Source organism: Equus asinus, chromosome 10 (genome assembly GCF_041296235.1).
Source record: "Equus asinus isolate D_3611 breed Donkey chromosome 10, EquAss-T2T_v2, whole genome shotgun sequence".
NCBI lineage: Eukaryota > Metazoa > Chordata > Mammalia > Perissodactyla > Equidae > Equus > Equus asinus.
In genome coordinates, this window is record NC_091799.1 from 39,563,041 (window position 1) to 39,635,129 (window position 72,089).

At 37.0% G+C, this 72,089-nt stretch overlaps 1 long non-coding RNA gene across 1 annotated transcript; it reads left to right on the plus strand.

Moving 5' to 3' along the window:
• Positions 1-10,632: 10,632 nt before the first annotated feature.
• On the plus strand, positions 10,633-42,850 carry LOC139046469 (uncharacterized). The gene is made up of 4 exons (XR_011506571.1): positions 10,633-10,933; positions 33,245-33,432; positions 37,998-38,092; positions 38,429-42,850. It is a non-coding gene; the product is annotated as an uncharacterized lncRNA (long non-coding RNA).
• Positions 42,851-72,089: the final 29,239 nt, after the last annotated feature.

Sequence of the window (72,089 nt, forward strand, 5' to 3'; positions counted from 1 at the left end):
TCATTAATGTGTACTTTAATACTACTTATATACTTCTTATGAAAATATTGTCTATCGCATAATTCCAATGTTTTCTATATTTTCACATGTGAAATCTACCATCACATAAGACTCTCTTATAAAAGCAAAAAGAATGTTTTACCCTCTATGGCAATTGCAATTGTGTGGTTCCACACACCTTGACTGTCATAATGCTCAGAGTATGTTTGTTGTTATTGTCTTTGTTGTTGCTTGCCTTAGCAACTGCATTTAATCTTAGATACGTAATTGCTTTTCTCTTGTTTATTAAAAAATTGTCCTTCAAAATGAGATTTTGGAGCTGGCTTGGTAGCATAGTGGTTAAATTTGCATGCTCTGCTTGGCAGCCCGGGGTTCGCAAGTTTGGATCTTGGGCATGGACCTACATACCGCTCATCAAGACAAGCTCCGGCAGTGTCCCACATACAAAGTAGAGGATAATTGGCACAGATGTTAGCTCAGGGCCAATCTTCCTCACCAAAAAAAAGGGGGAGGGTTTCATTTTTATCTATCTGTTCACAGTAATCATTGAATATGGAAATGAATTTTTATAGACACATGAAATATTTTTTCATGTTTGCATGCTTTGCATTCTTTAGGACTTGTTATTGTTCTAGATAAGCTGGTAAGAACACAGATTCTGCAGCCAGCTGAAATGGTTTCATATCCTGACTGCAGTTAACTAGCTGTATGAACTTTTTCAATCTAGGGAGCCTCTCTGTGACTCAGTGTTCTCATCTTCACTGTGGCAATAAGAACAGTACCTCCCTTTTAGTGTTGTTTTCAGGATTCAACAGCATACATACACAAAGCAGGGAGAACAGGGACTCCCATAAACTGAAGCATTCCCTAGATGTCAGCTGTGATTGTTTTCTGCATATACTTTATAAGATTCTTCATTCATTCACTCAGAAGATATTACTGAGTTTTTACTATGTAACAAGCTTTACTCTAGGCACTAGACATAGGACATGAACAAAACAAAGTTTCTATCCTAGTGAAGTTTATTTATATTCTGGAGGTAAAAAGACCAATGAAAATATAAATAAAACAAATTTAGGATTGCTTCAAAGCCCCAAGTTTGATCACAAATAGAAGGGAAAAATCACTTATGTTTTGCAATTCCTAGAGAGAGCATCATTTTGAAGTGTAAGAGTTCAACCAATATCACCATTATCAGAGTAATTTGTGGTTTTATGCATAGCTGTGGAAAACCTAAATCCCCCAAGAGCTGGCCACTCTTTGCTATGCTATATTATACATGTTTTCTTTGGTGAGTTCAGAGGAGTGTGAGGTGATATCTGAGAACTATTCTAGAAATGTGCTTCAGAGAGACCCCTAGAAGACTCAGTCGGGCTTACTAACAACGGTGCAGTTGTCCAACAAAGAGGAGGATGCTGTTAGTCAGAGGCCTTAGGAGACTGTCAGGAAAAGACCACATGCCCAGGATTTAAGGGAATGTGCATGGAAGGGACAGCTCTCTGTGACCCACAAACTCAGGAGGTACCAACCCCATGTAGGTACTCAAAGAACAGTCAAAGGGCCCAGGGATATATGGCTGTAACACAAGTGTGCATTTCTCACCAGTGAGTGATTGTTGATGAATGGTTTTGACTGAAATGAATGTAATTGTTAGCAAGGCTACACATGATGTGGGAGATATCACTGGTAATCAATAAGGGAAATGGGTATATAATAATTACTGGGGGTCTGATTTTTCCCTCCTATATAATAATTATTTATCTTGCGAATAGTAATCAGAGGGCCTAAGATCTTGCCTCTCTGTCAAATTACTCAGACAATATTAACTGGATCATAAAGGAAACGAACTACTGATACTGGCTTCCTTTTCACCCTCCTCCATCAGCTGAATGGTAATCTTGACAGTCCCATCATTTTCAGAAACCATGGCAAGGCTCCTGATGAATCCCTTGTGCTTCAGAGACTAGCAAAAAGGAATTATGCCTACATTAACTAGTGTGTCTTATAATGGAGTAAACTCTAAGATGATTTCACAAGTGGTTTTATTTTGTGTTCTGTAAGACTGTAATTTTATGAGTTAGTAAAATCATTTCCAGAAAGTATGATCCATTCCATTCTACATTCTTGCTCAGAAAGACAATTGCCTTTAGAATCCTTATGCAATCCAGTAAAATATAGAAGAGTAAGGTATCAGAAGACTTTTAAAGAGAACATAAGTAGTCTCACATATTTATTCACTCTAAAACATTGACAGTGCTCAAAATCTCCAAAAAGTGACAAGCAGGCATAGAAATAATTGAAATTCATGTAATAATGCATTCAATAGTGATGGGTCTAGGGTAAAATAAGAGTTCAGAAGAGGAAGGAGTGAGGCAAATTTTCCTGGATGGGACAAGAAAAAGGACATCTCAGATAGAGAAATCATCATACGCAGATTATCAAAGGAAATTAATATTATTCTGAGTTTGGGTAACCGACCAGACTAGTGAGGCTGAATTATAGGGTTCATATAAAGAGAATGAGCAAGATGAAAAGTTTCAATTGGTGAGCTAATTAGTTGGAAAAGCTTTTGTCACAACCCCAACCACAGAAAGCTAAAATGAAGTAGCATAAGAACATTTTTCTTGGTGAAAAGGCCTATGGTCTCGCCTCTTTGTCCATTGCTCAATTTGCTCCTCATCTGAATGAAATATGTGGGCACATCAATCAGCATAAATTTAGGAATGTCACGACCAATTTTCTTTGAAACTTGAAAGAAGAAAATTTATCAATGGCTTCTTTTAGATTGTAAAATCCTGTGCCTTTTTGAGTTGTCATTAATATCAGAATAGGAAATGCTCTTACAATTTACTTTAGAGTTTACAATGTTCTTTTGCACAATTTAATTTGTTTCATCATCACTACAGCTATAATGGAAGAAATCTATACTGAGAAGCACTTACTATCCAGATGTAGTTTGGGGTTTATACACAAATATTGATAATGTTAAACGTTATTACATTATTTTTTGTTAGATTCATACTATATGTTTCACATACGCAGTCACAGATTGGTAAACAGCTCTCAAAAAGCCAAACAAAACAAACCTTGATTTGTAGCATTTGCTAATTTCCTTGGTCTATATACTCATACTATGGCTGATTTCAAGCTACCAACAGTTTAACAACTGGTTAGTAAAATTGCTGAATATTTAACAATTGGCTTTCCTAAGCTGATATTACACTGGCTCCAGCACACCTTTGTATATAGGCTCAGATTAGGGGCAGTATTATTCATAATAAATAATATTATTGGAGTATTTATTGTGTACTAGACACTGTGTTAAGGGCTTTCTAGACTTACCACAAAAATCCTATGAAGAAGGGATTATTTTTTCCCCATTTTCAGATGAGCACCTATGGTTTAAGAGTGATTAAGTAATTGACGTCAAGTTATCTGTCAAAGAGCAGAGTCAGGATTTGATCCCACTGTTAAAGAAATACTAACCAATCATTGTACACTTTTTCTGTATCAAAGGTCATACGCTGGATAGCAGTGCTAATGTCAAATTGTCTGTGTGTGGGGAATTTGTTCATAAGAAGGCCAAAAATGGAAAGAAAGAAACAAGAGAGAGAGAAAGAGAAAGAAACCCTCCCTCCCCTAAAAAGATGGAGTATTTTGCTGGCCTAACCGGGTGCATAAAGAGTTTACAGAAGTATATGTAGTCAGAGGATTTATAACTTATCCAGTAGTGAACCAATCCCCTCCCTGACAGAAAAAGTGAAACAACAAAGGCAATAACCCTTCATGGCATCGAAACTGCTGGGCCTAGCAAGTGGGTAAAGTTGTTTGGTTAGCAAAGATGTGCGGTTATGGGGGGGGGGGGTCTGTTTTAAGGCTCCTGGTTATCACAGTGATACTTACTGAGCTATTGAGCCCTGAGCTTGGTCTTTGTTTCCTACCCTGGATGAAGAGTTATAGACTCCCATGTAGAATAAAATAAACCTTTCCCCAGGCTATCTCATTCACCTGTTTCTGCATTAAAGAGCCTCTCAGGTCTGCAGAGCGTTGAATTCCCAGACCTAAGGCAGGGGATGATGTTAGCAATGGCATAAACTATAAGTCTTATTTTGATATTTGCATCCAATTCCCACTACACAATTTCTGCTATAAGAGCCTGAATGTCAAGCATGTTTAATGTGATCAGCTTATGCAGGTTGGGAAGGAAATTAGAGATCTTAGCAAGGGGCTGAGAGCTATAAGTCTTCATTAGTGACTCAGACCTACCCTGGGGTTACAACAATCTGTTATAGCCAGCTTTATCATCGTCTTCTTCTCTGAGGAGGCGACTGAGGCTCAGAAAAGTTAAATAAGTTTTACAAGGTCACATAGTAAGAAAATGTCAAAGTGGACAGAAATCTGTGGTCTCTAACTTCGAATCACATTCTTTATCTACAATAGTATTCTGGTCCATGGGAAACCATAAAAGGGTCCGTAGGATACTGTACTGCAAATTATTACATAATTTATCCTTGACGTATTTTTTATCCCATAAATATGGGGGCTGAAAGTGAAATAGTTTGAGATCAGCTCAAATTTGAGAGCTTTGACGTGAATTGATGACATTTTTGTTAGCTGATGTGCTTTTCTCCACCACATTATTTATTTATTTGTTTATTTATTTATTTATTCATTCATTCATTCAACAGACACGACTGTGTGATAGTGATGGATTGTGTCAGGAACCAATGCATCAAGAACAAGAAAAACTCAGCATTTTGGGTATAGAGACCCCCAACAAGCACAGTATAACATAGGCTGTAAAATAGATAAATTTACAAAATGAGCGCACTGAGGGAGTAAACTACCTTTGCCTTGAGGATTTGAAAAAGAGTTCATAGAAATGATGGCATTAGAGATGGAACTTGGAAGGTAAAGAGTATCCTTAGATAAGAAGAGATGGAATTCCAGGAATTATTTAAATAAGGCAGGAGTGGACTCATGGCTAGAGGAAAGAATTCCTCTGGGAACAAATGGGCTGAAGAGTTGATCTGGTTTTGAAGAAGCTTTTGTACCATATTAAGGAGGCTGACCTTCATTTGTAAGCAGTTAGACATTAGAGAAGAATGAAATCATCCTATTATTTTTTACATAGGCATTCTGATGTTTCCTTCATTGTACATGATATATTACTAAACCATATATCTTACATTTGGATACTCATATTTTGTGCTTTTCCCCAATGTCAAGTCGATAGGCATGGTGTCATTGTTTTAGAATACCCTTCCTCTACCTTTTTATTTCCATCTCATTTAATTTTGACTAAAATCAAATCAGGGACAGCACTGAAGGTGGGCTAGAATAGGAAATATTTGAAGCAGAGAATCTAATGCATTGCATGCTTCTGCAACTTTTCTGAGAGAAATTATGTGAGCTTAAATAGAGCACTAGTGGTGGGGATGGAATGGAGGGCAAGCATGAGCAAGACTCTTGCAGACTTGATAGGATTTATCGACCAAGTATATGTGGGCTTTGAGAATGTGGAGTGTTAAGAAGAGACAGAAACAGAGAATGGCTGCACCTTCTACAACTGGGAAACCAAAGTGCTAGGAATAAAAAAAATGGTAAAAATTAAAATGTATATTCCAGAACTGTCGATGAAAATAATCCATAACCAATCTATAAATGAAAATTTGGGAGAGTTTATTCTGAGCTGAAATCTGAGGACCATGGCCTGGGCCTTTCTTCCCAAAGGAAGAAAGGGCACCAAGGAAGTGAGGTATACAGAGTGGTTATATACCCCCATACAGGACGTTTCACATATGATTGAAATGTCCCTCCCACAATAGTCACAAGATTGCCCTGTCGGCACAGTGCTTGATGGACACAGCAGGTAGTGGGTCTGCTATCTCAGTCGGTGGGCGCAGCAGGTGGCAAGTCTATTGTCTTGAGCTGGGTGGTCACAGGTGAGCACTGCAATCAGTTTCTAGCCTAAGGAAAGATGCTTAATCCTTAAGGAAATGCCAATGTTGGGAGGGGGAGGGAAGTTGCACCTTTATCTCAAGGGCCTTTGCTCTTGCCATAGGGAATGTCTAAAGCAGATATACAATGCATGCTCAATGGCCTCAGTCAGGCCCTTTTGGAAAGACAAGCTCAGGTCTAATTAGGTTTACACCAAATGGCTTTCTCATATACTCCAATATATCCTATTACTTGCCATTTTTATTTGTCATGATCTTCAGATGTGAGGCAAAGACACAGTGTACAAAGATATCATTTTTATTGTTATTGTTTAACCTTTTATAAGTCACACATTTTCTTGCATGAATGTCTCCTTTCATAAGGTCTCCCTTTAAATTAATCTATTTGTATGGTAAGTTATGTATTTTACTTTATTAATATTATAATTTTGAGTTAAATTATCAAATTGCATGTTTATGTGCCCTCTAATTGAGCAGCAAGTAGATCCAATGTGTAATTAACTTAATGGATTTGGCTATTAACTGAACCCACCATTAGTTAAAGAACAAAGAAAAGATCAATTACTTAATACTGTGAGGCTTTTTACTATAATTATGTGAGACCAACTGAAATCTTACACTAGATTTTCTGTAAACAAATAATCAGAAAACTGGAAAAAGGGGCGGGCCCGGTGGTACAGTGGTTAAGTTCACACGTTCTGCTTCTTGGCGGCCTGGGGTTCGCTGGTAGGGATCCTGGGTGCGAACATGGCACTGCTTGGCACACCATGCTGTGGTAGGCGTCCCACATATAAAATATAGGAAGATGGGCATGGATGTTAGCTCAGGGCCAGTCTTGCTCAGCAAAAAGAGGCGGATTGGCAGTAGTTAGCTCAGGGCTAATCTTCCTCAAAATAAATAAATAAATAAATAAATAAATAAATAAAACTGGAAAAATAAATAACCATGCTATGTTAATTATCTATGGAAACAATTCAGGAGAAAAATAATTTTTTACCTCGTTTTTTGGATTCCGTTACCCAGAAAATGAAACACTTTTACTTTATTCTTGGGTCCATGTTGCATGCTTCAAAAGTTAACACTTTAAATACTTGATAATTTATATATCTAGAACAGATTGGTGAGGAAGACTGATGAAGATTGCGTAGGAACTTTGTTAATTAGCAACGCCTTTGGTTGGATTTTATTCCGTAATTAAGCCACATCCAGGATGTTCTGCATTTAATGGAAAGAACCCTGGTTTAAGAACCAGAACATCCAGGTTGTAATAATAGCTCCACTGCTAATTAGCCGAAGAACCTCGTCAAGGTGAAAGCTGTCTGAATCTTAATTACTTCATGTATAAATTACAAAGAATGATGCTTGCCTTCCCAACTAAATAGAGATTTTGCATGCCAAAGTCATCACATATGAAAGCATGTGGAATTCTAAAAGAATACGGTTATGAAGCTGTTACAGAGAGCTGAAAAGTGAACTAGAAGTTCAGGGTATGACCACTGTTGAGAGGAGTGATTGCAGCTGTGTTTGCATTTCTCCACCTTCCTTTTTTAAAAAAAATCTAGCCTGGCTTTTGTCATCAAGTCTGCATAGTTTCAAACTTAACTTCGGTTGGAAAAAACGTAGACTAACTGTCTGTCCTCATCTGATCCTTCAGACCAAAGATTCAATCTCTTAGATCCCTTGTACTTTCTGAGAAAAGTAACTCTTGGGGCTCAATTGTTTATGTTCTCAGTATAGCAACCGAGTTTAGCATGAAAAGAACATAATATAAATAATCAAAATAATAGTAATAATTAACTATTGAGTACATTCTCTGTGTCAAGTACAAAATGTTTTATTATATTAGCGAATTCATTTTTCTCTATAACCCAGGAGTTGTTGAAAATTATTTACTTTCCACACTTTGCCTCTATGGGTGGGGTTTATTTCTCTGTGTTTTGACTTGAGGTTTGGTCCTATGACTGGCTTTGACCAGTGAAATGTTAGCAGGTATAATGTGACCAAAGGCTTGAAAAGTTTTTGCCTGATTGAACTTGCTCTCTCGTGCTTCTGTTACACAGAAGCAATAAGACGTCTGCTGGTCCCAGGAGTAGGGTAATAATATCTATTATGGAGAACAGAAGCATCCCAAATGAGCTGCCACTGGCTGGCTCTCCTCTGATCACCCATTTTGCTAGCTCACCACAGAATATGACCTAAATAAATGTTTATTATATTGTACAACATTGAGTTTTTGTGGTCGGTACCCATCATTATTTTGTCAGTGTTGACTGATACAATAAGGTAGTATTATTATCCCCATTTAACAGTGGAGGAAATTGGGACACAGAGAGATTAAGTAATTTGCACATAATCACACTACTGAAAGGGAGCAGAGCTGGAATTTGAACCTATGTTGTTCAGCTCCAGTAAATTATAAATCATAAAGTCCAGGAAATTAGTGTATAACATTTGGATTCTTTTCCTCTTACTGGGTGTATACAGACTCAAAAACTACGCTGGATATGTTGATAGATTTTCTTATTTCTCTTTTTGAACTCTTGTGCCAATAAAAAATTCCAAAATAGATGTGAATAATAAAGGCTGTCATAGGATTAGCAGAAAGGCGACGATATGGACATGTTTTAACATTATTGGCATTTTTTTAAATGTTCTATATTTTTCCCTTTAATATTTTTTGCTCCTATTCTATTGAATCAGTGCCTTCTGTCATTCTGTTGAGACTGACAAGTTCCTGAAATCTTTTTCTGAATTCCTTAGTAAATGATTTCTTAGAGGTATTCGTTCTTTTGAGTCTTTGGGATGAACTTTCCTTTAATGACTCCTCTATTTTCTTTTCATAAACTCAATATTTCTTTTGTTGTACTTTTTAATCATCTTGAATAAGCAAGAAATATACAGATCCAGAGCCTGTAGATTGCCGTTGGACACCCTCCAATGTCTACTTGAGTGAAGATTGAGTCTATTTTCAGATTGAAGGCAGGAGAAACATTCATAATCCACAGTCCCCAGTCTAATTCCTATTTTCTACAAGCTATTTATTTCAAATGAATTTTTTTGTTCTGAGATGAAATTATCTTCTCAATTCATAGTCTTGTTCTCTCAATTTCTGATTTAATAGGAGCCAAATATATATATTTTCCTGCTCCTATAATTTCCATAATTTTCTGGAATTCTATCCTAAAGGAGATTCTAAATACTATTTCTGATTCTGTTCTGGAGCAGTGAGAATATTTTTTGTTTCTGAAAGTATTAGAAATGTGACCAGGAAAATTTTTGTCAGCTCTCCAAAATCATCACCTTTTTAGCAGAACCCTGGTTCTCCATATTTCTGATTAGAACATAGCTTCTGTAGCTGAATAAGAAGACAGAAAATGGGTGAGAAACAAAATGACCTCCAACTTTTATTTCTGGCAATTTCTGTTTTTAAGTGAAGTATGTGTTGCCGTGAGATAAAACCAGATGTGGTTTTTAACTGCACGGTTCCACCTGCCTCACGAATAGTGCTATTTCCTTCTAGATTCTGGAGTAGAATTTTCCCAAAGTTAAACTTTTATTTTTTCTAGGCAGCAAAACACATCAGTGGAAAGAGCAGTGACCACTTCAGGGATAAATGACAGACTGACATCCTGTCAAACTGGAGGTTTGAAGTTGTCTTTGATCTATGCTCTCTTTTTAGCATTCTACTAATCTTGTTTTCACTATGACTGCCTGTCTGTCTTCTAGGATTAATAAGTAACTATTTTAAATCTTAATTTAGAAATCCCATGATAGCGTTTGAAGAGCAAAAACACCATTGTGAACTTACCTCCTTTTAACTGCTGTGGGAGTTTCAGAGGTGAAGAACTTCAGGAATTAGTAGGTGACCTTCTTCACTTTATAGATGAGAAAGAGTTAATAGCTTGCCTTAAAGCAAGCTGCAAGCTAGTATTAAAGCAAGTATTTAAGTCTGGCCACTTGATCCCTCAATCCAACTTGCTTCTAATTTCACTAAGTGATTTTTGGTGGGCTGTGTAAATTATACTGGGAGCTAAATCTCTTCAGAGGCTTAAAGGTAATTGTGGAAAACACAAAGTTTGAAATACAGGGAGGAAACTCAAGAGATGAGCATATATCATGTCTCACATTGTGAGGGCACATTAAATATTATCTCATCTAGTACTGACAACCACCCTATAAAACATAATATTTTCCTAATTGAAAGGCAAGAAAGATAAGTGAGGCATTCAGTCACTTGTTCAAGGTCACACAACCAGTAAATTAAGAGGCTTAATTTTAATCCAAATTTGGAGGGTATGTTGAACCTCACTTCTCATTTTTAGACATTGTTTATTTGCTCAAATTACTTGCCATCCCTAAGCCTTAGTGTCTGCATTTGTTTAAAAGAAAAAAGGAAGAAAAAGATGATTACTCGTCTAGTAAAATTGTTGTGAGGGTGAAATTGGAGAATGAATGTGGAAGTGCTTTTACAATCATATTGTGCTATACAAATGTTAGATATTATTTATATCCTCTTAAGTAGTCATCCTCACCAGGTTTTACTGTCACATTTAGCACTTAAAGGCAGTCAAGCATTACTGAGTTCTGTTCTGACAAGGGAAAGATAACAGCAGGCTAGAATGAATGCTCCCTAATCCCTATCCACTCATCCTCAGTTGCTGTGAATTGATAATACTCTTCGAATTTTCCCCCGTAGTTTCCTAGCATCAAAAGTCTGATGAATGAGTGAAGCTGTTCAGCCTCAAGCAGTATTTATCTGCAGAGGTCCATATCTTTTAGCTTACAAACTTGTAAAAACAACCTGCCAAGATGAAAGACGTAAAATATTGTCTTACATTTATAGCAAGTTTTCCTATACTGCGGAAGTACCGACTTTGCCTGTCCACGCTGAGAGAAAACCTGGTGGCCACTGTTGAGTGTGAAAGTGGAGGTCTTGCCAAGTCAGGATGGACCCAAGGGAGAATGGTTTAAAAGTAAGGATGTTATTTTGGCTATTTGTTGACTTCATTTATAGTTTGCTATCTTAGTTTTAATGTATTTGCATATGCTATAAAATAATACTGTTACTTTTAAAGAATAGATAAAAGTTTATATTTTGCAGGTAAATTTCAATATATGATTGAGAAAATACTGGTGAGTAAGAGAGCTTTTCTGAGGATAAAGAAAGGTCTCATATTTTCAAATATGTTTAACATAAACAGGATAAAAATGATAAATGTTAAAATAATTTAGAAACATATTTCATATTGTGCAGCTTATTGAGAAATGCTGTGTAGAGGGAAGGACAAGCATACTCCTGATAAACAGATAAGAAAACTGAGGCTCAGAGAGATTTTGTATTTTCTCAACATCACACAGTTATAGATTATCAGAGTCAAGATTCAAATATATGTGTAGGAGGATGAGGGAGAAGTTTGCATTTATCATTCTTTATATAGTCAATCTTTGTTTAAATGAATTCTATGGGAAGTTAGGTATTTCATACAACTGAATTCCCAGGTAATAAGTTTTTATTCCTTTATATCCCCACCACCCAAATCTTTAATTTTAGCATTTAGAAGAAAGTATACTAGAGATGAATTTAATATTTACTCTATCTTTTCCTTGGTAGCTCAGTGTTATTATCATGAAGGTCAACAGGCGGCAATTCAAAAACACCTTTGGAACTACATGGGAAGTCCCTACAGTGAATTGTCCCTACAATGAATGGTCTGCTGTATCTTTGTATTGAGCAGAATATATATATTTTTCTGCTGCTAAGTTTTCCATTGCACACTTTCCCATCTGTCTATTTAGGACATAACATTTCTCCTTCCTTTCATCAACAAGCCCAGTCTTTCTACTTTGCTGTTTATTTCATTGTTTTCAAAGTCTGAAGATTTTCTGAAGGTTAAGATACACAAAACTTAATGCTAAAAATTTGCCAACTTTGTGATGTAGGGGAAGAAGACATTTCCTCTACCCTCTCTTGGTTTGTTTGGCCGGGGAACGAATTAAATTCAAATGAGACAAAATGGCAGGAGAAAATTAAACAAAGCTTTATAGCATGTATACATGGGAGAGTCTCAGGCAAGCTGAGTAACTTGCCAAAATGGCTGAAGCCCCGACCTTAAATATCATCCTCAGCTAACAACAAAGGAGGATGTTGGGGGTGGAGGGGGAGTCGATCTTGGGAGATTATCACACAAGTACAGTAAACAAATACAGATTTAAGTCCTTGCCTTTGGTATTGATTAAGAGTTTCTAGAGATAAAGTCATCCCCCTCTTCTTCCTGGTACAGAGAACGAGACACCTTTACAGATGGAGATTTCCTTTACAATGTGAATGTCTCCTAACAAAGGGCAAGCAAGTTCTACTTTTCAGTTGCTTTCCTGTCTGCAAAGTAACCAGCCCTAAATAATCATCATGCCAAAGAGACACGTCTTGGGGTGGCCAATGCCAGTTCCCCACAGTGACATTGTGGCTAGGAGTTTACTTGTTTAAGTTCTATGTTTTCAGTTACATTCTGAGGTGTTATAATATATGTAGATTTACTAAAACTTTTTAATAGTGATATGTTACTTGTTCTCAATTGAGAATTTATTTCATAATATTCATCACATGAATACTTTTTATTAGACTTTTGTTTACATTTTTCTGTATTTTGCTTTTTATTTTCTCCTGTACAAACCACTTTTCACTATTTTTGTGCAAAGCATGGGATTTCAATACAAAGATGTGCTAAATAGAAACATTGGAAAACTGGGGTTCAAAGGTGTCTCTTTGAACCATAAAAGAGAAATGATAAAGGGAAGGGAGGAGAAGCTATAGTGGCCACCAGCTCAGGGTTAATTATTCTTGCCCAAGGCAAAAGAGAAAAGATTTCCTGAGACTCTCTTCTTCTGCATTTTGTGCCTTTGATGTAAACAGACTTCACTGAAGTCTGGCCAGCACCATTCAGTCCAATAGAAAAGCCTTAGGGTCTGAGGAGAAAGGGGTGATAGCCTATCATCGGGCAAGGACTGAATTTCTGGCATCTTCTCTGATTTAACACTCTAAATTAGGTCTAGAAAACATTAGGAAAAAGGACATGGATGGGAGTGATGGCAAATTTTTTTCTTTTTCTTTTCTTTTCTTTTTCTTTTTTTTTTTTTTTTTGGTGAGGAAGAGTGGCCTTGACCTAAGATCTGTTGCCAATCCTCCTCTTTCTTTTTCTCCCCAAAGCCCCAGTAGTTAGTTGTATATCCTAGTTGTAAATCATTTTAGTTCCTCCATGTAGGATGCCTCCACAGCATGGCTTGATGGGAGATGTGTATATCTGCATCCAGGATCTGAACTGGTGAACCCCTGGATACTGCTGAAGCAGAGTTCAAGAACTTAACTACTCAGTCCCGGGGCCAGCCGCGGGGGAAAATTCTTGTGTCTGCCCAGGAAAAGTACTACATTTTCAAGGGTAGTGGGTGAAGATTTGGTTTTCAAATCATTTAAAATCACACAAAATGTTTTGTACATCTGTAACTCAGAGGGCAGTTGGAGGACTGCCTGCTTGCTCAGTCTTTCACTTTCCTACATAAACCTTGATCCGGAATTCAGCATCTTCACTGGTTTTCACAGGATAACCTGTCTCACCTAGAATTTAGTGACTCTTTTAAGTTTTGCTAAAAAACCAGGTGGATGCTCTGAAGGACTCCTTCCGGCAGTGTAACTACACGTGTGACACAGTTTTACACTCTTGCTCACTCCTCTTCTCACCATCTCCTTGTACATTTCCTCCTATAAGCTCTCAATTTTCATATTTTATAATGTAAAAGAACTTTCTCTTTGTTAAATATCTTGGCACTGGCTACTGTGTCTTTCTAAGGAAGTCTTTTAAGACATTTCCCATAAGATGAATTATTATGCTTGACAAATAGAAATGTCTAACAATAGGATATATTGGAGTATATGAGGAAGCCATTTGGTGTAAACCTAATTCAGCCTGACTGTTTTTTCCAAAAGGGCCTGACTGTGGCCATTGAGCACACATTGTATATCTGCTTTAAACATTTCCTATGGCAAGAACAAAAGGCCTTAAGGTAATGGTGCTACTTTCCCCCACATTGGCATTTCCTTAAGGATAAGCATCTTTCCTTAAGCTAGGAACTGATTGCTGTGCTCGCCTTTGATCAGCCAGCTCACCTGCGACCACCCAGCTCGAGACAACAGACCTGCCACCCTGCTGTGTTCACGAGACAGCAGACCTACCTGCTGTGTCCATCAATCGCTGTTCCAACAGAGCAGTCTCATGACTATTGTAAAAGGGACATTTCAATCATGTGAAACATCCTGTTTGGGGGTATATAACCTCTCTGTGCACCCTACTTCTTCGGTGACCTTTCTTCCTTTGGGAAGAAATGTCCTGGGCCATGGTCCTCACATTTTAGCTCAGAATAAACTCTCCCAAATTTTCATTTATAGATTGGCTGTGGATTATTTTCATTGACATGCTAGTTACTGAAATGATGCAAATTTCTATTTAAATTAAAAAAAAGTTTTTAACACACAAGAAAGCGCTTGATTGAGGAGAAATTCTCAGAAACATTGGAAGCAGGGACTCAGCCACCTAGAAATATTTCTTAAAAATAATTATTTTAGCAAAATCACGAACAGTTTAATAGACTGTGTTGCTACATATGCATGTGCAATTCCTTTAACATTTTCTTTTTGTTTTTTAATTATGAAAATTTCCAAGCATACCAAAGTAAATAGCATTATGACCATCATTCAGCTGTAAAAGCTATCAACATTTTTCTATATCCATTTTATCTACTCCTCCCACTTTTTTCTTTTGCCGAGCTATGTCAATGAGCTTCATCCCTAAATTCTTCAATCTGCATCTCAAAAAACCGATAGTTTGAAAATCATAATGCTTTATCACATCTAAATCATTAACAAAAATGTTTAATAAGGTTTAATTCCCAATACTTATTTTAAGTTCTCTGGTTGTTTAAAAATGTTTCCTTTTCATAAAATCAGCATCGACTCAAGGTCCATTACATCTTCTAATATGTTTCTGTTTTATAGACGAAAACTTTTAATTGTTTTATTCTAGTTTTATGTCCTTGCAGTTAATCTACTGAAGCAAATTCCAGCAGAGCAGAAGAGGAATGTTGTGGATCCCAGGGAAAGAGCCAGTCGTGAAAGGTGTGGGCAGGAAAGAGGAGGCATACCTCAGAAAGTACAGCAACAGCAAAATACAGTTTTTAAAGGATAGAACAGTGCCTTAGAACCTGTGCTAGGCTGTACTTCAAACTTCGACCTTATTCTGAAATTCTTTTAGTTCATTTTAACTTTTGGTTACTGTATTTGTCTTTTTTTATGACCAGAGTCTCCAGATGTCTGCTAATTATACCTTGGGATATCATTTATTTCAAGGCGAATTTTATTTTTTGAAAGTGCATGTCTGTGTGATAATTCCAGGATCTTGACAACTATGCTGCTTAGTAATGTTTGAATTTCCCACAATCTCCTTAGTGATTCACTTCTTTCTTTTTGGTTTACCCCACACTTGGAGTTTATAAACACTTTTTCCAAACGTTCCCAGTTCTCAGATTCTCACTCAATATATGATCTCCTTTTGGGGTGAGTCTTGGGAATTTTCCGGGACCCCTTCCCTTTTCCTGTTTTATTTCTATTAATACTACCCGGTTGTTCATAATACTTGGGGAGTGTTGGTCATGTTCATCCATATTTTGGGTTTGTGAAGATTACTTTGTCACCTAGTTCTGTTTAAGATGGCCATATATTTGCTTTGATTTTATTTCACTATTTCAGATTTTCTGTCTGTTTTTTAAGATGGGTTTTGAGGGAAATAGATGATAGATAAAAAGAGATTAATAGATGATGATGATGATAGATAGATAGATGATAGATAGATAGAGTTAGAGAGGAAAAGAATATTTCTCTACCTTTCTAAGTTCTTCTGGTCGATCTAATAATCAAATTGACATAAGACAGATTAATAAGAGAAAATCGAATTTAATTTCATATGTATAGGGGCTCCATAAGAATATAAGGCCCAAAGACAGTTAGGCAACTGAGGCTTACATGCCTGTCCTAAGCTAAGGAGAAGTGGGTAAGGGTCTGGGACGTCAAAGGGAGGGAAGACAATTCACAGAAAGATAAAAAGAGCAGATGTTTGGTAAACAAATGTTTGCTGAGCAAGGCAGAAGCAATGGGACACAGAGAGGAATTTTAACAAGAGATTTTGCTAGGTTTCTCCCTGTCTCATATTATACCGTAGTTACCTGTGGTGCTAGCTCTCTTCCCGGAACAAGTCCTTTATCTAAATTCTTTTAGACAGGGTCTGACCTGGTGGCACAGTGGTTAAGTGCACACGTTCTGCTTCGGTGGCCTGGGGTTCACTGGTTCGGATCCCAGGTGTGGACATAGCACCGCTTGGCACACCATGCTGTGGTAGGCGTCCCACATATAAAAAAATAGAGGAAGATGGGCATGGATGTTAGTTAGCTCAGGGCCAGTCTTCCTCAGCAAAAAGAGGAGGATTGGCAGCAGATATTAGCTCAGGGCTAATCTTCCTCGAAAAACATAAATAAGTAAATTCTTTTAGGCAGTTAATGGGGAGGTAAAAAGAAAAATTTTCCTAGTCTTTGTTTCTTAAAAATAATCAGCCTAACATAATCCTCATGCCAAAGAGACACATTTTGGGATGGCAATTTTGCTCCCCTACAATACAAAGAAACAGATAGATAGGTAGATAGAGTGATTGTCATGTTCTTGTCACCACAAGAAGTCTCTTTATACAACTGATAAAAATTACTCACATTTTGAGAACATTTAGTTATCATTTCTGATATTTTACTAGCGTGCCTTTAGAGAACTCAAGTTCTAGTGATAACACATGCCAGAACAGAAACCCCAGCGGTCCCCGTTCTGTGTGTTTGTGTGTGAGCATAGTCAAGAATCCCTGGAGGATACAATATCTACAAATACTTATGTTTGTTTTAAAGTTAGAGGTGTTCTAACAATGTTAATATCCCAATATAAATTCTAGATATAGGAACACTAAGTTTCAGGAATGTTACCTTTAGAAAGGAATGGCTAGATCACTTGGTTACATCCCTCCACATGAAGAAGAAGCAGGATCGAGGTTGGTGGCATCGCTTGCCTGTAGTCGCGGTGCTGGGTGGCAGTTTGATGTCAATATGGTCACTGTTGGTGCTCATGTGAGTCCAGTGGGGATATGATGAACAGTTTTCTATCATCGCAGAAATTAAAGGAGATAATGAGTTGACACGAATATGGGAGAACAATGGCAAGATTTAATCTAACAAATGCCCTTACTGAACTGCCTATGTGTTAGAGCCAGCTGTCAAGTACCCTCACCAATCTCTTTCCCCAGCTACTGAGAGAGCAGTACAGATATCCATGCTGATAGGATTGAAACAAGGGATTCACCACGTTTACACATTACTAAAGACAGTTTTTGGATGTTTTGTCTAAACATTAGTCTCAGTTTTCTGCTTAACCTAGTTTGCTTTTCTAACACACTGGAATCTTTTTAATTTTTGTTTACTCTACATCTAAGACTCTTAGGATAATGGTATAACAGACAGAATCCAGATGATAGGCTGGGCTGTACACCCCTGATTAGATGCACTGTTATCATGGGTTTTCTTAATTTAGGATGTACTCAGATGATGCTGAGTCAGCATAAAAGGGATGCTCAGCAGTTAGATTTTGCTCAGCTTTCCCATTCTTCAGTGGTACACAGAGTCATTGGCTGGTAGATCCAGGAGCTTGCAACACTGGGTCTCATCGTGTCTTAGAACCCTTAAAAATAACTCCTTCATCAACACTGAAGCCCTCACTCTGACTTATTTCCTTAAGGATCCTATTTGCTTTTTCCTTTTTCATAAGGAAAAGGTAGCATTTACTTTAAAAAATATTAAACATCTGTCAATTAATAGTTTATTCAATTTATGTGTATCTCTGGATTAGTTCTGTGAACAGTTTTAAATGTCTGAGCAATTGTTGGCATAAACACCCGCTACTACCCATGACCTGCTGATTCATTGGTTTTTGTTATTTAATCTTTGAAATATATAAATTGTTATGATCACCAAGGATTGCAATTGGTAACTGTGGATTTAAATCCTTCAAAATTTTTATTGAGAATAATGTGTCTAGAGTTTTAACACTTGCGCAATAGGCACTTTTATGTCACATACGCAAGAATTTAATCTTAAATTCTGAAATGCCAATCACATCATGACCATCGTAGTTACTACATATACATGGTCGTTTGCGAGGATGTTATTGGAGGAGAAGGGAGAGTGTGGAACTAGATGCTTTTGTAGGTAGATCACAAAGTAAAGGCAAATAAACACATAAGCAACACACAGGTTCTGTATAATGCACTTACTTGCCTGTCGTTGTATGAACCATATCCCATTTACCTACCTGTGTCTTTCACTAACCTTTTTATCTGGAGTCTCAGTGTCCATTCAATGGAATTCTACACATTGCACTGGGATGGAGATATTCTCTGATTTTTCAGCATTGGAAATTGCAGCAAGATGTTGTGTTCAGACTAAAAGTTGTATCAGAAAACAAGTGTGTTCCACAAACATCAGAAGGCAGGATCTAATAGGAATTCAAGTCAGACAAAGAAAAATGTCTCATTTGTCCAATGGACTGGGCTTCTCCCTAAGGCCATTACTGCACCCATACCAGGATGTGGCTTTAACCTGTGGCTTCATAATACCGCTACCAAACCCTTCATCTAGGGCCAGAGTAAACTAATTGAAGGCTCAAAAAGAGAAGAGAAACTGCCTCCCAGCCCAGACCCCATACACCATATGTAATAAATGCTGAGGTTCTCCAGCTATTGCTCTCTCTATGGTTATTAGAATAATGAAAGAGAGTTTATATAAAATGTATAGATATATTCCCAAGAGAAAAGGGTCAAGAAAGAAAAAGTAAGACCATTAAATCATTCCTAGGGTTGAGTAAGTAACATATAGTTCTATTTCAATAGGTTTTTATGTTAACAAAGAGAAAAGGAAGAGATTAAAATATTTCAGATGGAAATAATTTACGGGAAAGATTTACCTAGATGCATGGAAATTATTTGGCTGATAAACATAAAGACATGAGATGGTATTGAAGGTTAAATTACAAGACTATGGTGCCAAATAGTTGATAACTCCAACAAGAGTATCAAGTGATGGGTCCAAATGCCATTTCCTTCAGCTACTGATTGCTCTATTTTCTTTCTGAGAAGGAGGTCATGCTAAGAAAGAACTGTGAAAGTATAGTAGCTAATTGCATTTACTACCACTTAATTAAATGCTTAAAGTAAAATTTCAATCAGGTATGGAAACTGTAATTGCTAAATTTGATTTGGAATGCTATTGTTGATTGTGGGTATGGGGTCCTGATAATCTCGGCAACTACTGAGGGATAGTGGCATCTATGCAATGTTTGTTATCTTTCCATAAGTTCTGTCATTCAAGATGAGTTTCATCTGTACTTGCATTCATCAAATATTCCCTAAGTATCTTAAGTGCTAGGTACTCTGGTAGGCATTGGAGAACTCAGAGATAAGTACATATCTCACAATCTAGTGGGGGAGACTTTTTTTAATATTGAACTTATGTAAATAGCTTGTTGAGCTTACAAGCCAGTATCTGTACATATATCTCCCATTTAACTCTCATCTTGTTGATTTTGGCTCGACTTCCTCTCCTGTGAAGATAATTTGAAATCCTAATTTTGTCGTCGGCTATATTAACTGCTATCTCTCTTCTTTCCTTTGCTCTTATCAACTTATTGCCTCTATAAAACTGCTAGCTATTTCGTTTATACTATCATTGAAGTAAGGGATAAATAGTTGAGCAGCATAATTTTGTGATTTTGTAGTCAGGCAGAATTTCTTCTCAAATTATAATCAGTGGGATGTAGAGAAAATTTATCAAACCGCTTTTGTCTTCAATCTGATCATATGCAAAGTAGTAAAAATAATATAGGCCCCTCTGAGGGCCTATGTGACAATTAAATTGATATTCTATTATTGTATTCAAGGGCCCTGCCACATCATAGGAACTAACTAACTAACTAGTTAATTAACTAACCACCAAACTATGGCCTAAGGACGGAGTCATCCTTTCTAATTATTTTTGATCCAGTATTCAAATACCTATTGACAATCGACTCTATTCCAAGTATTTTACCAAAGCCTAGGGATCTCAAGAACATTAAGATGCATTTTCAAGTTTGCAATTAATTATGAGAGACAGATAAATAATCAAAAATCAAATTAAAGCAACTGTATCATTAAGCAAAATATAGTATCAATTAATTTCATCCATATTTGTCTACATCATTCAAAAATATGCTAGCAAATGCTTTGTTTCAAAAACTCCAAATCTATCTCCATCATCTGAAGGTGAAGTTCAAATTTCATATGATAAAGAGCTAGAACTTTTAAAGTCAAATTTAAATCTATCTTTCAAGACTTGTTTTAATTTATCCCCCTGTGCCTTCCATATTCTGTGTTCTCCAACCAAACCAACTGCTCACCATTTCACATTTATTTTATGCTCCCTCTTGCTGCCACAATTTTGCACATGCACATTTTTGTCTCCATGTCTGCAATTCTCTTGCTCCTCTTTTCTTTGCTGGCAAACTCGTATTTCAAGAATGAGTTTAAATATATCCACTTTTATGAAGCCCGTCTGATTTTCCTAGGCAGACAGAGTGCTTGCCCCTGCTAGGTTCCCAAAATATATCAAATATGCCTCTTCTATACTTAAGAAAAATATTAATCTTAAAACTAATCTTTTTTAATGACAAAAGAGTATTCCAACATGTGGGATGTTTAATTTACTTAATCATTTTTATATTATTGTGTAATTATGTTTTGCTTTTTAAAAATTTTTCTTTCCGACATATTTGTTCATGCAGTTTTAAGATAAGTGACAGAGGTTGAATTACTGGATCAACACAGCATTATGATTTGTATCTATTTTCTGTCATATTGTTAATTTGACTGATATTTAAATACGCTGAAATATTTCAAAGCTTAAAGAAGCTATTCACTTGTGAATCAAAGGGTATTAATGCAATACAAATAATCATCACATTTCTTTCTATCTTAGTCACAAGTTTGTTTTTTGATAGATAAATTATGTTTAATTTAAGAAGATAACCATCTGTGTATCTTCCCAGCAGCTGTTCTATCTTGATCATTTTGAGAGTTTGATTTCTCTAAACCAAGAAAGATTTTATGCAATTAATGATGCACAAATAATAGGCTTTTCCCTCTACAGCACATGCCTTGGAATTTACGTCTTTAGATGAAAGCACATGTCAAAATTTGTACCTTGAATAAATGGTTAGAGATCCAAAGATGTTTCCATTGTTCAAATAATTTGAAACTTCTTCTTTGGACCAGTCTTTGAAGATACACTAACAAAACTCGTTATTTTATCCCTAGTCTTCACTACTAAATAATTCATCACCTCACTGATAATTCGCTTTGTTGGCCAAGTTACATTATAATTGTCCAAAGGTTAAACATACCTTCAAATTGTGAATGCTAAAAAAACAAAGTCTGAATCTGAAGTATATCCAAAAGTGAATTTTTAATAATTTTTAAGCATCATTCAAACAAGTATCATCTTCCAGAAACACCATTTAAAAGATAACAGAACTATCCTTCTCATTTTTTGTGTATTTACCAAGAAAATCCACTTTATTGTGTTAGTGCTCTTTATTTGTATGGCATTTCACAATTTTTAAAGAACTTTCACATACAATGTGTTTCATTTGACCCTTTCATTAACATTGTAATATAGACAGAGAGTTATTAAACATCCTTATCTTACTAATGATCCCTACACCAAAAGAACAGAAGATGGTGAAACTGAAACAGTACTCAGATCTCTTGATTTCTAGTCTATTTTCACTCCTTAAATTGTCTCCAAGCTGGTAGGATTCCTTATCATCTGAAAATGCCTCCAGAACTGTGAATTAATTAACCTGACATAGTAGGAGACTTTGTAAATCTCTGTACTTTATAATAAGTGTTCTCATGCCTAGAGAGAAATATAATAGGTTCATTTTCTAGTACTTTTATATATTTTTCCACTAGGCAGTATATTATCTATGATAATGAACTCTCATGTTTTATTGCATGTACCAACAACTCAGGAAACATTGTACTCTGGGGTCTCAAGCACCTTGAATGGTCTTCCGACTAATTAATTATTGAGCTAAATGCTTGTAGTCCAAAAAAGACATAATATCGTTCCAAGTCTTCTAATAAATTTTTTACCTAAGGATAAATATAAAAGATTAAATGGCAACTCTCTTATTGTTTCATGATTCTTAAAGCACTTCAGCTACTCTGAAGATGTTATATCCACATAGCAAGTCAGGACAATTGATTTATTAAGTTCCCTTCCATTTTTATGTAAGTAACATACTGAATATCTTCAAATAAGATACTCCAGGGAAACTCCTAGTTAGGATGCTCAGGAAAGTTTGAAATCTCTAAAGCTGCTTTAGAAAGTTCCATGTTATGCCAGATGGTTTTCCTGAATTCTAAGATTATTATAACATTCCCAGGAGCCCATGAGGCAGATCGGAAGTCTAGAAGAATCTGGATCCCTTCTGCCACTCTGTGTGTATTTTTGACTTTCAGAAACTTGATTCATTTCAAGTGAGCAAACACTTCATATTTGTATACCAACACTTGGTAGGGCTGGCAACGTAAAGGTGAATAGCACAGGGCCCCACCTTTAAGTATCTTATTATCTAATAAGAGATATAGGCAGGTAAACAAAGAAACTAAGTCTGGTAAGTGCAAGATATGTGGGTGGCAAGAAGAGAATGGCAAAACTATGCAAGAAACAGCTTCCACACTGAGCCCTGTTTACCTCACTTCACTACCTGGAGCATTTTGGGGTGGGAAATCACATTTATTCCACAGAATGTTTCACTGAGTTACACAGCACCAAATATACATACCAGTATATGTAAGTGTATATATATACTGAGATTTCCTTGGGATATAACATATCCTGGTGTTTCAGATCCTGGAAATAATCACAGCACTCCATCTAAAAGATGCTGTTAAACCCTTGACCTTAGTATCGGACACCTAGACATGTTTTTCCTTTCGTTAACAAAATAATTTAAAGGCAAACCATTAGAGTTTATCTTTGTATGATTTTATGAAATATTTCCCTCAAATGACAGCATAAGGTATGAAAGAAAGTATAAGTCATTGATACAAAAACACATTAATCAGGGTTTAGTTAGGAGTACAGATGCCATACTAAGTATTTTGACTGGAGAGAGATTTAAAACAGGGAAGCGGAGGTTTGTGCAATATTTGAAAGGGCTGCAGAAGCAGAGGTCAGGAAAGCTACCACGGAGAATATCCGCTTCTTATAGCACAAAAGTGGAGGAGGATTCTCAGGGAAATCCCTGGAATCCTAGGGAAGCTGCCGTCACCTGGCAGGTGTCACCTGAGAATAATGATTTGTCCCTCCCCCTTTGTCTTTCCAAGTCTTCCTCAAATGCTGCTCATTGATAGAATCTCACTGGGAAGCAAATAGGAAACAGGATTTCAAGAGAATTAGATCAAGTTTTTTCCCTTGCCTTGTCATGGAAGTTACATGGGGTTTATGTTGACTTGACAACAGACCCTATCATGTGCCTGCTAAAATTACCCCAAATGTGTACCTACAAAGTGGATTGATAATTTGCTTTCTATTAAACTTATCATTGTTTACATATTTATATTGTAATTTCAGACAGAATATACATGGAAATATAAGCAAGAATCTGCCAGCCCAGGTGGTCTAGTGGTTAAGATTCATTGCTCTCACCGCTGCAGCTCAGCCTCATTTCCTGGTCAAGGAGCCACATCACCTGCCTGTTGGTTGTCATCCTGTGGTGGCTGCATGTTGCTCTGATGCTGAAAGCTGTGCCACTGGGATTTGAAATACCAGCAGAGTCCCCCATGGTAGACAAGTTTCAATGGAGCTTCCAGAACAGGAAGATGGACCTGGCCACCCACTTCTGAAAACATTGGCCATGAAAACTCTCTATAATCTTTTCCCCTTGAGCATGCATGGAGCATGTGAATAGGAGCAGAGCATTGTCTGATATAGGGGAAGGTGAGAGGATGGCGCAAAAAGATAGGCAGGTTCTTCTTTGCTGTATACAAGCTCGCTAGGAGCTGGAATCGACTCAGCACTAACAACAATAAAAGGCAAGAACTACCATATAAGTAATAAACCACTTAAGAGCTGCCACTTTAGTTTTGTGTGGGTAAGTGACAGTATATAAAATGGTTCAAAGCACAAACTAAGATGAGATTAGACCTAAGTTTCAGTTCCACCTTTACCATTTATTAGCTGCATAATTTCAAGCAAGATATTTAAACTTTTAAAATCTCAGTTTCCACATCCAAAAAATGGGGATAATATTCTTCAAATTGCTTAGGCAGATTAACATAAGTAATACATAAAGAGTACTTAGCAGACAAGCTTACATTAGGAAGCACTTAGTAAATGACAGAAGTTATTATTGTTGTTATTGGATGTTATCATTATCATCACCATTGTCATATGTGTTGAGTAAACCATAAATCATTTGATACTCAACCTGGTACTTCATCTGAAAATATGCTAAATTCAACATAAAGTGACAATTCTTAGAGGAGATTAATGAATAAGTCGAGGTTTTGTTTCAGGAAAGTGGGAGTCTGGGGGACGCTAAGTAGATTATCCTATTAAGGAGGGGTGTGCATGTGTGTGTGAATGTTTGAAAGGCTGTCATAAACATCAAGGAAAGCATATTCAAGCTCATAGATGTGTGAGAATGAGATATTTGGGGAAACTGGAAATAGTTCAGTTTAGCTGAAGTTTAAAGTTTGATAAAGGGAAGTGTATTCGTCAGGGTTCTCTGGAGAAATAGAACCAAAAAGAGATGCATATATATGCATGTGTGTGTATATATATATATATATATATACACACACATGCATATATATATGATTTATAATAAGGAATTGGCTCACACAATTATGAAGGCTGAGTAATCCCACAATCTGCCATCTGCAAGCTAGAGACTCAGGAGAGCTGGTGGTGTAAATTCTAGTCTGAGTGCAGAAGACCAGTGTCTCAGCTGGAAAACACTCAGACAGAGAGAGTGAATTCCCCCCCACCCTGCATTTTGTTCTCTTCAGGCCTTCATCGGATTGATGAGGCACAGCCTTCTTGGGGAAGGCATCCTGCTTTACTCAGCCCACTGATTCAAATGCTAATCGGATCCAAAAACACCCTCACAGACACACCCAGAATAATGTTTAACTAAACATGAAGCACCCTGTGACCCAGTCAAGTTGACACATAAAATTAGCCCTCACAGGAAGGGACTGAGGAGAGATGGGGATGAAACAATGCACACAATTTATCAACTGTGAATCAGGCTGAGGAGTTTGGATTTTATCTTAAAGGCAAACAGGAACCAATGAAGACTTTTTTGGCAGATTAATATCAGATGTGGTTTAAGAAAGATCAGTCTGTCTAGCGTGTGGAGAATGAGTTATAGAGGGGGAAACTTGAATTAGAGAAATAAGAATAGAGAAAATTATGATAATCTAGATAAGGAATGAAGAGGGCTTGAACTCAGGCAGTGGTGGTGGGAATGGAAAGGAGAGGAAGGTGCTTGGCCTCGTGTGTTCATGGGGTACAAAAGTGGACGTATCTTATAGATACACGGACACTGCAGCTCAGAAGACATATCTAGACTGGAGATTTAGAATCAGAAAACATCCAGTTATAGGATGGTCATGGGAGTGGATAAACACTTTCTGGAAAATATGTTGAATAAGAAAAGAAATGGTCCATGGATGGAACAGAAGGAAGAGGGTAATATACGGGGATGGGAGACGGTGAGTGGCAGAACGAGGCCCAGTTTTAAGAAATTACAGCTTAGGGCACAATTCCATAAGGGCTCACAGTTACCAGCCAGAAAGGAATAAAAACCAGAGTTCAGGGATTCTGAATGATTGGTCACATACAACTCTCAAAATTTTGTCGCTTCCTCATTTTTGAGTTTGATTTTCCCAGTCTACTTCATCACTGTGATCGTCAATAAAAGCTTAAAATGAACACACCTTTCTAGTTATTTTGACGACAGAAAGTAAGAAGATGTCAGGAGACAGCATTTCACCCTGCAGGCAGTTTTCGTGAGAACAGGAGTCTGGAGCACAAAGTAGGAAAGGGTAGCTAAAGTGAGGAAAGACAAGCATGCCGAGTTTGTGCTCTAAAGGAGGAACATTGACACTGGGAGGAGCACTTTCCTAAGGGGTTGGTTTTAAGTCTGTGAGAAAGAGTTAAGAAACCCTGTAGATTTCCTTTTAATGATTATGGTAAGAAGGGAGGCAGGTAAATGGAAAGAAGCTTTAGCTGTAGAAACAGAGCGGGCGTTTGGCAGGAACATCCCTGGTGTCACGGTTTTTAGAAACCTGATTGTAATGCAGTAGGTACAACAGGGACCCCTAACCACCCACTTTCTAATTTATTTATCCCTGGTGGAAGAACAGAGGCTTCTAGGAATTGAGTTGAAGCAGTAAAGACTCAGGTAACCCCTTGGCAGTTGGTTTCTGACATTTATTACTGAAACCATCTTTCTTCCTATTTTATGTTATCTCCTCATCAAACAGGAAATGATATCACTTCTGGTTGTGGAAACAAGCCTTCAGCTTAACTTGATAACCTTTGCCCAGAATCAACTTGCATTGACTTCAGTTTAGAGATTAGAGGCTGCTGCAATATCTACAATCTCCCTTCCAAATAGCATTAAAGTATTAGACTGGCATGTTTTCATGTGGTACCCCTGGTTCAGAATAAGCCTTTTTCACTCACAGAGCCCAACACATTTTACTGATATTCACATGACAGTTTTCTCTGTTCTTTGTGCTAACCTCACTGAAATTCTTGGCTAATTTGTGTAGAGAGTTATTTTTCACCAAGTGGATTCTTAGGATGAGTCAAATCTTGTGTTTTATCTCTGTTTGAATCTTTGATAAATGAAACATTCAGATTTGACAAACAAGCTACTCCTTCATTATTTTGGCTGGGAAATAAAACATCTGTGTCTTCTTGTGGGAAAGCAACCTCTTCCCAATGCTCCAGTTCTGTTTTATGATTTTTTTCCTACAGTGATATCCTCTCCTTTTAACTAAATGCATTTGGATAGAGCATTGGACTCTTTCTATCTTCTCCATTCTCTCAGGACTGGATTGCATCTCCATTCTCGAGCCTTGTAGAGAGCAATTTATTGGGAAGGATGTTGTCTTGACTTTCAAGGGTTCAGTAACAACCTGGATTCTGTTCTCCAATTCCAAAATTAGAGATGCCCCATCTCTGCACCACACTTGGACTTTCCTTGAACAGCTCTCTCTCGGGGTCCCACACTGACTATTCTTATTCTTTCTTGTCTTGATCACCGTCCCCCACCCTGCCAAGTTGATTTTATGCCAAAGTTCCATTATGACTCCTGTTCACCTAGGATCCTCTCAGTGCTTCCCAGAAGCATAACTGGGTAGAAGCAGGTTGATTTTCACGAGTCTGGATAAATGAGTTTAGCTGTGGAGCTTTCCACAAAATCAATATTTATCACTTACATTCATTGCAGTGCATACCAGAATGTGTAAATGTGTAGTATTTCCAGATAAGCGGAAGGATTAGAAGGCTTGCACTCATTCCAGCAGTAATAATAACTAATATCAAATATTGAGAACACGAGACAGTCTACTCTAGGTTGGGTGCTAATAAAATAAAGTGGAGAGAGGGATATGCTAGACACAGAGAAATATTATCCCTTTCTGCTGATTGAAGGCCCATGTAGAAGAGAGATCATACTTGTTCCGGGAGAAGACAGAGAACACAGTTACAACCTCTGGAGGGCGCTGTAGAAAGCACAGTTAGAATACATGGGTGGAAGTCAGTAAGAAGAGGAAAGATTATGAGCCCATACACATAAGAATTTCCTGATAATTTGGAAGGTATAAAAATTGAACATGGGAAATAATGGTCTTCTTCTTCACCCTTAGAAAGTTTAACTAGAGTCTACCAGTCAGGAATATTATAGATGGTAATTCTTTATTAGGTGAGTGGTTGGGTTGGATGAACTTAAAAACAACTTTTTGGTTTCCAATTTCTATGGTTTAAATAAAGTCACTGCAGCATAATGGAAAAGAGTATTAGAATTTGAGTCATGAAAGCTGTCATCAGTTCCTTGCTGTTATTAATTGTGACTTTGAACAAGTCGTATAAGCTTGCAGAGCCTCAAGTCTTTCATCTATAAAATGGTGACAGTAATATCAACCCACATGGGAGTAGGGGTACAATTAGAGAACATACGAAGGACCAGGAGGTAGTAGGTACCGAACAGATCTTCCTATTAACTCTACAGTGTCGATTCTGGGACACTTTTCACCCAAGCAGCAATCTAAACGAGGGGAAGAGACAGAGTGTGGGAAATGTGGGAAGCCACAGACTTCCAGGACAAAACTGGGAGTAATTGCTCTACACTTCCACGTGGGTTTTCTGTTTCTAATCCTACCTATGCCAGGATAAAATTGTCAAAATCATGACAAGCAGTTTCCTTGTATGTTTAGTTCAGATGTCAGTTGCTAAATTAACCAACAGACAATAGAAATGTATCAGACATACAGTTCACAGGGATTTGCTGAGTGCCTACCAGGAGACCAACACACTGTATCCCATTTCTAATAAATTTAGCACAAAATATCTATAGCCCAGAGATAGCATGCAGAATAATGAATTAAGATTTTAAAGTCTACCTCAAATTTAGGCTGCTTTTCTTTCAATTCAGAATTAATCTTATTCTTGCTTTCAACATCTTCCTGGTGAAGATCATTGCAGCAAGAGAGCATTGTGCCTAATTACTTGAAAATTGTCTTTTCGTAGAAAGTGCATTAATATGTATTAGACCACTGCTGTCCTTAAAGTGAAAATAAAAGTTTTACCTGATTTTCTTCTTTTTATCAGTCTGAATTTTTATAGAACTTTTTTTCCCTTAAATTTAGACAAATGCTTGAGGGAGAATTTTAGCACAACAAGTTCACAAGTCCTCAGCAAATTTGCTAGGAAATATTCTAAAAACATCTTTGAGATTTCTTTTAAACATGGGTAAGACACACCACAGAAAACTATTTTTACATCCTTTTAAATTGAAGGCTCTATTAGTTGGGGTCCAGTTAGGCAGAGGAAATCACAGATTAATTTGAACAGGAAATTTCATATAAAGAGTTATTAACCAATTAACAGGAGATTAATTACTAAGTGTTACAGATAATTTTAAAAAATATAAGAAAAGCAGATATAGGGAGTAGACAGTACGCTTCGGGCTGATGCAGAATACTCAAAGAAGGAACAAATTTAGAAGAGGCCACCCCCACACCCACGCAAGACTGAGATCCCTATCTCACCGGAGAAGGAGTGGTTGTGGCCTATCAGGTAGTTGAGAGGTGGGTGGCGGTGCCATAGGCTGAGGCTGGCAAGGAGGGGACCACCCACTGGAGTGCCAACACCACATTCCAGGAAGCTGCCTTCTGGGGTGCTGGTGAAACTTGCTGCCAAGATGCCTTAGTGGGCATCTTCAAGACTGGCTGGGAAGTCAGTTGTGGTGCTGGTGGAATTTACTGGGAACCCGACTCTGGTTAGCACTGAGCTTCCTGGGAAACTGGCTGTGGTGCTGCTGTTGTTTTCTGAGAAGATTGTCCCCTACGATTGTAATGAACTCCCTAGGAAGCCAGCCAGGGTGCAGACAGAACTCTGGGGTGTCAGAGAAACTCAATGGGAGGTAAACACAAGTGGGTGCCCTGCCTACTGACCAGAACTGGAGCAGCAAGAAAAGAGGAGCACACTGGGATCAGAAGAAGCCGCTTCTCAGTAGTGTCCCTCCAGCATCCTCTGCCGACAACGTTTAACACCATGCCAGCTAGCAGAAGAGAAATGTTCAGGGTCTGACTCTGGAATCACAAAGCAGGGCAATAAGGGGTGGATTTGTTGCTGAGACAAAACATTGGTGACTGGCACAAAGGCCATTAATAACTTTCATCTGTGGAAATCTGTGTTGCTTGCAATGAATTATGCAAATTAACAGAAGTCTGCAGGCTGAGAAGTAGAATAAACTTAGAGCTAAAATAAGAATACAGAGTAGAGTTAACTCTGCATGTACTAAAGGATTAATCTTGCCAAAAGAGAAGCTTGGCCTTTGCTCCTGGCTCCTGGGAGGTCACCTACAAGCTCTAGCAATGTCCTAGCTGACAAGTGTCCTTGTTTACCTGTGAGCCCTGGACCACACCAGAGAATCTATGCTAAGAAGGTGATTTATGTTGGAGGTCTCAGGTCAAGCAGTATCAGTTTGATCTCTGGAGAGGCTGGAGGCTAAGGCCGGCCAGGCAGGTAGGGAACCATGTCTATTGACTACCCTGCAGGAAAACTTCTAGACACCACAGATTGGGTGAGCTTCTGTGGTTTGACATACCCTGTGCTGTTGTCACACATCATTGATGGGGAAATAAGCTCTGTTCACACAACTCCACTGTGCGACAAGTGGGAGCTCTGCACTTGATCCTTCCTGGACCCTGTCCTATGTGCCTTTCCCATTGCCAATTTTAATCTGTATCCTTTTGTTATAATCAACTATAACCATGAGTATAACAGCTCAAATTCAGAGGGGTGGCTGACTTCCTAAACTCACATATTTGTTAGTTATCTGTTGCTACATAACAAGTCACCTCCAAATCTAGCAGTTTAAAACAACACACATTTATTACCTCCCAATTTCTACCGGTCAGGAATCTGGGCGTGGCTTAACCAAGTCCTCTCTTTCGGGGTCTCTCACAAGACTGCAAAAAAGTTATAAGTTGAGGCCATGGTCTCAACTGAAGACTTAAATGTTTCCAAGATCACTCATGTGATTCTTGACAGGATTAATTTTCTCAAGGGTTGTTGGACTGAGGGCCTTAGTTCCTTACTGGCTGTTGACTGGAGTTCACCCTTAGTTCCCTGCCGCAAGGCATCTCCTCGGGCAGCTCAAATATCTTGATTCGTCAGAGTAAGCAAATGAGAAGAGCCATAGAGACAGAGAGAGAGAGAGAGTACTAGCATGATGAAAGCCACAGTATTTTATAGTTTAATTTTGGAATTGATATTGCAGCCTTTTACCGTGTTCTATTTGTTAGAAGCAAGTCACCAGGTCTAGCTCACAGACAAGGGAGGGGATTACATAGGAGCATGAGGAGACAAGGATCATCGGGAGTCATTTCAAAAGCTGCATACCACAAACACCAAAACTATCTTGTGATGATGGAATAACATAATGGCTATGAAAACACTTAACAAAGAAGGTGCTTTCTGTAATGATTAGTGGTGTTAGTCCACAAAGTATAGTTTTTGCTCTGATCTCTCATTTGAATTCCTGTTCTAGTAAATTACCTGGTTCTCCCATATCGTTTTATAACTGGAAGTTGACTTGGCTCTGGCTAGTTTCTCTTTGGGGATTAGAGCCCTGCCAAATCCATGAAAACTAAGCACTAAAGTTGATGCAATTATTTATAGCATCAGGCATTGCAGATTCTGCCTGGCTGGACACAGAGTGTTGTTTAGCTTGATTCCCTATTACTATCTTATTTATTAGTTTTGTCACTGGCTTTGTCCTAGAGCCAACCATTTGCTGGGCTGCTGGGGACCACACCTTGCCTGTTAGGCCAAATTCCTGTGGTCAGCCTTCTGTGAAAGTACCATACTTGACAGAGGACTCACTCCTCCCTAATTAAAGTGTGTTTTCTGGGGCTTGGGGAGGCTTATGATTGGCCAGGGTTCTAGAATTAGACCATCATGACTTATGGAAAAGTGTGTGACCACAGCATTTTCAATGCTTCAGACAGAGAAGTATATAGGATGATTCAGTGAAATTATTGCGTGTATATAAATGTGTGTGTATAAATATAAATATACACACACACATACACACACACTGTGGAAACAAGAGTGAGCATGGGCATTTAAGAAAAAAAATTTCTGTCTTAAATGAGAGATAAGACCATGGAAACTAAGAATGCCTATGAAGTTGGAAAGATTATTTAGCAGAGGAAAATATTCATAATGATTAACAGTTTTTCTGTAAAGACTAAATTTAGCCTCGTGTGCAACTGGAACTTTGTCGTTCTTAAGGTCAGTCTCATTAACCTTGCTTTCTTTTGGCACGCTAGACAATTGTTCTCCACAGCGGGACAGGAATGTATAATGTGCAATAGTTTATGAGGAATCCGTTACATGATTAGACCTTTACCTGCGTGTGGAGGTCTCTGTTCCCACTAGTAGTTGTTAGAGCACAGCCCTCTACAGATGTAAGCTCTACACAAATTGCAGAGCTTCCATGGGTACAATGAACGATTGTAATAATTTTAATAATGCCCTCCAGCCTCAGCTCAAATTTTATACCATTGTTTTATATAAAATCAGCAAATTCCTGATTCTGCAAGTTATAAATGACAAGAGTTCAACCTTTGGCAAGTCTTTAAAAATGTTTACAAAGGAAATTTTCCGATTCTGCTACTCACAGCCTGGTTTTGCCTTTCTGGACTTACTATTACAAGGGTTATAGGAATGATGCTTCCAGCATTGAGGAGTACATATGACCAATTTAGTGAAAAACTAAGTCCTACTAGGACCCTTTCCACCTTTCAAGAATCCAGGTCAAATGACTCCAGTAGACAAGGCTATATTATCAAACAACCAAAAAACTAGGAAGAAATGATTTATTCCTTTCTTGAAAAAAGTATCATCCAACATTTCCTTCATATTCGTAATATTGCACCTCCAAAACTGTGGTAGGCAGACTCCTAAGATGCCCTTAAAATTCCTCCTCTCTCCTTCACCTCCACACCCTGCCCGCTCCAGTGTACGCACCCTCTATAATCTTTTCCCCTTGAGTGTGCACGGAGCGTGTGAATATGACTGATATTACTTCCATGATTAGGTTACATTTTATGGCAAGGGCAAAGGGATTTTACAGATGTGATTAAGGTCCCTAATCAGTTGACTTTAAACTAATCAAAAGGGAGATTATCATGAGTGGGGCTGGCAGGACAGGTGAGCCCTTTAAAAGAGAATCTGGAGATCAGAGACTTACAGACTCGAAATAAATTCTCTCTCTCTCTCTTGCTCTTTTGCTGGCTTTGAAGAAGCAAGAATTCTACAGCTGCAAGAAAATGAATTCTGCCAATGACCACATGAACTTGGAAGAGGACCTCAAGCCTCAAACCTCAGATGAGACCACAGCGCCAGCTGATTTGTTGACTTGAGGTTTGTGAGACATTGAGTAGAAGACCCAATGAAGCCATGCTCAGACTTGACCCGTAGGAACTGTGAGGTAATAAATGTATGTTGTTTTAAGTAAATGCCTGTTATTTATCACTAAGATTGTGGTAATTTGTTATGCAGCAATAGATAATTAACACAGATTTTGGTACCTGAAAGTGAGATGCCTAAAATGTGAGTATGGCTTTGGCACTAGGCAGTGGGTAAAGGCTGGAATAATTTTGAAGAGAATGATAGAAAATATATAAATGGACTTGAACAACTGTTAGTAGGCTTACGGACTATAGCAATGCTGCTGGTGAGGGTTTAGAGAAAAGTGAGGAGCATTTTATTGGCAACTGGAAGAAAGAGGATCTTTGTTAGGTAGTGGCAGAAAACTTAGCTAAATTTTCTCCTGTAGCTACATGAAAAACAGAACTTGTAAGCAATGAAATTGGTTATGCAGCTAAGAAAATTTCCAACCAGAGTGTTGAAGCTGCCCCCAGTTTTTTCGTGCTGCTTATGGTAAAATGTGAGAGGGAAGATAAACTGGGGGGACAACTGTTAAACCAGAGGAGTTATGACGAGATAATTTTGAAAATTCTCAGCCTCTCAGGATGGCAAAAGTCAGAAATGGCATCTGAAACTGCCGCATAGAGAAGAGGCTGTGGTGTGTCTGTACATCCTTTTGCTGAAACTTCTAAAAGATCAAAAAGTCAGCATATTCAGTCATACCCAGGGCCCTTTCTGTGCCTCACAGATCCCCTCCATCAAACCAGAGGCCTCTAGGAAGTTTACTGATTTTTAACCCTGAGCCATCTCAGCAGGAGGCAAAGACAGAGGAGGGATTAGCTCATAAAGATTCCTGTGGGTGGCTTTGTTTAATGGAGTGAAACCCAGTGACAATCCATGCAAGATTCTCAGAGTTTTTAAGAAAATTGCTTCAGCAGAAACACTGCCAGCTTGGACTAAAAGGGATGGAGAGTATAAAATAAAGAGAGACTGAGAATCCCAAGATTCTACTGGAAGAAAGAGGCTAATAAAACCACTCAGCTGAAAAGATCTTCTTTTGTAGAAAAGGAATGATGACTCCATGGGCAGAACCAAGATCTTGGAGAGTGAAACTGAAAGCCTTGGTGGATTATTCCCAGGCTTGAAACCTAATCAAGGAACTCTGGCTGGATTTCAGAACTGCCATGGAGCAGTAACTCCTTTCTACTTTCCATTTTTCCCCTTTGTGAACTGGAATGTTCACAGCTATCATTTTGTGCCTGTCTCACGATTGCATATTCACTCCTGGGGGTTGATGTCTTGTCTCTTTAGTTTCACAGGTGAGCAGGTGGAAGAGAATTGAGCCCCAGAAACTGTTACTTAGCAGATTACATGTGGGAGCCTCATGCTCACCTAGTTACGACTTAGATAATGAGATTTTGGACTCTGAGCAGATGCTAAAATGGGACAAGACACTTAAGAACCCTTGGAAGAGATGAATGTATTTTGCATTTGTGAAGAATGTAAATCATTGGGGGCTAGAGTTTGGACTGTTATAGGTAAAATTCTAAAATGGATCCCAAGGTTCCCACCTCCGTGGTGTAATAGTGATATATGATACTCTCCCTTGAATGTGGGCAGCACCTGTAATTATGCTGAATGTCACTCTCATTATTAGGTTATATTAGAAGGTCAAGGATTTTTGCAGATATAATTAAAGTTCCCAATCAGTTGGTTTTAAATTAATCTAAAGAAAGAAGTCCTGGTGGGCCTGACCAAATCAGATGGTCCCTTTAAAAGAGGTTCTAGAGGTCAGAGAGATTGTCCTATTGGCCTTAAAACAGTAAGGTACTATGTTGTGAGAGGTCCTATGAGAGGGCTGTGTGGCAAGGACCTAAGACTAGCCTCAAGCTGCTGAGAGCAGCCCTGACTAAAACATTTTATCCTTAGATTTAATTAATTATGTCTATATTTTTACATTGTCTGTTTCCTTTCTGTCTACATCATTATTAATTCCTTTCTTCTCTTTTCTTTGGTTCATCTGTTATTTTCTTTCTCACTCCCATATTTGCAGGCTTAATTCACTTTTAAAAATTTTAATTCAGTAATAAAAGTATTTCTTATCATAACTGTTTCATCATATATTTATATATTCATTTCAGTTAGGTTTGAATACTTTTTGAATTCATTTTCTCTCAAACGTTTTATTTTAGCTGTTTTACATTCTCCTTTCCCCTCTTTGGAGCCTGAGATTAATTTTAAATGAGATAATTATGACATCTAGTATTTATCCTTTTTTCAAACCATAATCTATAGAGACAATTTTAGTTTACTATTACTTAAATGATTCTTCTTATTATATCTCTGCCATGGATGGTAAAAATTGTATGAAAAATTTCCTGTCCTTGCTCAACATTAGTCCCATTAGATGATTTTCTGGTCACCTTTGAAATATTTCCAAGACTAGGATTCATAAACTCCTTTGTTGTCTCTAAAATAATTCATCGTTCAATGCTACTTCTCTGGTACCATCTTTTTCCTTCAGATATTCCCCAAAATAGCAGTTCGTATTTACTTTTTGCCTAAATATTGAGTGAAAAAGAGACAATCTACCAGGTTGATTCTCTTTGTATAAAAGTCAATCTTTCTTCTTCCTTTTTTTTTCCCCCATGTTTTAGTGTTAATGCGACATTTTAATGTTTTCAAAGATCTTTGACCTCATTTCATAATCACTGAAAATGAGCGAGGAGGACTTGCATTGTTCAGATAAGTCAACCACGGGTAAGTGAGAGTAGGGAGTCTGCCTAAGGCGTCCTCGTAATTACCCCATCCCTGTTACAGGAGCTCCCACGGCAGCCTGCTGCACGCCGCTCCTTTATCTAATTTCAGGAGCTAGTTCCTTGAGCGATCTTCAGTAATAGCAATGAAGAGCTATTTCTCAGAAACAAATGATTGGAAACTAATACTTGGCAAATTCATGGCTCAGCTTTTTTTTCCCCCCCTTTCTTGTTAACTAGACTGCTGTACTTAAAATTAAATCCTCTCCTGGGCTCACAGCTGGTACTGCAAACATGGCTAATTGGACAGACTGAAGTGTGAAACTAAATATATATGTTGTCATTTTATCCAACAGTTTCTGGAAAATGTATTGCAGGTAAATCAGCAGGCGTTCGCAAAGCTTTTGAAAAAGTACAGGCGGACATATTAAGCCTCGTGATGGATATGTCTCCCTGCCGGAGCAAAGCAGGCGCCTGACTTTTGTAGGCATTACTGAGGCAGCATAGATTTGTCATTCTGAACACAAATGGGACATTTTCCTTATGCAATTTTGAATGTTTTGATTGATTTTTGGATAATAGCCTCCCAAATTCCTTCCCAACTTTTTTTCTCATTCAACATTTTGTTCTCCTCTCTTTGTCCTAAGAGGAATACCAAATATCTCCTGTTAAATAACTCCAAAATATGGTTTTAAATGCCTTTCATCGTGTCGATTATAGAGGAGGAACTTGTGAAACGTGTGTCTGATCGCCAAATAAATAGATACCCATATTTTACTCATTGTGTTTCTCATTCTGGAGTCTCAGTGAAATAGAAGCTTTGGAAACCAGGCAGTTAGATACTTAAAAGAGAGGAAAAGAAAAGAAAAATCTTATCAGGGTTCCTTTGAGACCCAGCATGATATCTGCTTATTTGATAAGTTTCTCTCTTCCAAGACTTTATAACCATTTTCAGCTTCCAATTGGAAGACATTACTGATTAATTTTTAACTCAGAAGAGAAGCAAGTTAATGACACTGATAGTTTCCTCTGTGTGATAATTTCAATTTACTTTTCATTCTTTTCTGCCCTGCTCTGCATCTTGTGAGAACAAATTCTATAAAAGGCAACATCCAGGCTCTCTTGACTTCTGGCTTCCGTTTGGTTTTGGCCAATGACATGCATTGACAGATTAGAAAGCAGGAAAAGAAAGAGGCTGGGTATTTATTTCCCTTGCTTCTTGTCTACCAGGTGACAGTTTCGCCAGTGGTTGTGTTTGTGTACCTAACAGAGTCTTTGTGACAGTTCCTGCTCTCATCAGACTCTGAATCACTGTTTCTTTCCTTTGCTCACTCGGGCACAGTGTACTAATGTTGCATGAAATTGCTAATCTCTGAACACTTTACCATTCCTCGTTGGCTTCCTTAGTCATCCCCACCCATCTTTAAATTATCCTTTCATTATACCCCATTTAATTAAAATTTTAAATGTGAAATCTGTTTTCCGATAGAATTTTGATAGAGAAAATAATTGGTAGCAAGTTTGGGCGCAAGAACCTAACCCTCAAAATGCAATTCTGGGTTTTGTGGGGATACTGAATGACTAAATGGGCAATCTTGACATTGGTAATTGATGTCATGAAGTGACAAGTATTTTAAATATTCACCATTGACGGCATCAGATGAAGAGCCAGTGGAGGGCAAGCCATTGGGAGGACAATGACAAAGTGGCACTTAGGAGTTTGTGTTTCCTTTGTGCTGCTTGTGGTAGCTTTTTATCTAAATAAAAGGATAAGAATGGAAGCTGAATGGCAGAAAAGACTGTGCTGGCGCATGCCTATTTTTACTTATATATATATTTTATTTGCTCTTTCCACTGCCCTGTGCTTTAGGAGGCTGACTTCTACAGACTGTATCACCAGATATCTTTGCTATCTGGCTACTATTTGGGTTTGACCAATAGGAGGCATCAGTGGAAACTCAGAGGGTAAGAAAAGGGAGAGGCTGGGTATTTATTCCTTTATATCCTCCTGTTGGACTATGGTTTAGCAGTGCCTACATTTCTCTGCTACATTTCTCAGTTCATGTCTGAGGCCCCTCTTCCATGGTCCTACCTCCTCCCAGGTTCTCTAACACATCCCACTCCTTTTAGCTTCAGGCCAAGGGATGAGAGCAGCCTCCCACTGTTGCAAATCCCTGTGTGCTACATGACCCTTTGTTGTCTCCTTCACCCGCGATTCCTCTTTATAAATTGTCCTTTCATTAAACTCTCTTTAATTAAACTCTTTTTTTTAATTAAAAAAATTTTTTTTTTTTGAGCAAGATTAACCCTGCACTAACATCTGCTGCCAATCCTCCTCTTTTTGCTGCGGAAGACTGGCTCTGAGCTAACATTCATGACCATCTTCCTCTACTTTATATGTGGGATGCCTACCACAGCATGGCTTGCCAAGCGGTGCCATGTCCATACCTGGGATCCGAACCAGCGAACCCCAGGCCACCGAAGTGGAACATGAGAACTTAGCTGCTGCACCACCGCTTTAATTAAATTCTTTGATGTGCTGTTTCCTGCCACGATCCTGACTGATAAGAACAAAGTCCTTAGACCACAAGATGGAAGCATTGGATCTTCTTGACTTTGCAGCACATAATCTACATTATATTATGAGACAGGGAACTGGAAGTCAAGTACTGCTCACTCCTTTGAGGAATCTCTATGTGCCTTTGTTTTGTTTTCTGTTAGCAAAGTGCCTCTATTATGTGATCTGCACATCCACATCCAAGATTTAGTATGGTAGCTGGCCAACAGGGGCCTGTTGGTATATGAACTTTCTGGTATTTCTGAGAACAACAGTGACAAGATACTGTGAGAAAATGGTCTGAAGTAATAAATGAAGTGGACACACCATTTTCTGAAAATGGTGATATACTCTGAGAACACACGCAGAAATAAGAGATAGCCAAGACTCATACGTCTTAGTTCAGGACACTCTTGATTATTGGTGCAGAGGGAAATTCCTGATTCTGGCATAGGTGGGAGTATCTTAACTCTTTCCCAGTCTCTGTGAAATATTTTTCAAGTTGCAAAAAAGAGACTAGGCTGTGAAACAGACAAGGAAGTCTTCCTTTTGCAGTGTATGAGAATCATAATAGCTTGGGAGAAACCTACTTTGAAATGCCAGCACTGGCTGCAGTGAGAAGAGCCAATAGTATCGCAGTGGCATGAAGAGGCCTGTGTGCCATTTTTGGTATTTGTGCTATCAAAAGGAACAGTCAACAAGGGGCATAAAACAGGCATAAGCTTGCAAAGAACCATTACAAAAGGAAGTTCTTCGTGAGTTCTAGTTCTAGGATCTATAATACTGGTTGAGAGATCAGATTAAATATCATTATAATTACTAACACTTTTGGTGTGGCCTGGGGCTACTGTTATAGGTATTGATTACTATTATTGTTTATTGAGCTACTACTGTGTATGGCACTTGATATACTTTATTTCATTAATGCTAACAACTTTTCAAAGTACCTCCATGCTCATTTTACATATGAAAGAACTAAATCTGAGTGAATTTTGTTAACTCGTCTGTTATAGACCTAGTAGGTCCTCAAGTCTAGATTCAAACTTTGTTCTTGCTGATTTCTAGGATGGTCAACTCTCAACATGCTTGCTGACTGAAGGCCCAGTATTGACCCATAATTGTGTTTTAGGGGAAATTCCTTTTCTTTCACTATTAATGCTTTCATAGGAATAGGTTTTTATATTTTGTTTTTCTTGCTCATTTCAACTACATGCATCTTCCATCCCATGTGGTGTGCGGCCAACTACAGAAAGATTGAGGCCAACTCATAAAAAGAAATAGAGCAAAGAAAACAGAATGAGAAGACCTGGCAATAGCTTAATAGCTTTTAGGCCCTAGATTCATGCAAAGCTTTGGTTTGGTTTGCATTGTTTTCTGTTGTTGGTCTATCTTATGTTTCTGTCACTTGCAATAAAAGGAATGGAACTGGTACAATGAAGATCTGGAAAAATAATGATCGTTATTTTGGGGATCTGAATCACTAGCCTAATGATGAGCTAATTAAGCTGGCCTCCTTTTGCTGGTAGACTGGCTTTGAACTCATGCACTGGTTTTATTCTTCAGGCATTTGCTACTTTGTGAGAACAAGTAAACAAAACACATTTTTCCTTGTAATTACAATAAAACACCTACGTTATGGATAAGATGCTTTAAAATCTCTCTTGAGACTTGGCACTGAACTCCAATTTGTAAGACTAGAGTTCTTTTTGGATTTTTCCCATTTAAAAACCCTTCCTAGGGGATGACATTCTGTCCATGAAAATCCCAAACCTATGCCTCAGGCCTCATTCCCCAATTTCAGGCCTTACAATTGGTAACTGACTTTTGTCTTCCTGTGTCTCTAAATATTGTGTCCTGAATTTTTCATTGCCTTCGTCCTTCCCATTCTACTAGTCACAACACATCTGAATTCTCTGTGATACCTTTGGATATGAGCTTATCTTTTTCAACTCAACTACTATTAACTGCAATCACCTTTATATCTTCTGTGCGTGGCATATCTAATTGGATAGATATTATTGTTCTCTACTTTTTCCTCTCCTACTTCTGTGTCTTACTCTGCCAGTGACTCTTTCTGGTTTTCTATATCAACAGTTATGACATAAAATGCACCTTTTCCTCCATGCAATCCTTCCTGGTATTCTGATAGTGTGTCTGTCAAAGAAAAAGCATTATGGCTAGTCTTCTCTGCTAGTGGAAGAGAGACATGGCATGACTTCTAAGATGAATTTGAACAAAATACATTGAGATTTGTTTCTGCCTCATCAATTTATGGACTAAATATGTGTGTGAATGTGTGCGTGAAAACAGTGCTCTTCAGAATGTTAACAGTGAGAACTGGATCTGATATCACAAGCCATATATTCATTTTATAAACTTACTCAATGGGCTGTTACAGGAAATTTTGGCCAGGAAAATAAGACAATAATTATTAGATCCCAAGGTTATTATTTGTCAGACCGCCCTAAAGGAATGTAGTTATTGAAAGAAAAAAGAAACTTATACAGCTCTTAAATTCCTTATCTGTATCTACTTTTTAAAGATTTGGATTATGGTAGATTATCAGAGTATTTTTATAAGGATTTCTCTGTATACAGCTGGGCTGTAAGTCTTGCTCCTGTTTAAGCCAGGATCGATGGGTGGGGTATCACCCCAAGCTTTAAGAGAGGTCTCTCACAGATACTATTCAAAAAGCTTATTATGTGTCTTCTACAGTTAGATATTGGTGGATCCATATATAATTCCCACCAGGACAGATAGACACCAAGAGATAGGCTAGCTCTCTGCTACACAATGAGCAGAGCAGAGGTAGCTGTGTTGGGATCAACCTTTACTCCCATCTGCTTTTACTCCCTATGGATCAAATATGACCAAATGGGAGAGTCACACCGAACCATTTAATATCCTGCCTGCGATGACCTATGAAAGAGGCAAGATAGCCAAATAGAGAACAGGGTGCCTTCAAAACAATTATAACAGCAGTAACAACGATAAAAACAAGCACTGAGTGAGACTGGCCAGCAAAAGGGAGCACATCACACAGATCTTGGGAATTGCAGTCAGTTGTTCTTGCTGGAGCACGTAGGAATCCAGGAAAGCATCAAAGAGAGAAAGAGGCATATTTAAACATCTGCTCTGCCCAGAGGGTACACAACCAACTTGAAAGAGCAAAGTAAAGTAAGAACTTCAAGACGGCTGTGATCGTTAATTTTATGTGTCAATTCAACGAGGCCACGGAACCCAGATATTTGGCCAAACGCCAGTCTTGATGTCACTATGAAGGTATTTTTTTCAGATGAGATTAACGTTTAAATCAGTAGAGTCTGAGTAAAGCAGATTACCTTCCATAATGTGGGTGGGTCTCATCCAGGCAGTTGAAGGCCTTAAAAGAAAAATATTGAGATCTTCCAATGGAGAGGGGATTCTGTCTCCAGAATGATGTGAGACTCTAGCTGTAGCATCACCTCTTCCCTGGGTCTCTAGCCTGCTGGCTTACCCTGCAGTTTTCAGACTTGTTAGTCCTCAAAATAGAGTGAGCCAATTCCTTAAAATAAATGTCTTTCTCTCTATATATACACATCCTATTTTTTCTATTTCTTTGGAGAAACTGGACTCCTAACCCGTTCTCCTTTCTTCACCTGACCATGGATATGTGGAAAAAAATAAGTTTGTAAATTGCCTTTTAGTTGGCAAGATGGGTTGAAGGAATGGAAACATTAGAAATGGAAGAGGGGCGACTCTCACTTTCCCAAGCTTCTCACTAATTAAAGAACCCAAATGATGGAGAGAAGATTTACTTTAAATCAGTTTTGATTAATATATGGACATGAACATTCTTACAAAGCCTTTTCACTGGAGTGAAATGTACATACGGAAAAAAAGCTCCAATCATAAATATACAGTTTGCTCAGTTTTCACAAATGGAATACACCTATGCAACCAGCACCTAAATCACAAAACAGAACCTTACCAGTGCTCAGAAATACATTTTAAGGATAGAAAGAAACAAAATAAACTTGCCTTCTGATTATATCCTCTGTCATAATTGTTTAATGAAAAGGTTATAGAGTTAATATTTCCTTCTGATTCTTCATAATGTAAAAGCAGCAAAGTGCACACACACGTGTGTGTATGTGTATTCAACCACAAGAAGATAGCATTTTATGCCCTAGGTCTCTTCTGATAATATATGCTGCATATTCAAATTCCTAATATTAAAAAGGAATTCAAATATACCTTGTCATAGTTTTTACTAAATTCACACATTCCTTTTATTAGTGACTACCATTTTTCTGTCAGCCAAACAAAAATGTGTCAATTCAGTAAAGAATTGCAGAATTCAATGCAGCAATTCAGTGAACCAAAATTTATTTTTCTGATGTTTATTGGATTGGCTTGCTATCGTGTAGAAACAACCTCTAAATTCATGGATCAAGTTTTCTTTTTCCTATCCTAGGTAAGATTTAATAATAATTCCTATGTTGCTTTCTATGGGTGTAATGTGATAATTAAAGTAATTAAAGAAAAATCACTATTTCAAAGGACAGAACACTTTATAATCCATCATAAATGAGTACTAAGAGTCTGTTATTTGTTAAGTCCCTATAATTAATTGCTTAATCCAGGTATGGCTTAAAATCCCTAACAACAAATTGAATTTCATGTCTACAAATATCTCAAGCTGACTTAGGAAACATTTCCTAATAAATTTCTGCATATCTTTAAAAACCTGAACCAAGTTCTGGATTATGATTTTCATTAAATTTAAGCCTTATAAATAGGTGGCAAAAAATGAATCTGTAAATTGCCTACTAGTTAGCATAGCTCCAGGCACACTGGGACATTTATTAAATATTGTTTGGTGATTTCAAGCTGGAAATGAGGAAATGAATAATATATAACTCAGCAATTGGTGGCTTTAATATTTTTACCAAGAATAAACAAATTAAGCAATAAAAATAGTTAGCATTTGTATCTTATTGAACAAAGGTTTATGGGACACTTTCATATTTTCCAGTTCATTTTCTATTATTATTATTACACCATTTTACAGATGAAGAAACAAGCTCAATAAGGAATTATAATTTCAGGATCTGTGCTCTGTCTACTTTTTAATAAATGGGAAAGTCTTATTTTAATTAGACGTACCCACAATTGTTTCCATAGTAGCAGAGCAAAGGCACAGATATCTCGACTACAAAGGCTGCAGGATCAGGAAAAGAAGAAAACAATTCCTAGCTTAAGAAATTGAATTAGCTCATTTTCTCCTAAAATAATTATGATGTTTAGTAAATGTGAGTTGTGAATCAAATGCTAGCATTAAATAAATTCTAGTTCATCCACAGGAAATTCCAGGAAAATGAAAGTGGAGTAAACATCCCCATATAAAATTGGCCTTGGATTCATTACTCTGTAATTTTTTGCACCCAATAGAAATGGTCTGGAGTTTTAATGGAATTAACTCAGAAATGAGAATTTGCATAATTAAAGCCCTAATTTACAGATATTGGTTTAATCCAGCCTGTAAAATCACCTTTCTTCCACTATTCTGATTTATGTCTGGTCCTTAAAGAGTACAGAACATTATGTTTCTAAACATATAATTCTTTCATCTATCAAGTACACAGTTCTTTCAACTAAGTTATAGGATGACAGAAATTCAGTGTTCTTGTGGAATTCTTTACATTGGAGTTTTTTTATAAAGCACATCTCAATGATATTAGGTATTTCACTAAACTGTGTACTACACTGTCAAAGAGGAAAACAGTACAATTAGGAAGAAATAATAAAAACCATTTAGCAAAGTGAAATTCATAAAATAAATATACAAATACCCCTAAGTATACACAATTAGGAATTATAAAATAAAATGGAGAACTGAGTGCTTTTATAAATTTGTAAGTGCCACAAAAGTCATAAAATAGTAATGCATAAAGTTAATAAGTAAAATTTGAGGCCTCAGTGAAGATAGTTACTAAATTACAAAAAAATCCCCCAAAATAAAATTTGTTTTATATTTTATAATAATTGTAGAAGCACATCCAGTTTTGGAGGGGAAGAAGAAATATATTTTTATTTCTTGCATTAGTATGAAGGTTTATTTCAACTCAAAACAAACATCAGTGATTCTGAAGCCATTTAGAGACAAAATTGAGTGAGAACAACCATAACCAAGAATATTTTTTAAAGTAGGCAGATAATGGGAATACAAGCATAAATTATTCAAGTTATTCTGTTTTGATAGACAACTCAAAACCGTATCTTGGTCTACATATGATTCTGCGTATGGTAAAGGAGGCATTTCATAAGCATTAGAGAAAGAAGAATGATTCAATACTAGAAGCTCAAGCAAATATTTGAGGCAAAAATCTAATTAGAGCATAATTTCTTATCAATAATTCCAGGCAAACTAGTTAATATATTTAAAAGGGAATCGTAAAATTTCTTTTAAAAGTATAGGTAAATCTATAACTGACATTTCAGATATAGATTAAGTATGAAACCAATAAAAAGGACTGATAGCTTTGTCTCCATAAAGTTTAGCATACTTCATTATCAAAAGCCCCAGATGCTTGGAAGCTGGTGCTCAGTACATACGTATAGATCCTTTGCTTTTCTCTTGATTCATCCTGAGTTGATTAGACCAAGGATGGTCAATCAACAGAACAGGAAGGAATCACCCCTACTACCTCTCTTTCTGTTTCCTGGGAAGACCAAGATTTCTGAGAAAACTCACTCTTGGTGATCATACTGTAGACCTGGCTTTGTACACAGAAGGAGTGGACAACATTACAAATAAATAAACAACGGCAACGGCAATGATTCATCAACTGAGAAGGAGACCATGCTCATCATCCAGGATAGATGAGTCCCATTTTAACAGATTTAATGGAAGAATAAAGAGAGGCTGTAAGGTAAAGAAACAACAAAATAATATTTCTAATGTATAATCTGTATGGGCCCAGAAGATACAAAAAAGACAGAGTAATATTCACTCCAGATCAATTCTTCCTGTTTTTCCACTCTATTTCTTTCTTGTGCATTTTTTAAAAGCCAAATTTCAGAGGTTAAACTACGCAAAAACTGAAGACATTTTTCTACCTCTGAGCAAGATGAACACAAAAGCAACTTACAGAATAAAAATAGATTTATTTTCTTAGCAATAGTTTAACTTTATTATTGTTATACTTTACATATTATGTTCAAAATTTTCTTTATAGTTCTCCAGAGTCTTGTGAATTTAAAGTGAAAAGATGAAGCAAACAAAGAAAACAGACTTGCAGATTTTAAATGATCTTGAAAACATCTGTGTAGTTCTTTTCCCATCAATGTAGTACTCAAGGAATGATGTAGGACAATGTTTCTCAGACTAGAGTACGCCTCGGAATCACCTGGTAGGCTGGTTAAGATAGAGATTGCTGGAGTTTCTGATTCAGCTGGTCTAGGGTTGGGCCAAGAATATGCATTTCCAAAAACTTTGCAGGTAATGCAGATGCTGCTCGTCCAGGGACCACAGTCTGTGAACCACTGAAGGAGAAGCTGCTCTGGAGGCAGACAATGGTAGATTAAAACCCTAATTTGATCCCTTATTGGAGCAGCAAAATACTCAGTCTATTTGATATCAAATCTATTTGAAAGGGAAAAATAATGCCTATAACCTAGAGTTGTTATGAGATTTAAGTTAGACTAACACATATTAAAAACACTTGACACAATATCTGAAAAATGATAGATTATACCACAAAGATTACTTCCTTCTTTCCTCTGTAGTAATAGAAATTCCAGTGGTTTGCATTGGATCTTGTATTTCAGTGAGTGTTATCTTTCTTTTCCATTCTATATCTTAGTGATGCCCTCATGATGCATTTTAAACATGAAACACTCTAAATACTGTAATTAAAGTATTAGCAAACTTTTTTTAAGTATAGGAAGCCAAACAACTTTAAATGTTTTAAGGCTGTTTGTCAAGATTGGCACAAATTTGAAATGCCAAGTTTTATCACAGTAGTTAAACCTGGAGTACATATAGAGTATTGCATCATTTACAAATTCCATTTCCTCCATTTTCCCTACCACTCATGAGATTTATAAATAATTCTCTTTTCCAATATTCTGGGTATTATTTTTAGATTGATTATAATTAATACATAAAGAAAAATTTTAAAAACAACCAGAAAAGTTTTGCAAATTTATAAATTATAGGCTTATCATAGTCATAGAAGTGAGCTTTATTTAGGGATTTACAAGAGCTATGTTTTTAAACTATTTTTTAAATAATTAATGCACAGTTTTTAGAAAATAGAAAATAATAGTGATAAGAAAACACATTTTGTACTCAGTGTTAACATATGGTTATGTTTTCACTGATATTTTCTCTCTCTCTGTGTGTGTGTATGTGTGTGTGTGTGTGTGTGTGTGTGTTGAGATGACAGAGAGAGAAGACAGGAAGACTCCTATCTTGTCGGACTGGGGTCAGTTTCGGCAATTTTGAAAAAAGTCAATTTAATCAAGGAATCATAAATATACGTTATTTGTTTCAAATTAAGTTCAGAAATATATGTTCACTGATTTGGCCATACTTTGATGTAGGGCCAAGGAATTTATGTTGACCAGGTGAAATTTCATTTTCTTATTTCATAAGCCACATTCCTAGTGCATCCTCTAGAATCCTAATTTTAGTGTTTAAGGTGAAATGGAAAATTAAAGATATTTTATAAAACAACATGAGCGTAGAATCCTTCTAGATTTTTATTATTTTTTCTAATCTTTAAAAGATGTCTGTACAGTTGTTGACAATATTTTTTAAATTACATTTACTGGGACTTTGAAAAACATTCAACTTAGAACTCATAGAAACTGAAATTTTTCACATTAACATTTTATCAGATTACATAATATCTTATTAAATTATGCCATCAAAATAACAAATACTGCTGACAAAAACAGTGTTAGGAACAAACCCAAGTGACTGTTGGTTGCCACTTATCTAGCAAATGCAGAAAGGCGCTAAATACGTCTTCTTTTGCTACATTAATATATGATGCTACTTTTCAAACTGGTCACCAACAGGCAGAAAAAATAATATATCAAAAACATTTTATGGCTACTGTCATTTACTATACTACAACCTCTCACTTTTAAAATTCCTAATTTTGATTAATCTTGCTTGTTGGTGCTTATGTGTTGTTGAATAACTTCCTGAGTGTGCATGGATGCTATGCTTTTCAATGCCTTATATATCTGAGAGTCTTTTCCCAGTGTAACTTGTACACAAGGGTTAATCTGGCTCTGTTAAGCCACGTAAATATCTTCCATTTAAAAACATCTTTAGCTCTATAGGAAAGTGAGTGCTACCTTTTGGCTCTGGGTGTTGCCATGGATATGTTTCAAGATACATATACATTTCTTTGTAGATGTTCTACTTTCTCTTCCTGGATTATTATAAATACTTGAAATATATATATGTATTCATGTACATAAATACCTGTTTATATTTATTTATGTATAATTTGTTTAAATCAACAAGTATGTCTAAGTGTAGCTGTGTTTATGTTAATTCTGCCACCTACTTAGTTGTGGATGCTCATCTTTCTTGCGAGATGATGTACTAAACTGCTTTCGAACACAGACTGCAGAGTCTGACAGCCCCTGGGTTAATCCTGTCTCTACCACATAGCAACTGTGAGCTGAGGCAGTTGATCCCTCGGTGTTTTGATTTTCTGGTCTGTAAATGGGCCTAATAATCATAGCCCTCCACCCCAAGGTTGTTGTGAGGATTAACTGGACTAATAAACTAACACGTTTAGAGCAAGACGACCATGACAGGCAGAGTATGAGCCATAAGCACAAAGCAAAGGTAAGCTTTACCTTTACTTCTTTGCGTCATGAACACCTGTTTATTTTTTGCAACATTATTTACTTCCTCCTTATAGTTATTCTCCTTGATCTGTTCTTGTTGCTTCTTAATTATCTCCTCAAGTTTGAAATTTTCCCTCTGATTCAAATTTTTGCAGAATCTAGACTTCTGTTCAATTCTTTCTCTGAAGTTCTTAATTTGGTAATTGTGCTTTTCATTTTCATGCTCTCTTTCCACATTTCAGATTTGCCCTCTCCATGAGTGTATGCTTTTATTTAAAAGTAACAATACTCTCTCAAGTCTTATTCATTATATGAATTTTAAATTTTCTTCTATGTAAAAAATGTAATAAATATTTCAAGACGTAACAGTAGAATCTGAAGAATGACGCCCAAATGCCAGAAATGTCAATGACTTTCAACCAAAGTGTATGCAAATGAAATTTAATTAAAGTATGGGCTGAGTCATAAAATGTGAAAAGAGAAAATTGGTGAGCTTGCTTGGAAAATAATTAGAGGCTATCTCTGCAAACTCCACTAAAACATGGAAGAGTCAGAGATTGAAATGCTGGTGGAATATGAAACAGTTAGTGGAAGTACTCCACAGGGTTCCAGATTTCATAGCACAATATGGGATGTCAATCTGCATTGATTATATATTATACACGAGATATGTTTATGTATACATGTTATTTTTAATGTGTTTATATTTTATAATATTCACCACGATATTTCACAACTTAATATTTTTCTTATTTCTGTATTAACTGCCAGTCATTATTCTTCACTTTAAAAAATTTTTTATAGGGCTGGCTCAGTGGCATAGTGGTTAAGTTCATGCACTCTGCTTTGGTGGCCCATGGTTTGTGGTTCAGATCCCTGGCACGGACTTACACACCACTCACCAAGACATGCTGTGGTGGTGTCCCACATACAAAATACAGGAACATTGGCATAGACTTTGGCTCAGGGACAATCTTCCTAAAGTAAAAAGAGGAAGATTGGCAACAGATGTTAGCTCAGGGCCAATCTTCCTCACCAAAAAAAAAAAAAAAATTATTTGTTTTGATGCATCTCTTAGTGCGCTTAATATTATAGATTTGAATTTTAGAACTATACGTGAGTTTCTTTAGCTTTCTCTTAACACATAATTTTGAGTTGAAGATCTTTGAGTTTAGCAATAAAACAAGATTAAAGACACAGGCAGTTTGCCTTTTTAGAATGGGAGTGGCAAACATCAGTTCTATCATGATCAGACCACACTCTATTGTGTTATATTTAGTGACTTCCCACAACTATGTTACCCATATATCCTCTGAAGGCAGAGGATTTTGCCTCTCTTGCTTTAGTTCATCTTGTATTGGTTCTTTTTTTAAATTCTACCACTATTTGCCTAATCACTAATTTACCTAATCACCTAAATTTACCTAATCACCTAATCAATGAAGGAAATAGGAAGAACAAAGATAAAAAGAACCGTACCTCTTCATTGGGTCTTGAGTCATGGTTGATTTAGAGATGTTAAAGAAAAGATGACAAGATAGTAGTTTTCTGTGCTCTAAAAAAGGTGCCTAATGCATGAGTCATGGAATTTCAAGATGAAATTGGTCTAAGATATGTAGTCATAGAAGTTGCTCAAGCTTACTCAACATATTTTTAATATTAATAATTATCTGGCTATAGATATGGCACATACAATGTTCTACCAGTTCCACGGAAGTTGGTTTTAGTTGTTGAATTAGCTTATCAAAGTTGACATATTATTGGACTTTTCTACCCGTCTTCTCTGAACTCAGTCTTGTTGCTTTATCAGATATCTTTCACTAATCTCACCAATGATATTCTTCCTTCACTATCTCATTCCTCATTCTTGAATAATGTTTTAGCTATCTTAACTATATCATTATATTGTGTTTTATTTTGATTTCTCTGTTTCTTTTTGAAAATTATGTATAACTACCCCTTGACTGATTCATGGTGCATTTTTGAGTGAAACTTTTGCCTTTTCAAATTAGGGAATGTTAATAGGATTTAAGCAGATTTTCCTCTACTAAATTATTGATATAAATGAGATTTTAGAGTTAGCTCTTGATGACATATTTTTATCTGTTCCCATCTACACTATGTCTAGATATTGTTAACAATTTCTGGAATGTCACTATTAGCACTGTTCCTAGTTTCTCCTTGAGTTTAACATTCCATTGGTTGGCTCAATGTGGAAATGAGTATAAAGTGTTGGATGCTTCTATTCAAGTCATTATATTTCTTTGCAGGCTCATCCAGTTTCTTTAGTCTTCCACAGTCAACTCTATTCATATTTTGGTCTATTTTCTAAGCAATTTACTTAGATATCTTGTTTCATAAAATCATGCTTTCTTGAATTTCATTGAGAACAAACAAAAAATTTTCTAAAATTTACTTCTTACTCCTGTGGTAAGCTGTTCCCTCGCTAACAGTACAATGAATGTTTTAAGTCTCTTACAATGGAAAATCTTTATAGGTCCATGTTTTGTTATTGTAATGATTATTATATCTGTTCACAGATTGCACAACAATTGGCTGTATACACTTCATTATGTCAATAAACAAGATGGACAATGTTTTTCTGGTCCCCCTAACCACATACTTTTTGCTATTAGAAATTTCAGTTTTTAAGTAGGGTAAGGTAAGGAAGGTGGTAAAGTTGGACATTCACAACTACTAATCAGATGTTTGGTATCCTTTATCTAGTCTTATCTTATTGAAACAAGAAGGGATATCCTGATTCTGCTGCCTAATTGTCTAATTATATACAGATATACATTTCTACATTATTTCAAGCGTTCTATAGGATTTTTTTAAACCAGAGCTATCAAATTGAAATATAATGAGAGCCATAAATATGAGCACATGTGCAATTAAAATTTACCTAGTAATCACGTTAAAAATTAAAGTACAAGTAAAGTTAATACTAATAGTATATTTTACTGTACTTGACTTATTTAAAATATGTAGTCAATATTAAACATATTGATGACATTTTTACTTTTTTTTTTCAATACAAACTCCTTACAATCTGGGGTGTCTTTTATACTTACAACGCATCTCAATTCAGACTAGCCATATTTCAAGGGCTTAATTGCCACTTATAGCCAGTGACTACCATATTGGACAGCAAAGTATTTTGTTTGTTTGTTTTGTGAGGAAGATTGTTGCTGAGGCAACACCTATGCCAAGGATGCTGCCACAGCATGGTTTAAAGAATAGTATGTAGGTCTGTGCCAGGGATCTGAACCTGCGAACCCCGGGCCATCAAAGTGGAGCACGTGAACTTAACCACTATGCCACTGGCCTGGCCCCTGGACAGCAAAGTTTTAAACCCCTGCTGGAAAGAATGAATAAAGTAAAGAAACCAAGGTATACTTCTTTCTCAGATATTTCTATTGCTTACTTTATGTTCTAGAAAATAATCTATCATTACTTTCCCTCATTTGCTTTAGCTAAGTTGCATTAACTGGGCATCATAGTCTCCAAATTCGTATAGAACGTTTTTCATGGGGTGATGGGGGTTGAGAGGTAATGAAAGAATCTTAAATAGAAACAAACAAAACAGAATAAAGAAACAAACAGAAAGCACCTTTTGGTCAGGGATACATGGATCTGTCCCTCTGATAAGTGTATACCCGAAAAAGAGTGCTATAATGGGTATGAATAAAGTATCTTACTATGTTTCCCCCGAAAGTGTTTGTTCTGCTTCAGGACTCCATCCTCACTTTGATTAGTGAATGTTTCTCTTTGGTACTGGCAGATAATTAATCAATACACTCACTTCCTAATACTATTGCAATTATGTGTTTCCATCTACTGTTTTTGTGAGCGGTTCAATAGGAAAATGGAGAAGATAAACAGAAATGGCTAGAGAAACACCATTGTAACCTGAAAGGCTCTGCCATAATTCTTAATAAGCTAGAAAATTATTTCACCATATGGAAAGGTGACTGGCTGCAATATTTATTTCTATGATCTTTCAAATTCAATGACAATGTGATGATCTTTGCCACCCATTCCTTTATCCTGAACAAATATTTAACCCCTTGCTCAACTTGTAAATCATAAGCTAACCAGCATTATTGGGTGGGCCTATGATACTATCTTCTAATTTCTTTTTTTTTAATTTTAAACATCTTGTTCATTTTATTTTCATTATGTTTCTCCATAGATAAGTGGTCTTCAGGGAATTTTTTCTCAATAAAATACATGAATATGCAACAAAAGAAGTAATTAATTCAATGAATTAATCATACCATTATGTTTGCTAGTCAGGCATGTTATATCATTTCTTTGATGTGAACCACCATTGGGAGCAATCTATCTTATCTGTCATTGCAATGAATTTTATTAAAAATTAAAAGTCTCCAATTTGTAATAAAGCTAAAGATCAAGGACATGTCTAATAATATTTTATTCACATTGCAGCTGTGCTTTGGCCTTTCAATATTTTACCCGCTTACTACCGTGCCATTTTGAGATAACAGATCTTATTTTAGGCTCAAATCTCTGTAGAGAAACAACTCAGAAATAACAGTTTATGCTTAAGCTTTTTGTTATCAAATAATTAAAAGCAAGATATTTTCTTAATGACTCTAGTGATATATTTAGCAAGATGATCAGAAGTAATGCTCTATAAAAATGTTGAGCAGCATTTTAGTGGCCATAAAGCAAAGTGCAAAACTGTGTTAAGTCTCTAATAACAGCCTGGAGAAGTCTACCCTGGTGTGATATCAGAGACAAGACAAGATTAATTTAAAACTCTGACTTGAAGGAAGAGTGTGCCCCAGAGAGCATTCTCTGAGTTTCAAGCATGCCTATTCATGGGGTGATCCCCAGAGAAACCTAAAAAAGTATACAATGACTGCTGGCTCTGTTTCAGGTGTCTTTTTAATATAGGTTAATTCCTTGTAAATCACAATGTTTTAGGGTACGGGAGTGTTCATTAATTCAACCAACACAATGCAATTTGCTGAGCTGTTCTCTAGAGATACATAAATAAGGCAGAATCTCTACTTCAAGGAGTTCACAGTCTAGTGGGGAAGGTAGACAAATAACAGAACGTTTTCAACAGGGTGTACAAGAATGTATAATAATAATTTCAAAAATTTACAGTTGAGTTTACTGTTAAAACTTAACAGGCATTGAATGTTTCCTTTGGGTCAGGTACTGTAAATGGCATTGTTTATATCTTATCTCAATAAATGCTGTGTGTTTGATATTATTCTTACCATTTCACAAATAAAAGAATAGAATTTCAGACTTTTTAAATAACTTGCCCAGTGACCAAGCTGGGGCATCAATCAAATTTTAAGACTATGATGCCCATGAGCCTCTTACTTCTCAATGTTAGATAGGTACCAAGACAGAATAGAGGGGGAGCACTTGCCTGGTCAGAAGATCAAAAAATGATTCTTGGAGGTGATGTAATATGAACTGAGTCTTAAAAGATGAGCAGGAGTTATCCTCTTGAAACAGTGGAAATGGGTGCTGCAGGCAGACAGGTTTTCTAGTGTAAAGCCTTAGATATGTGGAGGGACCAAAATATAGGGTATGTGGACAGGAGTAGAAATGAGGAAATGAGGATGAAATGGTGGGTATGTGGAGCAGGCCGTATATGAAGAATGAATATCATCTGAAGATAAAGAGAAGCCTTCAGATTTTTTCTAAGAAAGGAATCCATATGACAATATCTAAATTTCCATTTTTTGACTCAAACAATACAGACTGAACTTATAGAGAGAAGTTATGGGACAATTTCAAGAAAAGACACTAGATGTGATGAGCATTTGACTTCAGTTATAATAATTGAGAGGCAAGAGTTTACCAATATTTTTCAGGTGAGTGGAAGAAAATCAGTCTATGAGCAAAATTGAATAGAAAATAACAAAAAATGGAAGAGAGAGCTTGCTTTAAGGTAGTTAGGAGGAGTTGAATGGGAAAGTGAAAATCAAATACGTAGGTTTTAATTCACCGTCTATTAGTTGACAAATCTTGAATAAATGCTCAGATCCTCACTGATGGGTGGTACAGATGGGCAAGAAGACAAAAAAGAAGAGGAAATTGGCTTGAGACATAATATAAATGGAGAATTCATGTTGAAAAGGAGAAAATAGACAGGGGATGTTCTATAAAGCTGAATTTACTCAGCCTAAAGGATGTGCGTTTATTCTGAAAGAATATTCCCCTAGTTTTCTATATTTTGCTGTTAACATATTGTTTCTTTTATGGAATCATGATGACAGCAGACAGTGGTCGAGACTACTCTTTCCTTTTTTAAAAAATCTTAATTGGCAAAGTAAAAGCTAGCAGCCCTATACCAGCATTTCAATTTTTATTTTTTCCGAATTGTTTTGATCCACGAATCCTAAAGTTTGGGAATCCTGCTCTAATAGAAATTACAGAGAATTTTTTACAGTGGATGGGAAAGGCTCACTAATTTTCCAGCCTACATTCAATACATAAGGCTGCCTATCCATTATTTCTGCAGAGAAGACCAGCTTACAAAAGATTATTTGATTGCCAAAAAAAAAAAAAAAAAGAATTCTGAAGAAGAGCATCTTCTCTGAAGACTGTGTTGTCATAGTTGCCTTGTTGCTCACCATTTCTCAGCTGGGATGACATTGAATCTTAAGCAGGTATATATATCTCTTTTTTAACCCTTCTAACAAAACGGACCCAAATGATTATCAGATAACCAGACTGTTAGTGTGCAGAGGACTTCACTTAAAGTTTTATGAGCAGATAAAAGCAGATGTTATCTAATAACACCTGTTCAGGGAACAGTCTGGAGAAAACCTGCAGCGTTTTTGCTGCACCTGCTGAAAGCAGCATCTGGAGGATCCACATTTACATTCAGATGTGTGTTGGCATCTATGACAGGTTAACTCATATTTATATATTATACAAGAGCAACCACAACATTATATTTTGCACAAATCCATTCTTTTGGAGGAACTTACCACATCTCTTGTAAGCCATTTTCTGATCAAGTTTTCATGTTAAAGTTTTTACTATCCAGTAAGAAATGGTTAATGAATTTAATGAGTCAACATAAGTGTTCTGGTGTATCGTGTTCATCTACATAATTTGGATGCAAAAAACCTGCCCAATTCATCTCCCAGGATATAAGGCCTTTGCCTCAACCTGATAGTAATAGCAATGAGGTTAGAGTCACATCCTTTCCTGTTCTCAGCTCCAGACTTGTCCTCGTTATGGTCTCAGGGAAGTTTGAGTGCTAACCATGCCTTGGGAAGATGAGGAGGCCTGGCTGTTTCTGGAGTTCCAAGGGCACTGACTACAGCAGAGGGACACAAGCAGCAGAAAATAAACTACCAGTGCATCATTGACTCTGGGGATGTTGCCTTCTTTAAAAGCAAACGCCTGACAGTTAGCATTGTGATGTTTAGGTTTAGCTAGGAGGGTGGGATTGTTACCCCATTGGAGTTTTCCAGTGCCATGCCACTTCGAGTGTGGTCTCTGGACAGCAGCATCTGCGTCACTTGAGAGCTTGTGAGAATCAGAATCAGAATCTGGGTTTTTGACAAGATCCTCAGTTGATTCATATAAACATTAAAGTTTGAGAATACTGCCCCATCACATCTTTTCCATCTTCTGAATCCCAGCCCATATTAGTTTCCTTAATCCTGCATACTGGGATTATATACCCTTTCATAGCATACTACTCTCATCCTCTGACTCAGGGGTCCCTGCCTTAAGAGGTAGAGTGGGCAACATGTGTTCAGGAAGGTTCATCTCTGATTACACCTCATTTTTTCCTATCATTCCCAAGCAAGCCTTAATTAGCCCATTACTACAGGTCAGTTCTCATTATAGTGAAGTTTGCTGAGTAATAGCCATCCTTTGCATGAGCCAAGCTTCACTGAGTCATGGAATCTAGTCCATAAGCATTTTGTATGAAGTTCTATCTAACATCTCTGTTAGGTGATATCCTCAGCTATATCTAAGATCATATTCCAATCATCTAGTCCTTGGCAGCACAGAGAGTCACATTGCTAAAACTTTTCCAGGCATGCAAATTTACTAAGTCTCAGGAGGTAATTTGTTGATTTGTCACAGTTATCTTGTCTGTGACCATCTGCCACTTTAGTGGCATATTAGTAGAATTAATTTCCTGCTAGGGCTCTGTGCCTGCTCTGGAAGCTTTTGTAGGAGGGAGGATACTAACGATCTTCACTCCTCTGCAGCCTTAAGCATAATGAATTTGAATTATGACATATGACTGTCAACTCCTACTTTCCAGCTCTGAGCTGGATCTGCCCTAATGGATTCTTCTGTCCTGGATTGTTCCCTAAGAGCAGCCAATGCCACTCTTTCTCTTCCTCTCCTACTAACAGGGAGAATTACAGCCGGGAAGATTAGGAGGATTCCTGCAGCTCTCCTATGCCGAATGAGGTCTTCTAGCAGAGTTTTACTATAAATAGTCCCATTATTATTTGCTCTAATCAAGCCTGGTTCTTCCTTCTCTGCAAAGTAGCTGCTTTGTATACCGCTCTTTGCAAAAGCCTTTCACATCTTTTGCACGGTGAGGAAGATTTTTCCTTTTTCTGTTGGTTAAACTTTGATATGTGTATACCCCAGGTGTTCTCCATGTTATTGAGTACTCATTTCATTGCTGCTCAGCAGCCAGTTGCATACCCTAAAGCATTTGCTGTTTTAATGCTGAAAATAGCTTCTAAGGCCTGAGTGGCTCTTTGACAGTCTTTTTCAGTGCCCTACCACATAGTCCTGTCAGTATTGTGACATGTCTGTGGCATGGTCTAGCAATAATTTCCCAGCAGTGCAGTCGATAACAGCATCCCCAGTCTCAGGCAGCATGTAGTCTCAACCAGGAGCCCCAGTACTTGCTCTGTTGTTTATCTACAATAGACGTCTGTGCTCCAGGGTTTCTTTCTCAGTAGATAAAGCAAATCTAAGTCTGAACAGTCCCAATATCTTGATCAAAGTCTTCCTATCCCCTTCCTGAAAAAGGTTTGATTTTAAAAGAAAGTTTGTGTCAATAGATAAAGCTTTCACATCAGCTTTCAGAGTTCTTCTTATATTTAAGAAAATTTTGGAGGCAATTACTCTCAGCAACTATAAATACTGCCAAGTTTTCTTTATGGAACTTCCAACCAAGAATATCCAAGATAAGGACTTTAAAGTCCAGCTAAGAAAAGCTCCTAAACCCTTCTTTTGATTTTAAGGTGTTATTCTGTAAACTAACACAATCAATATTGTGATCAATCAAATTTAGTCTTTCCTTCACCTTTCCTTCACCTTTCATCCAATAATTTAGCAGCCATTTATGAGGATAAAATTTTCTATCAAATCTTAAGTAGTAATTTAGTATGAGATGCAAATGGGTTTAGCACTGAAGTTCAAAGCAATCCTGGGCAAGCCCCATTTATAACCCATATGTTACTCGGCTTCACCCTGCCCTTCAAGACTCTAATTATAAACTGGAAAACTTCTGTTTCTCCTTAGAATGTATGTATGTATAATAACACAGCAGAATATTGCTCCCACTCTATTGATAAGATAGAGTAGAAAACCCTGCAAAATCACAGTTTTAAAAATTTCATCAGGGGGCTGGCCCCATGGCCTAGTGGTTAAGTTCGGTGTGCTCTGCTTCAGCAGTCCATGTTCAGTTCCCCAGGCACAGACCTACACATCACTTATCAGGGGCTGTGCTGTGGAGGCATCTCACATACGAAATAGAGGAAGATTGTCACGGATGTTAGGTCAGGGTGAATCTCCCTCAAGCAAAAGGAGGAAGATTGGCAACAGATGTTAGCTTGGGGTGAAACTTCCTCAGCAAAAAAAAAAAAAAGAAAAAATTCATCAGAGAAGTGAGATCACAAACAAAGAAACCTACTAAACTAAAATTCAGAAAGTGAGAAGCTCCTTTTAGGAAAAAACAGACTCACACTGCATCTGTCATTGGTGAAGAGGCAGGAGGAGGGATATGCTGCTATAGTTGAGGTAAGAAGATAAAAGATGAACTTTCTAAAAGATTGGGTGTATGCTGGCATGTCTGTCAACCATCCCTGGGAGCCCCAAACATGAGGGGAATCTGCACACACCCACAACTCTTTCTGTTGGGCCTTACAAAGCACACATATGAAAGAGTGGAGACAAGAGAATTGAGATACTTTCAATGGCACACATGTGCCTGATAGGCTGAAATAGGAGCAAAATTAAGAGAACTCCAAAGCACTCTAGGCATTGAGAGAGTACGAGGTGGTGGTCGCCTGTGGCTGGAGAATTAACAGGAGAGCTGACTGAGAGAGACTCCCCAGTGAGGTCCAGATGCACTTTGTCTGAGAAGTCTGAGGTCTGCACAGGTAATGGAGAGGAGTTATACAGACAATCTGGGTTTTATACTAAGTATGAAACTGTGCCTATGCCCAGCTGGAGAATGGCAGGAAAGTTGAGAGAGAACCATAAGTCACAGGTATGTGGGGCCTACTGAAATCTGAGGACAGGCATGAGAATTGAGAAACGTCATAGGCACCTTGACTCTTACATTGAATATATGGCAGCAGGACTTCTGAGACTTGGGGAGGCCCAGAAAGCTGAGAGAGATCTTTCTGAAGTGGGTCACAGGGGACCTGTGGTTGGCAGAATAATGGTCTCCCAAAGAAGTTTAAGACCTAGTTTTTAGAACCTGTGAGTGTATTACCTTAGTTAGCAAAATGAACTTTGCTTATGTGATTAGGTTAAGGCCACTGAGATGGGGAGATGGTCCTTGTTCATCAAATTGTGTCCAATGTCATCACAAGGGTCCTTATAAGTGAAAGAGGGAGGCAGGAGAGTCAGAGCCAGAGAGGAGAAATGACAATGGAAGCAGAGATTTGGACTGATGCAATTGCTGGGTTTGAAGATGAAAGGAAGCTATGAGCTAAGGAATATAGGCAACCCCTAGAAATTGGAAAGGGCAAGAAAACAGATTCACCTCTACCCCCTCAAGAAGGAATGTAGCCCTGCTGACATCTTGATTTTTGCCCAATGAAAACTATTTCAGACATATGACTGCCAGACTGTAAAATAAAGAATTTGTGTTGTTTTAAGTCACTACATTTGTGGTAGCTTGTTATAGCAGCAATAGTAAACTAATGTAAAGCCTGATGAATACTAAGATCAGGATGAAAGAATTTCAAGAAATTCCTCAGGCATCTCATACCTTATACTGGGTAAGAGGCAGCAGCTGCCTATTGCTGGAGAGGAGGAGAGGGTCAAGATAACAGAGATCTCCCTGAGGCGCAAATATACAGAGTCTGCTGCAGGCTGAGGGAGAGGTAGGAGAAATGAAAACTTTCAAGGCATCCAGAATCAAAGCCCTGCCAAAGGGGAGGCTTGATTCGGCTATCAAATAATTTTAAGTCTGTACTAAATTGAATCTAAATACAGTTACCACATGCCTAATCCTAGTTCAATACAAACCAGATTGAATCAACCCCCCAATCCCGATTTACAGCCTAATTGAAAAAGAAGCATGTTTGTTTCTGGGCATAAATTGTATTTACTTTAACCTTTTATGTTACATCACATACAATTTTGGCATTCAGTTAAAAAAATATGAGAAATCTGAAGAAGCAAGGAAACATGATGCTTTGTCAAGAGGAAAAAAAAGGCAATAGAGACAGACTCAGAGATGGACAAATATTAGAATTATCAGATAAGTACTATGATAACCTAACTATAATAAATATATTAAAGAATCTAGTAGAAACAGTGCACAACATGCATGGAAAGGGCAAAGTGATGGGAATTACAAAAAAGAGGAAGAAAATTAAAATGCTAGATATAAGAAATATACTATCAAAAGTGAAGAATTTTTTGTATAGACTTAATATGCTGAACATAGCAGGGGAAATAATGTGAGCTTGAGGGCAGGTCAATGGAAATGATCCAAACCGAAACAAAGAAAAAAAAAGAGTAAGAATAAACAGTGCCTCTGAGATCTATGGGGACACTATGAAGCCATCTAGTGTACATGTAATTATAACTCCAGAAGGAGAAAAGAGAGAGAATGGAGCAAAAGAAGTATATGAATGCACATTGGCTAAATTTTTTTCAAAATTGATAAAATGCATTAGTCAAATATCAAAAATATTTAAGAAACATCTATTGGGGTAAATACAAAGACAACCGTACCTAGGGACATCATAGACAAATTGCTACAAATGAACATAAAGACACAATCTTGAAAGCAGTCAGAATAAAAACATATAGTATATAAGAGGGAGACTAACGTGAAGTATGACTAACTTCTCATCAGAAACAACAGAGGCCAGAAGACAAAAGGATAGTAACTTTAATGTGCCATAAGAAAAAAATCCTTTTATCCTAGGATTCCATATCAAGCAGAATATTCTCCAGAAAATAAAACAATATGGGGGGGGCCGGCCCCATGGCCTAGTGGATGGGTTTGGCATGCTCTGCTTCAGTGGCCTGGGTTCAAATCCCAGGTACGGACCTACACCACTTGCTGGCGGCCATGCTGTGGCAGCAACCTACATACAAAATAGAGGAAGATTGGCAGAGATGTTAGCTCAAGGTGAATCTTCCTCACCAAAAAAAAAACCCAATAATAATAATAATTAAAACACTATAAAGACATTTCTAGACCAAGAAAAACTGATTTTGTCTCTAGAAGATATTCACTACAAAACACACTAAAGAAGTACCTTAAGCCAAAAGGAAATTATGCAGATAGAAACCAGAAATTTTAGGTAGGAATGGAGAACCTCAGAAAGGGTAAATGAAACAGGAAATAGAGAGGACCTTTTAAAAAATATATCCTCTCTCTTTGTAAATATATCTTTTTTAAAGACTGTTAACTGTTTAAGAATACTGAGACTACTGTGTAGATTTTATAGTGTATGTAGGTGCAAAATATATGACAAGATCTCGAAGGGTGGGAGGATTATATTTGAAAGTGTACTATGATAAGATTCTTAGATTGTTTAGAAAGAGGTGGAATATTTTTTAAGGTAGCTGGTGATAATTTAAAGATGTATATTATAATCTGTAGAGCAAGCACTAAATAAATCACACCAAGGTACATAACTACAAAGTTAAGAGGAGGTAAAATGGAGCTCTAAAAAACACTCAATTTCCACAAAAGAGTTCAGAAAGAAGAAAAGGAACAAAAGATCATGACCAGTGGAAATTAAACTCCAAGAAGATAGACTTAAACCTAAACATATGAATAACTATATTAAATGCAAATGGACTAAGTACCTTAATTAAAAGGCAGAGATTGTCAAACTTGATCAAAGACCCAACAATATGCTATTTACAAGAAACACCTTTTATAAATACTGACAGTTTCAAAGTGAAAGATGGAAAATATACATATAAAATTAAGTTGGCACAAACCCCAATCATATGGGCAGAGTTCCTCCAAATCTTTCCAGAGATATTTTGGAGGGTATGTCTTCCCTTATCCTCTCTGACTTCAAGTTCCTGTATCTGTGGAATTTATGTAATTTTTGGGAATCACTTTATCATTTACGGCATGCTGTTGCCTTCTAGTACCATGCTATGCTGTGTTGGAAAAATTCTCCTTTCTTTACTCGTCAAAAGTAGTGGCATAGAAGGCAATGGAAATGAGTTTTTCCAAAAAGGAGGGGTTAGCAGTGTTGAATGCTGTTGACAGGCAGTCAATGAAGTGTGCTTGTTTGATAGAGTAACAGAAGATAATTGCTATCTTTGGAGATGGTAGGGCAGAGACCAAATGTCGTAAAGTTTCCAACTTCACTTGAACTCTAGTTTTTATCATCTTCAGGTTATCTTTAATTGCTCAATCTACTGGAATAATTTTTGCTTTGGCACTATTCACAGTATAAGGTTATTTTTCACAGTAAGTTAGCATTCTTTGCTACAGAGAAGATTAAAATATAGTGGTTGTCTAATCTCTAAGGGGAGTGAGGGGGAGGAGCACACAGAGGTGATGGCATGCATAATGGCCGAGGAAGCAGTGGTGAGGCAGGGTGGAAAATGGCTGTGGGGGAGGTTACAGTATGCTCTAAGGCCAAGGAAATGGCAATGGAGGTTGCTGCAGGACTAATACCTATGGAGGCAGTAGTGGTGGTAGGGTCAAAAGAGGCTGCAGAGGGCCTGACATCAGTAGGGTGGAAGGAGATAAACAAGTATATGTGCTGAGAATAATGTGGGCCAGGAAGGGATTTGCAAATATAGAAGGAACCCTGAGGTGTTGAATTGGAATTGGAGGTAGATGTGTGAAGAGATGTTTTTAGTATATGTTCATTGATAGATTTGGAAATAACAGATGTGTATTTATTTTTTAACTCTATCTGCTGAGAAGGCCTGGAAGAAATGATGCCCCAGGAGCAACGAGCACACTGAGCACTGAGATCTTCATTCCTAAATACCAACCTCCACTGAAAGAACCAGGGATCCTTAGAAAAGAGGTTGATTCTAGGACTGGATCAGGGAAAGAATAATATGAACCTGGAGAATATTGTGCCAAACATAAGGAAATGCTGAAAGAAGGTGAGAACATGACAAAAAGACATAGGAGCCATCTTGAAAGAGATTTCACTGACCAAATCTGGGAAAATTTGACCATCAAAATGTGTTTTATTATTTGCTCACCATAGTAATGGTAATATATTCAGGAGTTGTGAGTGGATACTAAGGCTGAAGGATGGGTTTGATGAGGAACAGGATATTAGCGTAGTCTTACAGTATCACACCCACAAAATACTTAATTTTTAAAAAATGGGGCCAGTCTGGTAGTGTGGCGGTTCACTGGGGTTCTTTGGTTCGGATCCTGGTCACAGACCTACACATTGCTTATCAAGCCATGCTGTGGCAGGCATCCCACATATAAAATAGAGGAAGAATGGCACAGATCTTAGCTTAGGGCCAATCTTCCTCAGCAAAAAGAGGAGGATTGGTGGCAGATGTTAGTTCAGGGTAATCTTCCTCAAAAATAAAAACAAAAAACCTACAGTATCTCTATGGTAGAGAAACCTGGTCCACAACATCTTGACTAGGTGATCAAGGTTAACATAACCAGCAATTGGATAGGTCAGCATGATGTGCCCCTCCTGAAGTGATGCCCTGAGAAAAGCATCTCACTTCCATGGTGTGCCAGCCCAGGTTACATGGCCTAAGACTGATTATGAGGAAACATCAGGTAGACCCTGGTTGATGGTTATCTTATAGAATGCCTGTATTCTTTAAAATTGTCTGCTTTATGAAAGCAAAAAGACTAAGGAGCTGTTTGTGATTGAATGAGACTGAAGAGACAAGACAACTTAACGCAATGCATTATCCTAGATTGGTTCCTGGAGCAGAAAAGAAAAACAGACATAGTTGACAGTTGGTGTCTTTGAATTGGGTTCTGTGATCTGGAGGGCAGTGTGCTATTTATGTTGAGTTCCGGATTGGGGTGTTATATTAGAGTGTCCTTGTTTGAGGAAAATACATACTGGCATGTTTGGGAATAATGGGCAACACGTAAACAGCTTGATAATGGATATGGAGAGAGAGAAATGTTAACAATTATGGAATCTGGGCATGTGGGAGGATTTGCACAGTTCTTGAAACTTTTCTGAAAGTTTGAAATTAATTCAAAATAGATTATAAAGTAGGCAAATATAATAACCTCTTGTACAATTAAAAATAACTTCCATGATGTTTTATTACTATTAACTTTTATTGTTGGGATAAACTACTCACAAGATAGGATGTATAAACCAGGCAATTTAATATGACAAAATGAAGCAATTAAATATGATAAAATGCATTAATGAATATTGCTTTCCACTCAGCAGTTTGCGAGGCAGTAAAATAAATATAAATTTAGATAAATATATACATATATTTAAAATATGAAGTATTTCTTTATAGCTTTTGGACTTTTTGATTAAAAACTTATATTTTAGAAATAGTTCTTACTGGAACTAAAGAATTAACCTTTAAAATTAGGAGGCATGGCTTGGAGTTTATCCCAGATAAGTGGAATTGAAGACAATATGTTCCAATGACTTAGCACTGGAATTAGCTTTTGCCTCCACATGCATTATTTTATTTGTAAATTGGTTGACAAATTCAGTCAAAGTGGAAGAAACAGTCATATTCCCAATGTCAGAAAAAACAGATGAAAATTAATGGACTTGGCCAAACAATTCTGTTTGCTACATGATGCTAATTAAAAATATGACAGATATTTCTCCCCATCAGATTGATCAAATTTGAGGAGAGCTTTTGAAACACTGGCACCACTTCATATTTATTTTTGTTGCTAAATTCATGAAGAACAGGGTAAAGGAGTTTCAACATGAACAATGTTATGTAAAAGTAAAAAGTCTTTGGAGAAAAATAGGAAAGGTGACATATTATAGGTCAACCGAGAAAAGAAGAAATGTCTGACAGCAGTCTAGTACATGAAGTAAATCAGATTAAACTGAACCCTGGGTTTGTGTGTTGGGGAAAGATGAAACTCCGTGACAATCATATTTTTAAAAAACAAATCAAAGACAAACACAATATAAAGCCTACTATTAAAATACTGACAAAAACAAGCACCCAATTTTGAAGATGATTATACAAACATTAAGTATTTGCTAAAAATATGAGTGATACTTATGATTGTGAAAAATACATGATGTATGTTGTGCATAATACTTTTAGGTTATTTTAATTAAAGTGGAGAAAGCGGCAGTGATGCAGAAATGACAAAAGGATGACAAAGACGTAATTACTTAAAAGGGAGCAAAAAATATTTCTTGTTCTGAGATTAGTGGAAAATAATTGAAAGGAAAACCTTAATACTTCAGCCAACAATTGGGAATTAGTGTCCTGTGTGGTTAGTTCAATATGAAGTATAACCTTTACTATTTGAAGACGATACAACTGATTCGTAATTATAAAGCATGTGTACTGAGTCCTTTTGAAAATAGTCATTATTGACTGGTAATTGTCCAACCACACTCTCTGTCTCAATCTTATAACCCAGTTACACTCTTTTGTTAAAGAACACGTTAGAATCTCTGCTCCCCTGGCCATTTTTAGAACCAAATCTAAGATTGAGCTTCATCAGACTGCTGCTTTAATTGACTAATCTGATTGTCACAGAACAGCCTATAGGGCAGGAGTGCTAAAAATATGATCCACCAGTTAGCCACGTCATTGCCATTACCCAGGAACTTGTTAAAATGAAAATTCTCAGGCCCTACCCCAGACTTCCTGAGTCAGAAACTCTATGAGTGGGGCCAGCAAAGCTTCCAGGTGATTCTGATGCATGCTCAAGTTTGAGAACCACTATTGTAAAATAACTTGTTTCTTTTTGAACTTCACCAGGATGGTGGAGGAAATAAGAGTGGCCAGCCATTTCTTGAAAACACTTCTTGTTCGTGTGAATGCATACGTAATTATTAACATTTCTGTTGATGAAGGTCTCTATTACTTTAAAAAACCTTCCATTTACTTGGCATATCTTGCCCAGCACACCTAGAAATTCCCATTATTTTGCTGGACAATGTTGGAGCAAGAAAAGTAATCGAATAAAGCTGTCACAGAGCAAACAAAGTTTACAGATTATGCATGAAGGCTAAAAGTCTTCAAAATCTCATTAACATCGTCTGAGTCAGTAATTTCAAAATGGAGAGAAAAGGGGCAGGCTTTTATTCCTAGAAGTCAGAGTGTTTTTTGTTATCCTCTGTTATTCCTAATACATGGCTCTATTATTAGTTTTTGACAACTACTGCATGCCCCATAAAACACTGGATTCGCCCCAGCAATGCTTCTTTGTTGCTTCCTGGCACTGCCATCCTCCATTCTATTGTGCTCTCACCATTTCCTTACTTTGCTTCTTCCCCTCCAGCTCCTTTTGTAAAACTGCCTACAATGTGTCAATTATCATGATGCGCAAAACATATTTAGCCTTCCCTCTAGTGGCAATTGAGTGCATAGATGCAGCAGTTACCCTGGTTACCCATTCCTTTGCAGGCAGCAACAATAAGGCAATAACTAATATCTATTAGGAGCTTATTTTTTGTGAGGCAATGTCCTACAAATTTTACTTGCAATTGTGAAATGAAAAGGAAGGCATAACACTTGATAAAGAAAGAAACAAGATCAGAAAATGAAAGATGAGATTTTCTAAAAAGAAAAAAATACAGAACACATTTACAAGATCAGTAGAACTATAATTGCTTATATCAAGGTAATAATTTTTAGCCTGAGATATAATATTTGAAAACAAAATGTAAGATAGATGTGTAGTCTGGAAAACCAAATAAACAGACATCTAAAGGATTTTTCCCCACATCTTATAGTAATATATGAGGGCAATAAAGGATTATAAATATATAGAACACAAAAAAGGAAAAGATCAAAAATATTTCACTGACTTTAACAGAAGTTAAATACCAAGTCAGTTCTTTGTATCTAAGGAATTTACTCTCAAACACTTATTTGTATTTTCCTTTCTCCACGTGTTTGCTTCACAGATACCTTCTTTAGAAAGATACATCTTATGCCAATCGCTTTTACAGCCTCCTTTTCTCTTTCCCTAATCCCTTACAGGCCATGGTGTACCTTAGATTTTAGATTAAATAAACTAATTACTGTATGCCTAGTGAATATTTAAAATATCACTTAAAAAAAAATGAAAAGATAGTTTGTTTCCACAACGCTCTGGAATCCATTTTTCTGGATTAATATCCTGGTTCTATCACTCACTGTGTGATCTTGGAAAAGTTACTTGATCACGTTGTGCACAAGCTCTTTCATCTATAAAATACAGAAAACAATAGGTTTCTAATTCATCACTTTATACTGAGGAATAATAGGGTTACTACATGTTAAATGTTTAAGGTAGTGGCTGCAGCATTACAAATTCTGAGTAAGTGTTAGATACTATTATTATTATACTATATCAGAAAAGGAGTATGGAAAGTCCATAGCCTCAACTAGTGATTGCCTTCACTTACACTTTACACATAACGAAGAATTATAAGCTATATTGCAGCTAATTTAATGAACTTTATGAACTTTTTTTTCTATTTTGGAATAAGGGCTGCAAGCATCCTTACATGTCTTCCGATGATGCCATGCACGCTTGGTGATGCATAGTGTTAAAAGTTCATTAATTTATTGTTGACTTAAAAACACCTAAGTAAACCAGTACTAAACAGCCAAATCTTCCCTGCCTTGGCCCTGGCCCTGCTTCCCCAGCTCTGTGTAACTAGGATTAACCCATGTCGTTACATATAGGCTGCTATGCCAGCCAGCCATGAAGGGACCACTCATCCTAACCCCAATCAACTGAGACTTGAAGTTATTTCCTCTGAGCTGAGGGGTGGGGTGGACCAGCTACTCTGAGATTTGTATGCTGTCTCCTCCCCACTACAGAGTATACTTAATGCCACCCAAATCTGGAACTTCAGACTAACTAGACTTCAACTACTGCTGAAGCCTGAATAACCAGGGAGCTCCAAATATGAACCCTACCTCTACCTTCAATGATTCCCAAGGATGTACTTCCGCCCTGCTCCTTTCTCCTTAGTTCTGGCCCAGTTCCTTTGCCTACTAACACACAAACATCTGAAAAATTGAAGCTCTGATCTAAACATCCCCCAGAGACTCACATGCTAAAAGTCCTGTTTTTCTTTGTTTATGCCTGTGATGTTCTTTAGGACCAGGACTTGTTGGAAGCCCAGTCTTTAGCACACTTCCATCCTAATATCGCCCAGCTGACCTGATTCCCAAGACTTGGGTATTTGCTTGAGTTTTCCACTGTCTTCCTACATCTTTTTAATAGAAAGTCTTTGTCAATGAAGTTATAAGAGTTTAGATTCAGACTCCTCCAGACATCGTGAGTGGTCATGATTTTCTCTTTCCTTCTTAGGGATGACATGTGTCATTTGCTCAGTATTTGGTCACCTGTCCTAGCCTGTGGAATGTATCTCTACCTGTGGCTTTTAGCTATTGACCTCATGTTGCCAGGGACATATCATGTTGTGTTCATGGATAAAACTAAAATGTTGTTACAGTCAGTGCCTTAAACATTTCTCATATTCTATGTGTTTATAGAGGTCCAGTAACATTAAGAAGCTTAATTTATAACATCTTCTACAATGTTATGCAGCAACACGGAGGTAGAGGTAAGTAATATTATTCTTGCTGCACATCCAGACTACACTCACTTCTATAAAATGACTTTAATGTAGATATTTCAAAACAATGTGTAAGGATACTAGGCTTGAAAAATACCCTCATTTGCTAATGGAAAACCTGAAAAATAATGATATTAAGTAAAATGCCTTTGGTCATTAGAGATTTAACAACAAAAAGCTGAGCTGGCACCCAGCAGGCACTCAACAAAGGCTTCTTCAATGATGGAATGAACATTAGTCTCCGTTTACAGTCTGGTGCTCTGTGCAGAACATTACCCATTTGTGTCTTCTGGGCATGTTCTTAGCAAACACAGTAGCAATCCCTGGATGTAATTATAGTTCAAAGGGTGGGAGGAAGGAAGTTTTTCACTCTTAATTAAAGAGTATGAGTTCCTGTTAAGCATCAGCAGGGGATCTGTCACTCATTCACAGGAATGTAAATCATGGCTCTTTTTAACTTAGAGGCAGAATTAAAATCTCAGGCAAAGAGAGTTAGAACACGTAACTACCCTAGAAAACTTTGTTGGCAAAAGCTAGGTGAAGATGTCCATGAATCAAACCGAAGTTCACATGTTTTCTTAGTCATTTGGGAAGTGAGCAAATACATATCTATTAGAGAGTCAAAATTATTAGAGTGGAGAGTAAGTAAAAATAACAGAATAGAATGATAATTTATATTATTAGACTGTCATTAATAGTAAAGTAACATGTAGAAAACAATCTACTTAAAATAATCAAATAAGGTGTTTTATAGCTATTAAATTAGTAAACTTAAAAAAAGATTTTAGTCCAATCTGACATGGCTATTAAAAATGTGTTAGAGGTAGAAGCATAAACTTTGAAAAAGATTATAGTATTATGGGCCATAACATGTATATTATGTTTTGTTCAGAAATCTCTCCTAGATCAAAGAAGGAAAACAGATGTGTACCTAGCTATAGTCTTTTTAGTATTTTCCATCTTTGCAAAACATGGAGATGTTAGTCTCTAATGTTAAAAAATGACTTAGTGAATGCATTACGGAAACCACTTAAATGTTACGTAGTGATTACATTATAATTTCTACAGGCTATGTAAGAACATGTAAATATGCTTATCATATAATGCTAAGTGAAAAAAGAGAATATAAAATATGTACACTAATTATAAGAATATAAATTATGTATGCATATACACAAAGAGCAAAGAAGATTATGCAAAAAATGAAATCAGTTACTCTCAGTACATAAATAGAAAATGATGTGCTTTTCTTTTAGGCGTCTTTTACAATATTGTTAAGATAACACAAAATTTGTATGTGTAAGTAGATAGGTACCTTGTTTTCAAGATTGCTCATGAAATTTTCAATCTCCAACTCTTATAAGCCTCTATATGAATTCTTCCCAAGTAACCAAACAGGGAGTCATTCTTTTTATTGTTTTTTAAAGGTGTGCTTTTCGTTGATAAAGATTGGCCCTGAACTAATGTCTATTGCCAATCTTCCTCTTTTTTTTTTTCATCCCCAAAGCCCCACTGCACAGTTGTATATCCTGGTTGTATGTCGTTCTAGTTCTTATATGTGGAATGCCACCATAGCATGGCTTGATGAGCAGTGTGTAGGTCCATGCCCAGGATCCAAACCAGTGAACCTTGGGCCACTGAAGCAGAGTGTGTGAACTTAACTGCTATGCCACCAGGCTGTCCCCAGGGGAATCATTCTTAATTCTCAAATTTAGAGTTAAGTTGGGATCTTCATGTGAAAAAAATAGGTTAATATGTATGTTTATGTTATATATATTTATACATATTACAGATATAATATATATTTTGCAAAGATAGAAGTTGAGGCCACATATTATCTCTCTTCTCGTTTTCTTCTTCAGAGTAATAAGGCTTGGTAACATTTTAATTCAGTCAGATTTCAAATATTGCTTTATTAAAGTCTCACATTTGACATCTTTGCTATAATTACAGTGTGTTTTATATCAGGAGATGGTCTGTAACATCCCTGGAGACTCAATTACTGTCTACCTTGCCTGTAGTCTAGGCAAGTATTGGTGTAACATCTAATATAACAGGGACATATATTCTTTGAACATTTTTCAGATATTATTTGATATAAATATCATCATAAATTATTTCTGAAACCATCAATGCTTGATGAAAATGGCAGACTAGTAAAAACATATTAATATGAGAAAATATTATTTTATTCTAGAAATGTGAAAACTCTTGTTCATGGGTTTATAGACTTTTAGGAAAAAAATAAGATATCAGTCCTTTCTTCCACCTGTTATATTCAATTGTATAAAATATATTGAGTTTCAAGGTGATATTATGGACCATTGACATTTCTGGAAGAATGCAACTGAGGAAATATTATTACTATTTTATTTTTCTTTATTGGTCTAATTAATTTCAAAATGTATTTGAGGCATCACAGAAGAAAATCACAAGTATGCCAAGAACAAATGCACCACAGAAAAAGGAATCAAGAATTAAAAGAAGAGAATGAATAAACTATATATAAGAAATTCCTTGCTAAAAGGAGTTACATTGAATTATTGTTAAACCTAACTCTTTTTACAGTGACCAGAGCATAGAAATGAACATGATGGATTACACAACTTTAATTTTTGAAACAAATTCACATGGGCAAACATTTTACTAGTCCTAATCTTGTAGAAGAACTTATTGCAGACTTCATGCCATCTGATCATTGCATATTTTAGGAAGTAGTACCTAGCTCAAGCCAAAAACTTGAAGTCATCCTAGACTCCTTTCTTTCCATCACATGACAAACCAACCCATCGGCAAATTCTTTTAGGTCTACTTTCAAAATATATCCACAATCTGACTCTTTGTAACAACCTTCACAGTTACTCTCCTGGTCCAAGACACTATCTCTTAACTGGATTATTTCCATAATGTCTTCCTGCTTTTGCACTTGCTCCCTGCAATTTATTTTCATGGCAGATGCTACAGTGATTCTATTAAGCATAGAACATACTCCTCTTCTCAGAAGACTCTGATGTTGCTGTGAGTAAAGGGTTATAAGAGCACACAAAATTAGGCCCCCCTACTTCTTTCTTCTTATCACCCACTTTCTATTTTGACTGTTTTGCTCTAGCTGCACTGGATTTTGTGCGGTTCCTCAAATACACCAGGCATTTTCACACCTCAGGAGTTTTGTTCTTCCTGTTCCCTTTGCTTGGCGTGCTGTCCTCCAGAGAACAGCATATCCTGCTCCCTCCTAGACCTCTTCTTAAGAGTCACCACATTAATGAGCACTTTCATGACCACCAATTGTAAAATCACACTCCTCTTACATTTCCTCTTCTCCTATGCAGCCCTATTTTTCCCTCCTGAGCATTTATTACCATAA